At 31.7% G+C, this 72,089-nt stretch overlaps 2 protein-coding genes and 1 pseudogene across 4 annotated transcripts; 2 read left to right on the forward strand and 1 right to left on the reverse strand.

Annotated features, from left to right (window-relative positions):
• Window positions 1-375: 375 nt before the first annotated feature.
• Window positions 376-20,172, forward strand: LOC143078757 (tRNA-dihydrouridine(20) synthase [NAD(P)+]-like). The gene is made up of 14 exons (XM_076253708.1): window positions 376-513; window positions 878-923; window positions 1,567-1,658; window positions 4,694-4,737; window positions 5,077-5,137; window positions 10,064-10,111; window positions 12,618-12,683; window positions 12,953-13,110; window positions 14,893-15,058; window positions 15,946-16,067; window positions 16,787-16,936; window positions 17,430-17,517; window positions 17,781-17,854; window positions 19,243-20,172. The coding sequence occupies exons 1-14, from the start codon at window positions 397-399 to the stop codon at window positions 19,541-19,543; spliced, it is 1,533 nt and encodes a 510-aa protein (XP_076109823.1). The 5' UTR covers window positions 376-396; the 3' UTR covers window positions 19,544-20,172.
• Window positions 20,173-23,445: 3,273 nt separating this feature from the next.
• LOC143078758 (casein kinase I pseudogene) lies at window positions 23,446-27,250 on the reverse strand (annotated as a pseudogene).
• Window positions 27,251-30,812: 3,562 nt separating this feature from the next.
• LOC143078759 (lysophosphatidylcholine acyltransferase 2-like) lies at window positions 30,813-58,609 on the forward strand. Of its 3 annotated transcripts, none has more exons than XM_076253711.1 (13): window positions 30,813-31,010; window positions 32,983-33,125; window positions 35,366-35,580; window positions 40,054-40,227; window positions 43,300-43,358; window positions 44,811-44,845; window positions 46,133-46,187; window positions 46,583-46,665; window positions 49,039-49,164; window positions 49,690-49,840; window positions 50,150-50,248; window positions 51,168-51,309; window positions 52,311-58,609. In XM_076253711.1, exons 1-13 carry the CDS (start codon window positions 30,906-30,908, stop codon window positions 52,424-52,426), a joined length of 1,503 nt encoding a protein of 500 aa, XP_076109826.1. In that variant the 5' UTR covers window positions 30,813-30,905; the 3' UTR covers window positions 52,427-58,609. The 3 variants fall into 3 exon arrangements, with proteins under 3 accessions (XP_076109826.1, XP_076109825.1, XP_076109827.1); XM_076253710.1 differs by lacking the exon at window positions 35,366-35,580 and adding an exon at window positions 36,352-36,575; XM_076253712.1 differs by lacking the exons at window positions 30,813-31,010; window positions 32,983-33,125 and adding an exon at window positions 36,352-36,575 and having other exon boundaries at window positions 35,448-35,580.
• The last annotated feature ends 13,480 nt before the right edge of the window (window positions 58,610-72,089 follow it).

The raw sequence follows: 72,089 nt of genomic DNA on the forward strand, positions 1-72,089 counted from the left end.
TGCAAGTTTTTGATTTGAAATTACAGACACCATTGTTTTCAAAGTGATGAATGAAACCAGTTACATTGCTCTAAAAAAAATTGGGGCATCTTATTAAAACCATTGAATCAAGAAATAAATGTTTAAATGCCAAATAGACTTTTTTCCCCATGATACCAAATATTTATTTAATATTTCTTCACCTAAGTTAGTGTGATGGATTCATTGTTATACACAATTGTATTTGTTTAGACTTTATTTTGCTTAATATAATTTGTCAGAGGGCCTCACTAAAAAAATCTAATTATGATGCTTAGTTACAATTTGATAAAAGAGGTTTTTTTTCCATTCCATTCCATTAAATTATCTTTGTTAATATAAAAATGACTGTAAATTATTTTTCAGTATTGATAGAAAATGACGGAAAAAATAGATTTCCACCACAAAGTGATTTTGGCTCCTATGGTTAGAGTATCTACATTACCATTTAGACTTTTGTCACTTAGATATGGAGCACATTTAGTTTACTGTGAGGTAAAAAAATTGTTTTATAATTATATATCTTGTTCAGTTTTGCCTGGTTACTTCTGTATCACAGTCCCATTCCCAAGTGGAGAGCCTGTAACACAGTGGTTGTCCTTGGTTGCCATCTCCTTATTTTTTTTATCTGATTTCTAATTGAGTTAGTTTTTACATTTTTATACAATATAAGACAACATTAAAATATATTGATGTTGACTTTCTGAAAAACTCATGTCTTATAAACATTTGTATGATGTTATTTTATGGATAGATATATATATATTAATATGCAATGATGTCAAAACTACAAGATATTGTATTGAGATCACTGCAACTGTATTTATCATGAAATGAAATATACACTTTATATTTTTAGGAAATAATTGATTTCAAAATACTCAGCTCAACTAGAGTAGAAAATGGTAAGTTACTGATTAAGAATTGTTAGTTAGAAATAAGAAGATGTGGTATGAGTGCCACGTGAGACAACTCTCCATCCAAGCCACAATTTGTAAAAGTAAACCATTATAGGTCAAAGTAAGGTTTTAAACATGGAGCCTTGACCCACACCGAACAGTGAGCTCTAAAGGAACACAAAAAGACTAGTATTAAACCATTCAAACGGGAAAACCAACAGTCTAATCTATAAGAAAAATGAGAAACAGGTACTTACTTCTTTCCTACTGTAGATACTGCTTGTTAGTCAACATGTTCAACAACCGTTTTGAATGCATTTTGCAGCTAAATCATCCTATTGTAACAGAATATTATGTTTTTCAGAAATCATATACTATTTGATTTGTTGGAAAATAGTTGAAAAATCTGTAATAACATTTTATAATTTGGCTGTAAGTTTTAAAAAAATTGCTGAGAAAGGTAAGGATTGCTGTGCAAACAAATTTGATGTATAGCTTTTGAAATATCTAAGGGGTTTCCTCAATAAGAAAGAACAGCTGAAATTGGAATATTATTAAATAGCCCTTACTACAATTAATATAGATCTGGTTAGAGAAAAGAAACATATACTAGTCTAACGATGTTTTTTTTTATTGATGACTGTTACAGATATACTTGGGACTGTGGACTATGTTATGTCTGATGGTTTCGTGGTATTTAGAACCTGTCCACAGGAAAAAGAAAAAGTCTTCTTTCAATTGGTATGTATTTTTTATTCGATGTTGTAGAAACAAATCAGTTGTAATTTGTTAGTATGATGTGAAACTCTTGCTGTACTGGCCAGACCAGTGAGTGTAACCACGATGACTGGGTTCAAGTAAAGATAAAACAATCAGGAGCTGACTTTTATTTCACTACCAATCCAAATGGTGAAAAACTGAAAATACAAATATAAATACAGTTTTACAATGTGTTCAATGATAATTAAAGTCCATTAAAAATATGGATAAACAGTTTGTAGATATATAAAGCTGTTAATGTTCTTTTTAATAATAGATGGATGAATATTCTAGCACACTTTGGGTTCTGTCTGAATTAAATTCAATTGTGTGATCGCAGATACGAACAGTTTGAACGGTTAAATGTTCATACATTTTTAGTTTCTTTATAACATAGGAAAATATATTAAAACAGTTCATCGCTGATGTAAAGATATAATTTGTAATGGTTCAAAGGTAACTTACGCTATGGTTAGCCACAAACTGTTCCATTTGGACAACGTGTCTGCTGAATGTTCCTTGCAGTTGTGCACATGGCCTGCTGAGTAGTTTCGTCACTCAGAACAGGGCCGTAACTACCTATGAGGCAGGGGAGGCAACTGCCTTGCCTGAATTTTCTACACCAAATTTTTTTTTGAAGTAAAAAAATGAAATATTGACAATATATACACGAAGAACTTGAATTTATATTATAAACAACACTAGTTCACAGGTTTAACATTGTTATCATAATAAGTGATATGTCTGTCATTTTCCGGATTTTTGATCGAAAGTGAACCGTTTCAGTATTCATTTTATCTATTTTTTTCGTGTGGCCATCCGTCTGTTATTCAGTATTCGTACGAGAACACATATGAAACTTTGCTTTCGACAATTTTGAATAAAAAATAACTATTAACATTTATTTAGGGGCTCAATTAAGCAGAGGAAGTTACCTTTGTATTTTGAATCTTTTAAGATATCGGAAATTCATTGCCGGCTGAATCAGCTGTTGGATCGTTTTTTAACGTCTCCTGATCGTACGAGAACATTATGGTCAATGCCTCCCATTTGTTGTAGCAGCCAGGGACTTTCTATACTAAGTATATACTAGCATAGAAAGTACCTGGTTGTAGTTATTAACATGTCTGTTCAGATTTCAACAATATTGAAATTCAAGGTCCTCTATAAAAAAAATCTTGCGTTCTTTAATCTTGCTTTATATGTTTTTTTAACTTACCAGTTTAATTTCTAACAAAAATATCTTTAAATACAGATAATAATTGTTTGCATCAAAATTGCTCCCAGGATCCATCAATACTGATGTTTCTTACAGTCACGGTCAGGAAATCGAAGGAAAACGGGTTACTTTTAGCCATTTTACTAAGAGAGAAAAATCGGCGGCCACGATGAATTTTAATGTTAATAATTATAGGTCAAAGTACGGCCTTCAAGACGGAGCCTTGGGTCACCCCGAACAGCAATCTCAGCTTGTTTTTGCATAAAAATTGCTTCCAGGTTCAAGCAAAACTGACGTTTCTTAAAGTAAGGAAATCGAAGGGAAACGGGTCATTTTTAGCCATTGACTGAGAGAAAAAAAATCGGCGGGGGGCGCACCCCTCCCCTATCTGGGGCCTCAATCGGCGGCCCACAAACCCCTGCCTCCCCTGAATTCGAACCCCAGTTACGGCCCTGCAGAAGAGAGGGGAAAGTAACCAAGTTCCTAGACTGTCCTGTATAAAACTCCTAAAACTGGAGCACATAAAGTGATGTACGCAATGAAACATAAACAATGTAAAATGATGATCACATATAGAAAAAATGATGAATGAGTTCCAGAATACTTGCAGATTTATTGAAAATTGCTATAATAACAAAGATTTCGTTATTTTTATGAATATTTATTGATGAAATTAAGGTAGCACAATACAAAGATTTTTCATCTGCAACCAGACATCTTTAAACTGATGTTATTCCACTCATCTTTCTTTAAATTTTATAAATGAGGTACCAAAAGAAAGAATAAGGATTAATCTTCCAAATTGTGATAATTTCATTATGACATTATTATTGCATAATTAATTGTTATGTAATTAGTTGCCATATTGTGATGTCCGTACTTGAATGAATTTATCTTCTTTGTTATTCATAGCATCCCAAAATATTTTATAGATTCTTGCACAACATCATTTATTAGTTTCTCTGATAGTGAAAAAAATTATACATTTTAATTTTTTTAATTAAATGAAAAATAAATTGGAATAGATTTATTTTGGTTGGTCTGTTGTACTGTCCAGTATTTTCCTGGAAGTCTGTTATCCTTTTGTGGAACCTGTGACATTAATGATTTTTGCCATATGCTTGGACAGGGGCATTTATCTAGTGGTTGCCTTTAACCTTGTGTGATATCAAGGATTTAATTTGTTTTAATCAAACATTTGAATTTTGAGTTTCTCAAGTTGTTGGATTTTTAAGCCTCCACATTAGGCAATGAGGACAATAAGTGTTTCCTTTGTTTTTCTTTTCTTCTGTTTTTCTGTCCTTGAATATTTCTGTCAGACTTATTTTAGTTGCCACACTCTAAATAAAATTTTCCTCATTTAAATTTGATAAAAACTGATTTTTAAGCCTCTGTCATAGGCAATGAGGACATGTTTCTCTTGTCTATCCGTTTGTATTTTCTTCTGTCTGTCTGTCTGTATTTGAAAATTTCTGTCAGTCTAATTTTAGTTGCCGCACTCTAACTGAACTTTATCTCATTTAGATTTAATAAAAAATCATACACAATGGTAATAGAACGGCAACATGTACATTGTAGATAGAGTTCAAATTTGGGTTGTTAGTCCACTCTGGAGCTATGCTCCTTTTTAACTTGGAAATATGCCAAGCTTGAGCAGGGGCATAAGTATTCCGAGACACATTCTAATTTTATTACTTGACATGTGATGTAAACATAAACCATAATTTGTTCAAGTAAAGTAACTATCTGAACATGATATGTTAAATCAATTAGTTATCTTGATATCTGTTTCTAACAGGGAACCAGTGATCCTGAAAGAGCTGTAGCGGCTGCATTGAAAGTGTAAGATTTTTTTATAACAGTCTATATTAAGTTTTGTTTCACAATTTATAACTACTTTTATTAACTTGATTAACCCTGCTATGATCATGTCATGAACAAGTTCTGTGTTTTATTCCTAAAAACATAGTGTATTTTAAATGTAATGAATAACGACGTAATTGATCGTATTATGGAACTACCATTTGATTTTTAGGGGGGACTAGGATGAGAATACTTCTGAAACCAGTCTGGTTTATTTTTGATTGTATTCTGTAAGTTAAATTACTACATGAAAGAGAATTTGTATTTGAAAATATGTGGCTGCCAAAAAAATTAAAACATACTTGTTTAAATTGACAGACAAGATGATGTTGCTGGCATTGATGTTAATATGGGATGTCCTAAAGAATTCTCTATTAAGGTAATTATATAATCAGTGTGCAATAAGGCCACATTGGAAATAAGCTTGTTGTCTTTCATGGTCAACCTTGTATGAAGTCATTAATTGTACATTAAGTCACTACTGAAAGGAATCTGATGTACAGTAGTTGTCATTTGTTTATGTAATTTATATGTGTTTCTCGTTTCTCGTTAACTTTTTACATCTTGAACTTCTTCTAGAGAACCGCTTAATGGAATGAAACCAAACATGGCATGAATGTTCCTTATGAGGTGCTGACCAAGTGTTGTTACTTTGTAGCCGATCCATCATCCAAGATGGCCGCCAGCGGGGACTTAGTTTAACAAAGGACCCTATGGGAAAAGCATACAAATGACTTCTTCTAGAGAACCACTGAATGGAATGAAACCAAACATGGCATGAATGTTCCTTATGAAGTGCTGACCAAGTGTTGTTACTTTGTAGCTGATTCATCATCCAAGATGGCCGCCAGCAGGGGACTTAGTTTAACATAGGACCCTATAGGAAATGCATACAAATGACTTCTTCTAGAGAACCACTGAATGGAATGAAACCAAACATGGCATGAATGTTCCTTATGAGGTGCTGACCAAGTGTTGTTACTTTGTAGCCGATCCATCGTCCAAGACGGCCGCCAGCGGGGGACTTAGTTTAACATAGGACCCTATGGGAAATGCATATAAATGACTTTTTCTAGAGAACCACTGAATGGAATGAAACCAAACATTGTATGAATGTTCCTTATGAGGTGCTGACCAAGTATTGTTACTTTGTAGCCAATCCATCATCCAAGATGGCTGCCAGCGGGGACTTAGTTTAACATAGGACCCTATGGGAAATGCATACAAATGACTTCTTCTCGAGAACCACTGAATGGAATGAAACCAAACATGGCATGAATGTTCCTTATGAGGTGCTGACCAAGTGTTGTTACTTTGTAAAAAATCGGGAAATCGGGAAATATCCGATTATGAAAATTGCATTATTCTGAAGTAGAGTGTTTGCAGAAAATAATGTGATGCGCTTGTAGTGTGCCAGATGGTGCCAGATAACTCAAATTTTAAGTTAAAGATTGTAAACTTTTATCGAGTGTTACACAAATATTTATGGTTTTCTCTATCGTAAAATGTTATTAACTTATTTATCAAATATGTTTTAAAGACTAAAAGGGGTTAATAATTACACGCATGTGATAACCTCTACATAGCAATATCAGGTTACGAGACATGCAGATGAATTTTTACACCGTTTATGATAATTCCAAAGTTGTAAACAACCTTAAACATTCAACCTAGTCCAAGATTACTCGATCTGAAGTCTGACAGATTTATTTTTACAGATGGCTTTTAATATTTCTGGATGCATTTAAAGAACGATCACTATGATGGGCCCTAAGCAGTTTATTATTTTTTTTTATCATGGAAACCAATTTAGAATTTATTTATGTGTTTAAAAGCTTAATAGTTCTGAAACATCTTACAATGGATGCTAAGCAATTTATGTTTCTGTTTCTTGTTAAATTGCATGAAATATTTGCCATTGGACTTTCAGTAAACAAGAAATCAAAATATTTGAAAAAAATTTTCGGATCAAAGCTCTTTAACCCCGTCCCCCCTGGCCAACTTTTGGATTAAATTTTTGTTGGAAATTCTTTTATTAAACATTTCATTATAATATTTGTCAAAGTTAGCAGTAAAACCTGATAATAATTACTGATAAAAAAAAATCTGTTTACTTTACATGAGTATTTTATGATTTTCAAGCCTAACATGTATATAATAACAGATACACGTGTCTAGCCAACGGCTCTCTCATGAATAAAAATCTTACTATTTTAAAAATGATTGCAACTTTAACTGAAACGTTTATGGCTTGTGAGTATTTTTACTTTTGACTTTTTTGTTTTTGTTTTTTTATTTGGTGAAAACAGATTTCGTTTCTTTTATTTTTATTTGATTTTAAGCAGCAAAACCCGTAAAAACTGACATATTTGTCATTCACATGATCGGTAAATTCATTTCCTTGACAATTATGTACACATCGGGTTATTTCGGTATGTTCCGTAATTACGATCATTCACGATTTGGCGGCATGGCACTATAAACGTTTGAAGTCCGCTTGTTGGAGTTCCTGTCAATATATTACTTCCATGGTTTAACATAGGACCCTATGGGAAGTGCATACAAATGACTTCTACTAGAGAACCACTGAATGGAATGAAACCAAACATGGCATGAATGTTCCTTATGAGGTGCTGACCAAGTGTTGTTACTTTGTAGCTGATCCATCATCCAAGATGGCCACCAGCGGGAGACTTAGTTTAACATAGGACCCTATGGGAAATGCATACAAATTACTTCTTCTAGAGAACCACTGAATGGGATGAAACCAAACATGGCATGAATGTTCCTTATGAGGTGCTGACCAAGTATTGTTACTTTGTAGCTGATCCATCATCCAATATGGCCGCCAGGGGGACTTAGTTTAACATAGGACCCTATGGGAAATGCATACAAAAGTCTTCTTCTAGAGAACCAAGGAATTGATAGCATGAATAGTCCTTTCCTTATGAGGTGCTGGCCAAGTGTTGTTACTTTGTAGTCAAATTTTATCTGTTTTTATACGATTTCAAAAACCCAAGTAGAGTCAGGTGAGCCATACAGGCTCTTGAGAGCCTCTAGTTATTTTATATATATTAGACCGTTGGTTTTCCCGTTTGAATGGTTTTACACTAGTAATTTTGGGGCCCTTTATAGCTTGTTGTTTAGTGTGAGCCAAGGCTCCGTATTGAAGGCCGTACATTGACCTATAATGGTTTATTTTTTTAAATTGTTATTTGGATGTAGAGTTGTCTCATTGGCACTCACACCACATCTTCCTATATCTAACTACCATTTCTATATTTCAAGGTTGTATTTAGCTGACATATTTTCAAGCTTAAATTGTCACCTATTCCAGCAGCATGTCCTGTCACCTTGTATGTTTAATATTTTGATCCAAACCATGAAATCAATTATCCACCAACAATGAAACTCTGTTCATTTATTTATTCATTGATTTGGGTTTTTCTGAAGAAGAAAAAATCGTATGAAGAATTGGAAGATTCTTGATTTGTGGGACATTTCCAAATAAGGTGTTAATTTTCACTGACTAATTGTTCGTATGTCATTTCTGACAACATTCAGCCATAACTTTAAATAAAATGATTGTTTTCTGAAACAAGCTGATGTTTCTGTATCTCAATTGTAGGAAATTTCAAATAAACGTTTAAGTTGTTGCACATGTGTAATCAGACAGGATCACACTAATATGAGGCAGACATTACCTGTGAATGGGGACGAAGTCTGTATGATTTTTTTTTAAATCAAACATGTTAAAAAGGGAAACAGAAATAGTGTAACGTTTCCGATTTTGATTCTGTTGTTAGGGATTTTAGTTGTGATGTTATTTAAGTTATGATGCCATATTCAATGTAAACAAAGAAACGCTGTCATTGGGTAACGTTTTTTTTTATAACAAACAATTTTTCCTTTCTTAGACTGATAAATATACATTTTATTAAAAGTCTCATGCAAACAAGACTGGAAACCGAAGTAGATTTCTGCGCAGATCCGGAAATTCAAAAACGCAACAAAAAAAATTGAACAATTTTTAGTTCATTAGTACAATGAAAAATTCTGGAAATTTTCCCGATTTTTAATTTTTTTATTTTTTTTTATTGAATTTTCTATTGTAATAGGGGACTTCGTCCCCATAATAAACCTGAGATTGAAATATCAACATATAAACAACCATCAAATGTGTTAATTGGGTGATAACATGTCACTTAAAGAATACAGTTACAGTAAATTTTTATCAATTTTTATACGACCACAAAAAAATTTTGCGTTCGTATAATGGTATGATGTCGTCATCGTCTGTGTCGTCCGAAGACACATTTGGTGTCCGGACAATAACTTTAGTGTAAGTGCATGAATCTCTATGCAATTTTATAACAGGGTTCAACCCCTTAAATGGAAGGTTGGGATTGATTTTAGGAATGATGGTTCCAACTGTTTTTGAATTAGGGGCCCAAAAGAAGCATTTTTCTACTTTCAGGATATCAACTTGTGTACAAGTATTTCAATTGCTCTGAATTGTACCACAATGTTTGTTACCACAGGTAGAAGGTTTGGAATGATTTAGTGGGATTATGGTTCCTAAGGTTTAGGAATTTGGGGCCAAAAAAGGGGCCCAAATAAGCATTTTTGTAGTTTCCAATGCATAACTTGTGTTTAAGTGAATAAATCTCTCTGAAATTATACTTCAAGATTCCATACCATAAAGGGATGGTTAGTATTGACTGGGGGGGGTTATGGCTTAAGATGTTTTGGAATTAGGGGCAAAAATGGACAATTAAGACAATTTAAAAGCAGTGTAAGGGAGGTAAACATAGATATACATATATAAACATTCAACATGCAATGTTGGGTATGTTCAGATTTACCTCCTTTACACTACTTGTAAATTATGTATAAAGAAAAGTCAGGTTTTGGACAAATTGCCAAAAAAAGGGGTGTGGTAGTAGTTTTCAATTATTTTTTTTCCCAAATTTCTCAAATTCCAAATTATTAAAAAGTTTGAAGAAGAAATGTTTGACTGCACAATATTGTGCAATAGATTTGTAAGATCTTGACATTTGTTTTGTGTCAGAAACTCATATTATGTCAAAAATTTGATCACAATCCAAATTCAAAGCTGTCCATACTTGCCCCAACTGTCCAGGGTTCAGTTGGACATCTGCAGTCATATAAAGCTGCACCCTGTGGAGCACCTTGTTAATAGGCTAGTATGCAGACTGACAAATTCATAAAAAAAACAAATATCCATGAATACAATTTTCCTCAATCCAAGACATCCACAGTATTTATTATTTATTAATTTCAGGGTGGAATGGGTGCAGCGTTACTGAAGAAGCCAGAGAAAGTTAAGCAGGTACTTGTTTATTTAATCATTTAAAGTAAAAGTAAGATGAATTGTTTCAATTGTGATTTGTTATTTGTCTGATCAGTAATTGAAAATCTAAACAAACAAAAATGACGTCAAGGCTACAAATTTTCACCTTGAGATTAGCTCAAGGTTTTTACCTTGAGATTCCCTCCTGGAAAGAGAGATGTTGTTTTGAATAATCATATTAAACAGAAACAAATAAAGACACAGTCAATTGCCGAAAGTGTGAGGGCTGAAAAGCCAGTCAAGGTCGTTTAATACTTTCATCATCAGTGTCGTCAAGACAAATTGTAAATACATGTTGACAATAGAAGAATATAAAAATTTGGCAGTTGTCTAGACTATTAATTACTCAATATGCAGTACACCAGTTGATAGAGTTAGAAAGACATTAGAAATTAATCATATAAAAAAATTAATTCAAGGGATGTTCTCAAATTTTATCGTTAGGGGTTGTGCTGACAGGGGAATTGTAGGCACTTATTTATTAGATGTGGATTTTGGCAGTTGTATGTACTTTTTCATTTTTATTTCAATTTCATAAGAATTATAAACTTTTTGTGACGGTCAAGGTTTTACAGAAGTTGCCACTCATGCTCCCATATGCATTTTTATTCTGGAACAGACCTTTTGTTATTTGTATGGGAGACAACTTCAACACCGCTACATGAAAATAAATAGATTGAAGTAGATACCTTTTCAAAAAAATGTTAAGAGAGTCTTCAGTTAAAAGTATTGTTGAAATATCATGTCATTTAGAACACTCTTGACTTGTATCAGTTAATGATAAAATCTAGTTCAATGCCCATAATGAATATGTTTACAAAATCTCTACAAGAAAAACCTGATGCTCCGCAGGGCACCTGAACAGTTGGGGCAAGTATGGACACAATTAAACTTTGTTTGATTTCAACAAAAATTGAATCCTTGGGGTTCTTTGATATGCTGAATCTAAACATGTATTTAGATTTTTGATTATAGGCCCAGTTTTTAAGTTGGTCCAAATTACGGTCCAAAATTAAACTTTGTTTGATTTCAACAAAAATTGTATATATGGGGTTCTTTGATATATGCTTAATCTAACCATGTATTTAGATTTTTGATGATTGGGCCCGGTCATCAGATTGGTCCACATTGAAGTCTTAAGGGTCCAAAATTGAACTTTATTTGATTTCATCAAAAATTGAATTCTTGGGGTTCTTTGATATGCTGAATCTAACCATGTATTTAGATTTTGGATATTGGACCATAATAGGTAATGTCCAATTTAAAATTTAAAGTTTTTAAGTTTAAGTTCTTAGACCACATTCATTATGTGTCAGAAATCTGTAATGTGTCAACTATTTAATCACAATTCAAATTCAGAGCTGTATCAAGCTTGAATGTTGTGTCCATACTTGCCCCAATGTTCAGGGTTCAAACTCTGCGATCATATAAAGCTTCGCCCTGCGGGCATATATATATTTATATAAAAGAATTTCAGAGCATTTTATGGGTGCTAAGTCAACAATTATGTTTTAGATCACAAGTCAAAATTAAGTCGCACTTCATGTCAGTACTATGAACATGCTTTGAATAAGATTGATTAAAATGCTAGTCTGAAAGAGATTGTTTTTAGTTCAAATTTAAGACAAAACTTTTTCATTTACTTTTGCAGGATTCCATCATTGCCAAAAAAATATTATTATACTGTATAACAAAACAATGAATGAGTTTTGTGTCTGTCATCTTGAGCAGTTGTGCAAAGACAGTTTAAGATTTCCTTACCTTGTTTATAGTTAAGTCAAACATTTCACTGACTTAAAGAGAATTATTAATCCAGTCAAATATTCACAGCTGAACTCGCCATTGCCTTTTCAAACAAACACACTTACCGTAATGTTTGTACCATGTGTACATCCATGTGTAAGACCAGAAAACTACAATGTAAAAAAATGTCTTTTGTTTGGATTTTAGTTTGAACGGGATTTCCTAGGGGTTGATAGAATGTTTGACATTGAGATACATATTATTGATGTGTTATTTAGTAAATACAATCTTTGTTTTGTGGAAAATGAAGAAAAAATAACAGACAATTTCGCATAATTTATAAACGATGACCAACGGTGTTACTTTATTGTTAAAAGACGGCCAATTTAACTTGTTTATTGTGCTATTTTCTTTAATAATAAGAACCATGCTTAAAGAATGGAACAAAATATATTTCTGACCTAAATGGCAAGTAAGAAACAGCAAAAAGAAAAAAATCCAAATTGACACCAAATTATTTTTTCCACAAAATTAACTCAATTTCAGAATGGCGGGTTTTTATATCAGTCCCATTGTTGTCTTAAGAAAGTAGCAACAACAGTTGTTTCTAAGGGCTTGCTTTCCGACTGGAACTGTATAACCTCAAGATGAAGATGAACAGTATCTCTCTATGTAATTTAAAAAAAAAAAAACTTATATTTTTCAAAAAGCTAAATCTTACAATATTTTTTTTAATTTTCAGATATTATCAAGTCTTGTGAAAGCAGTTTCCATTCCAGTAACATGTAAAATAAGATGTCTTCCTACTGTAAGTGTTATATGATTTAAATAATTTATTCAAGAATAAAGAAATAAATGTATTTTATGCCTTAAGAATATATATATATAATAAAAAAATCACAAATTTCTTTTTCGGTCTGACAAACCCTAAAACAGTTTGGCACAGACTGAATTATGATAAGGTCAACTTTGTTGACACTCAGTTTTACAATCAGTGGTTTATATAATCAGTGTAGGTGGAATGTCAATTAAAATAATATATAAAAAGTCAATGTCATATTACATTATAATTAACAGTTAGACGAGACAATTGAGTTAGCCAAGATAATAGAGAAGACGGGTGTATCAGCCTTGACAGTTCATGGACGAACTAAGGAAGAACGACCCAGACATACTAATAGGAATGAATTTATTAGAAAGATAGCAGAAAGTTTGTCTATCCCTGTTATTGCAAAGTAAGGTTCAGTAGTAGACAAAACAAAAATCAAATACCTTTGTACAGATGGTTACAGAGAATTTTATTTACCGATCAAGGTGACCATTGAAGGACAGATTAATTATAATGCAATAATTCATAACATAATAAACAAACTTAACAATAAACAGATTTAAATAGAAGTCTCATTGGTAATGACAATGACAATGGAAGTTTTTAACAACCTTGACTGGCTACACAGCCTTTGCATGGTCTGGAATCACATTTACTTATTTTTATGCCCCACCTACGATAGTAGAGGGGCATTATGTTTTCTGGTCTGTGCGTCCGTTCGTCCGTCCGTCTGTTCGTTCGTTCGTTCGTTCGTCTGTTCGTTCGTCCGTCTGTCCCGCTTCAGGTTAAAGTTTTTGGTCAAGGTAGTTTTTGATGAAGTTGAAGTCCAATCAACTTGAAACTTAGTACACATGTTCCTTATGATATTATCTTTCTAATTTTAAAGCCAAGTTAAACTTTTGACCCCAATTTCACGGTCCACTGAACATAGAAAATGAAAGTGCATGTTTCAGGTTAAAGTTTTTGGTCAAGGTAGTTTTTGATGAAGTTGAAGTCCAATCAACTTGAAACTTAGTACACATGTTCCTTATGATATTATCTTTCTAATTTTAAAGCCAAATTAAACTTTTGACCCCAATTTCACGGTCCACTGAACATAGAAAATGAAAGTGCATGTTTCAGGTTCAAGTTTTTGGTCAAGGTAGTTTTTGATGAAGTTGAAGTCCAATCAACTTGAAACTTAGTACAAATGTTCCCTATGATATTATCTTTCTAATTTTAATGCCTAATTATATTTTTTATCCAATTTCACGGTCCATTGAACATGGAAAATGATAGTGGGAGTGGGGCATCCGTGTACTTTGGACACATTCTTGTTATATTGATAAGACAATAATGGTTCAATAGAATAATATAGGGTTATATGCATACATGCATGCATACCATAAAACTCAAACATTACCAGCCCTTTTTTGTCAAAAGTTTATACTAATGCACATTTCTCCAGTACCTATTTTATGAGAGTTTGAAATTGTTTGTGAAAATAATGTTGAAATTATTGTAATACCCCATGCCACAGATAAAATTGAGAATGGAAATGGGGAATATGTCAAATAGACAACAACCTGACCGAAGAGAAGACAACAGCCAAAGGCCACCAATGGGTCTTCAACGCAGCAAGAAAATCCCACACCCAGAGGTGATCTTCAGCTGAACAAAGGTTCTGACTTGGGACTGGAGCAAAAATGTCCATCAGTCATTTAAGCTTTTTTGTTGATCAATCAAATATTTTATGTTGGATTGCAACTTGGATATGTGGTCATATATAATAGAAGAAAGTGCCCTTTTTATTTTGAAAACACTTTCCAAGATCATGTCCAAAGTAAATAAAATTGACAGAAATAATTCCAGAACCTTACATGGTTTTGAAATCAGATTTGCATATATAGTCACAAATAATGATAGGCAGATCCATAATGGTTCTAAGGTCAATATGTCAAGGTCATTAACCTTAAATGAATGCAACACATTAGTTCCCTAATGAATTTGATACAAAAGTCGGATTATAATAACATATGATGGGAGCGAAATCCCTATTGATATTTAACTCAATATTTCCAAGTTCAAAGTAACTGGAAATGGAGTGAAATTAAGTAAAACATTGGGAAATGTCCATACAGTAGATTCTTCATCACTCTTCATAGAAATATACAATTATGTACATGTTTTTCCATTCATATTCTTATAGTGGTGGTTCAAAAGAGATGAAAGATAATCCTGACATACAGAAGTTTGCAAAGAATACTGGATGTACCTCAGTGATGGTTGCTCAGGCAGCAGAAAGGAACCCATCTATTTTTAGCAAGGAGGGAATGATACCATTGTTAGATATTGTTAGAGAATACATTAAAATGGTAAGTTCTTGTGACAAATTTTATACCTAAATGGGCAAAACACAATACAGGGAACAATATGGTTGCACTGATGTCCAAAAATAAAGATTAACACAATAGAAAAAAAAATGTGATCTTGAATAAGTAATGCTTGAAATTTTTAAAACTCATTTGGTGAATGGTAAAAATAGTGAGAAATGTTTTAATTTCTACTTTGTAAGGATAAGGTAAGTGCTGGTTACGGACACTACTTATAAAATTAGCCACTGGAAATTTATGTCTTAAATGAATTATCCCAAGATTTTTGCACAATTGCAATGCAATTTATTAACAAAATACAAATGAAAAAAAATCACAGTTTAACTGTAGCATTCTGCAAAAATATACCCCTTTCTGACTTATTAAAGTCATTAGAAACCTCAAATTAAAAAAATAATGCATATGTTTTTTTATAACTCAATGGATAAAAAATCAAAAATTGACGATTATACGAAATTTATCCGAAAAAAAATGATAAAATCGTGCACAGAAGACTAGGTTTATGATGTTTGTATGCATTGGTTAAAGAATTGAAATAACATTATTTTTTACCGGTCACTCGTTTCATTTGACTTTAAGAAAAGAATTATTGTAAGAACAGCACCTCTCTTGAAATGAAAGACTATACACATATAACTCATCAAAATTATTAAGAGTTGACTTTCTCTTATTTCTTGTGAAAACCTTTCTGTATCCCTCTATTACCCAACCGCACGATAACCACTTCAGGTGTTGGTTCATCTTGTTCAAATTACATATATATATGTAAAGATAATTTTTTTTTATGGAAAATGAATAAAATGCCACATCTGAATTTTGAAAATGAAGAGGCGAATGATTTTGTTTATGAAATATTGTTTGTGTTGAAGGCAATAGATTGGGACAACAATGCCATAAACAGTAAATATTGTATATTGGCAATGATGTATAAAGACATGGACTTAAAAGAAGGGGATCAAAGTCTGACTGCTGTTACTATGGAGGAGTTCAGGTAGGGGGCAAATATAAAAATAAGAAGATGTGGTATGATTGCTACTGAGACATCTTTCCACAAGAGACAAAATTACACAGAAATTAACAACTACAGGCCACCATACAGCTTTAATTGGTGAGCTAAGCCCATACTGCATAGTCAGCTATAATACAAGTAGGCCCAAAAATGACAAATGTAAAACGATTCAAATGGGGAAAATAACAGCCTCATTTATGTACAAAATAATGGAGAAAAAAAGTATGTAACACAACAACAAACAACAACCACTGAATAACAGGAGCCTGACTTGGAACAGGCACATACGGAATGAAGCATGGTTAAACTGGTTTGAAGGCATCAACCCTCCTCTAACTTGGGACAATGGTGTAACAGTACAGCATAGGAAACAAACTATTAAAAATCAGATAAAAAAGGCGGAACACAACTGATGGAGACAAGAAGCAATACATCTAACAAAAGCACAAAGTGGACGTCTAAAGTAATTGAGGTTGATACATTCCGTCTAAATTACTCGATAAATCAAGTAACTAAATTATCATATCACACCACGAGGGTCGTAATGGGGATACCTTCATGACAAATAATGGTTACGGTTCTTGCCAAATGAAGTTAATGATCATTTTTTGTGCATGACAACAAAATGTACACTTTCTTTCAGATGATAAAAAAATCAAATGATTTTTCCACCATAAACATTGTTTAAATCTTTTCTTTAGTGAGATATGGGGCCTTCAGGAATATTATAACCAACACAGACAATCAATGAACAAGTTATTAGCCATGAAATATGATAAAGAAACAGAGATTCATGTTGTAACGACAGATGATGGACACACAACTATAGAAATGCCTTTTAAATTTAACAAGTAAGTTATTTAGAATATCATACACTAAATTCATTTATGCTCTTGTCCTGGAATGCAAGATGTAGGGATTACTTTCTGGTGGCGGTGTACATGTCTGTCTGACAAGGTATATCTGACCTTAAACTCATTTTGATTGATCTTTAAAAATATTAAGTTTATGTGATACTTGTAGTGAAACCTTTATCTATATATGACTTTCAACATAAAATAAATTGTCAGTAATGCTGTTGAGACATTTCAGCATGTGTACTGTTATGTTTCTTGTTTTGTAAAGATTGTTTGAAATAAAATTTGTTTTTTTGGTGATCCTTTACCTAACCTAAATATATAGGCATTGCTTACAGATGATAGATGTCTAATTACACAAAAAACTTAAATGTGATTGACACAAAATTAATTTAACCTTACATTCTGCCCTAAATTCTTTTATCTACTACACACAATCAAACATTTATTATTTTAACATATAGAGATTGATTATATTTAATTACAGAAAAGAATTTCCTCCAAAGATTTCTCCAAAACAAAGGTTATATGAAGCAACAAAGAGAGCAGGGATTAATAGACTAGAATATGATGTGGTATGTTAAAAACTTCTGTTGAACAGTGCAAAAAGTTTAGCCCCACCTCATTTTTTATGTTACTGTATATCTGAAGAGGTTGTCAGGACTCCATTAAGAAAGCTTGCGATGTAGAAGTTTAAAGTCAGTTTTCATTTATTCGAGATGTATATCAGATCCTTATTGGCACCCATCCTCCTTATCTTTAAATATCTAGGATACACATTTAAGGCATCATTTTACTTATTCTACCATTGTAATTCTGACTTTATTATATTCCACAGACGGAGAGGACAGAAGACAGATGTTATAACTGTATTCTGAATGTTGGTGGAAATCTTTATACAACTCCATATTGGTAAGACACAAAGTAATAGATAATGGACAAAAGATTTCAATATTCAAAATAATGTTAACTTAAGAAGTGGATGTCAGGGTTAAACTTAATGAGACTACCAACACTATTACAGAAGAAAAAGGCAGTTTCCACCCTATAATTTACTAATTATACCCCCGCTTTAAAAAAGGGGGGGGGGGTATACTGTTTTACCTCTGTCTGTCAGTCCGTCTGTTCATCAGTCCGTCCGTCAGTCAGTCAGTCAGTCCGTTCCATGAAACTTTCGTCACATTTTTCTCAGGAACTACACATCCACCCTTTCTGTAATTTGGTATCAACATTTATATATGTCAGCCATACCGTGTGATGCGTTTTCAGATTCATCACTTGACAACTTCCTGTTTACCAAACACTTGTCTGATTTTACACATGATAGCCAAGTTGAAAATTTTCGTCACATTTTTCTCAGGAACTACAATACAAGGATTTCTGAAATTTGGTTTCAGGATTTATATAAGTCAGCTATACCGTGTGATGCGTTTTCAGATTCATCACTCGACAACTTCCTGTTTACCGAACACTTGTATGATTTTACACATGATAGCCAAGTTGAAAATTTTCGTCACATTTTTCTCAGGAACTACAATACAAGGATTTCTGAAATTTGGTTTCAGGATTTATATAAGTCAGCTATACCGTGTGATGCGTTTTCAGATTCATCACTCGACTACTTCCTGTTTACCGAACACTTGTATGATTTTACACATGATAACCAAGTTAAAAATTTTCGTCACATTTTTCTCAGGAACTACAATACAAGGATTTCTGAAATTTGGTTTCAGGATTTTTATAAGTCAGCTATACCGTGTGATGCGTTTTCAGATTCATCACTCGACAACTTCCTGTTTACCGAACACTTGCATATTTTTACACTATTAATATTATCCACTTGCGGCGGGGGTATCATCAGTGAGCAGTAGTTCGCAGTTTCACTTGTTGAATTTATTCTTGGGACAACATTTTTTTATCTGCTCACCTTGTCCAATGGGCCAATAGAGCTATTGCCCGTATTTGGTGCTTTCACCCCTTTCTTGTTGTTGTCATCTTTTTACAAATGTTCAAAATCTTCTTCTCTAAAACCAATGGACTAATTTCAAATAAATTTTGCATGAATGGTCCTTAGGGTATCTGGTATAAGGTTGTTGTTTTTTTATGTCTGCCAATTTACCGCCACTATGGCTAATAATAGAACATAATGCATAAGTGGCAATATTTCTTGAAAACCATAATTGAAAAATCTACATATTTTGCATTTCCGCACAAGTAATCAGATTACTCATTATGCTTTAGATTATGCTTTATATCTATTAAATAATGTTTTATTATCATTTAAAGTGTATCCATTTCAGGGAAAAGTCAAAGCAGTTAGCAGAACAAGGGACAGCCATGGTTGCTACTACAGTGTTAGATATTGAAGATGAACGACAGTTTGTTAAAGGTGGTCAGAATGAAGCTTTAGTAGAAAAATGGAAGAAACGGAAAAATGACAGTGATGTGAAAGATATATATCTTAGTTTTAAACATTTACTTGACAAGGCAAATGAAGAAAAAGAAAAACTTGCAAAGAAAAGACTTAATGATGAAACAAATGACAGTTGTATAGAAGTTAAACATTTTGTATCCGATAATCATGATGATGTGGTTACTTAAAATAATTTATTGTTAGGCCTTATTTTTTAATGTAGAAAGGGGGCATTAGGCAAGAATATGTCATTATTTTCAGGGACTTATGAATACAAGACATTTCTGTGTGTCCACACTTTTTTAAGTACTGCTACTTTTATTTCATTTTAAAGAGTGACAAATTGTTTTAAAATTTTGTTTGAAATCATAAATATAACGTAATTTATTTTATCAGAAAACCATGAGCATTGTGCATAAACTACTATTTTACAAGATTGGAAGTCAAATCTCTAGTTTATATTTGTGTGAACCAATTATTAATGCAATTTTACCAGTAAGATCTGTGATATGTATTTTGTGAGAAATAAAGATATTTTCAAAGTTGAATAATTAATATTTTCAAAGTTGAATAATTAATATTTTCAAACCTATTTTAAATCATTGGTTGTCTGGTTGAAAGTAAGGGCTCCAATGATATTTGCCTTAACATAATACAGAGCATGATAATTAATTTATATTAGAACCATTTAAATACAAAATCAGAGAACTGTTGGGGATTGTTTAACATCTTTAGTTTGAATCATCAAATTGTATTACTGATATTCTCACTGCTGTTCTTTGGTAGTTGAAAATTAAATTGTAAGTTCCAGTATTAATTCAGTGAATGTCAATATGATTTATAAATAGTCCATGTTTTACATCAATTTATAAATAGTAAAATTGAGAATGGAAATGGGGAATGTGTCAATTTCAAAGAGACAACAACACAACCAATGGCCAAAAAATATTCAAAGTCCACCAATGGGTCTTCAACACAGAGAGGACTTTTATATGGTATCTGTGAAACATGACAAAATCACAAAATTGTGGCCTGTCAACCATAAGGTAAAGGTTAAAGTTAAAACCCTTTATTTAGACATTAACAATTTTTGTCTCCCTTGACAGAGTCAAAAAGCAACGTCAACAATGTATTAGTTTGTAATAAGGTCTAGTTTATGGGAAACCGCTAGTGGTATGTCAAAGTTATTTGGTATGCAGTTGTATTAGCATTGGAACATCTCATTACTATGGAGATTATATGGCCCCGCCCCTTCAGTTATGGTCTATTGACTTTGAAACTTTTGTGGAGTTATCATGTATTAGTTTGTAATTAGGTCAGTTTATGGGGAACCACTAATGGTAGGTTAATGATAATTGGTATGCAGTTGAATAAGCATTGGCATATCTCATTTCCATGGAGATTTGTTGCCCCCTCAGTCAAGGTCTATTGACTTAGAAACTAATGCTTAGTTTGTGATTAGGTTGGTTTATGGATAACTACTAGGGGTAGTTCAATGATATTTTGGAATGCAGTTGAATAAGCATTGGTATATCTCATAACCATGGAGATTATTTGACCATGCCCCCTAAGTTATGGTTTATTGACTTTGAAATTTTGCTTAGTTTACATAAAATTGAGAACGGGAATGGGGGATGTGTCAAAGAGACATCAACCCAACCATAGAGCAGACAACATGTATCAGTTTGTGTTTAGGTCTGTTTAAAGGGAACTACTGATGATAAGTCAATGGTATTTGGTATACAGTTGTATTAGCATTGGCACATCTCATTTCCATGGAGTTTGTTTAGCCATATACTTTCAGTCATCGTTCATTGACTTTGAATATTTGCAAAACTTACATGCTAAAGTGTTGCTTTTTGAATTTCAACATTTGCATTATCAAAATAACAAAAAGGCGAGACATATATCAGTTTATATTCTTTACCAAAAGGTATGTGGCCTACTTTTAGTATCCGAGAAATTAATCTAACCACAAAAATATAACACGTACAACTCCATCAATGAATGAGATGAAGGTCAAATTGAACCTGTTTGACTGACATTCAAGTTTACAAAGATAGATCAAAACCATGTACAAATAACAATCATTCTATACACCAAAAAAGTGGACCTATTACTTTAATATAGTATCCCCAAAAATAAGCTCACATGTGACACAAATGAAGTCTGCATTTAAGGACCTGTATTGCTCATATAAGTAATGTTTGTCTCGCCTTTAATGAATTAACTGACTATGAAAATTATGTCTTATTTGTAGATGTTCCCCTGCTGATAGCTATTGTCAGCTACAGTTATTCTTTATCTATTATACTGTTGAAGATTATAGTCCAAAGCATGATTATGATTTAATGTCCCGCCTGCTTTTTGATGATGATGATTGATTGGTGTTGAACACCACGGCATGCATTATTGTGTTATTTTTGGTGGTCAATTTTTATAAGTGGAGGAAGCAAAAGTGATTGAGATAAAAACTGACCTTCAGTAGATAAATTACAATCCTAGATTGGATTGGAGCTCACCTGCCACATGCTAGATTTACTCACCTTTGGGCCAGGTGAGCTAAAAATAAGATGTGGTATGATTGCTAATGAGACAACTCTCCACAAGAGACCAAATGGGAGACTGCTTGAAGTTATTGCCAATAAGACAACTCTCCACAAGAGACCATATGAGAAACTGCTTGGAGTTATTGCCAATAAGACAACTCTCCACAAGAGACCATATGAGAGACTGCTTGGAGTTTAAGTGCCTTTATATAATTTTTATTCAAAACAAACAGTAATGAGTCAAAACTGTGAGAGTGTGACCACCCTTATTCAAACTTGATCGGTGTTTGGCGGTAATAAGCATTGTGTACAAGTTTCATAACATATTGGTAGAGGCAAAAGCTAGCATTCAGTTCTACAATTTGTCAATACCTGGATCTTGAAATTGCACAAGGTCACATTTTTCTGACTGTTGACTTCACACTAATTCCATTTGATGTTACATGTGTACTTACTGATATTTTAGTCTTAGATGCAGCATGATATTAGTTTTTACTGACTTTAAACTAGTTGTCAGTAACTGCTGGTATTCTGAGATATGTACTTGGCTTCTTTTTGTCATTGGGATGTATAAATACCCTGCAATGATCAGTTGGTTGTTTTTCTGCTTGAATCAATCAGCTGAATTAAGACCTTTTTTAACTGATTTTAATACATGTAGTTTGTTATCATTTTGCACTGTTCCAGGTAAACTAAAGGGGAGGATTTAATGTTAACAATCTATGTAAATCCCACCACATTCTGTATGTGCCTGTCCAAAATCAGGATTATATTTAAGATCAGCTTATAAGTTTTCTTGTTCAATTTAAAATAAAAAAAAATCTGTCATTTCAGGGTCTTTAATAAAAGCTGAATTTGTGAGTTTTTCTGATTGGTGAAGGCTGAATAGTCTCTTATAGAACTTAGTTGTCTTCTATATTATTAGTCTCTTGTGGAGCGGTGTCTCATTGGTCTCTTGTGGAGCGGTGTCTCATTGGCAATCTCATCTAAATCTTATCTTCTATATTATTGGTCTCTTGTGGAGCGGTGTCTCATTGGCAATCTCATCTAAATCTTATCTTCTATATTATTGGTCTCTTGTGGAGCGGTGTCTCATTGGCAATCTCATCTAAATCTTATCTTCTATATTATTGGTCTCTTGTGGAGCGGTGTCTCATTGGCAATCTCATCTAAATCTTATCTTGAAATAAGTGTGAGAAGTCAACACATTCACCAATTTTCCATTTGAAAAGGGACATATCTCAAAACATCAGTTTGAGAACGGAAATGAACAAATACACATCTTTTTCATTTGCAAAGGGCATACATGAAGATTCTATCGGAATGCAATCATACCAAATACATTTTGAAAATGTATCATTTATCTCTGATTATTTGTTTTTACAATCTCCATGCTCATATATGTTTACAATTTCATTCGAACATGTAATTATCTACTAGTACATGTATTAACAATTTGTGTATATGAAGCCCTCAGTTTTCAGTCTTTTTCTAATTTGTATGTATCATCATATTCATAATGCTAATAATGTTAATAAAGCTTTACCAGTTTTCCAACATTTATTAAAACTTCAGATTCATACATTTAATAATTTACATTACAAAATAACAACTATATGGAAATGAGGTACATAGAGACCTAATTTTTCTGTTCAATACCATTCATTAATACCCTCATTCATACCACTATCACATTTTCACATTTCTTCAAGCTTTAGAAAAATGTTCTAGATTATCAGTAGATTCAGTAATCCATTATGTTAATTGAGCCCCATTAATAGAAACCACACAAAATAATATTCTCTTCATGTATGTTAACTTCAAAGTGTGATATGCCTTGTTAACATTTTTAACTGCACTATAATATGAACAATATCAACTCATTCTTGTATGAAAATGTAATTAATCGTGTTATACTTGTACATGTACAGAAAAAAATGTTCTTTCAAATGATTTATTTCATTTTTTTTGTAATTTCCAGCACAACTTATTTCTTTCCCTTAAGGTCAAATAAAAAATGTAGTACGCATTTAAATGTTTTACATTTCTTTAAATTTATCCTTCTGGGACTTCCACACGACTGACAGTCAGATCTAAAGAAAAACTATTACTAAATTAATGATCTGAAACATTACTTTTCCTTAGTGATAAGAAAATCTTTTGACTTCCTAGTGTAAATTTGGAAAATAAAAATTTTCTTTTAAATAATCAGATACCCTCCCAAATAAATAACTTGACCTACATGTAGATACATTTAAATAAATGGGAGACCACTGTTGGAATAACAAAATAAGGAATATAACAGATCATACATATATGTATTATAACATGAACATGTACAGTACAATTGTGTAAGCAAATGTACAAGCATTTTTGTCAAAGTGAATTCATTGTAGATGCATTAAAATTAAAATATATACCAAAATTTTTACAAAAAAAAAAAAATACACTACAAAGAAAAAATAACAAATGTCTCCCAAGATGTTTTCTGAAACCAGTTTGCAAAAAATGCCTAATGCTGATGGTGTACAATGCAACTGTACAAAAAAAACATGATGCAGATGTACATTATATTTATATACATACATGTAGATCATTGTTTAAATGTACAAAAAATGATGGTGCTGTTAAATAGCATTTTCTGTACAAGTACATTTGTACTTACACGTGAAGTTACTACATACAAAAACAATTGTTAAAAAGATGCATTATTTAGGTTAATTAAAAGAAAAGTGGTAAGTGTAAAAAAAAAAAAGAAAGAATTTTGGTATGTTTATATAATAACTGCGAAGAATTTCACTTTTCACACACATTCATCTGAGCCAAAATAATATACATGAAGATGTACACTAAATGTTTTTAAATGTATTTAGGATACTACAAAAAAATATATAATCAGATATGAAGTACAATATACACTTGTTATTATATTTATATTGTAAAATTTTATAACTATGATTTCTGGTTTAAAAGAGTACATGTATTAAACTGAGACATAAAAAAATTGCATGTACATTGATTATTGTACTTCCTTATTTCAAAATAATTTTAACAGAAAATGTCAACAATGTTACACATACATGTGAGGTGAACACGTAATAGATATAATTAAGAACCTCTTATTAAACAATAAATGTGCATGTACATGTTCATAGTACATTTTGTATGTATCAGATGTATCAATCGTAAGACTTTTTTAAATATTGAACAGCAGTGAATACACATGTTGAGTTCGACATAAATTTGTAAAAAATTTAGCACTACAGTATTTTAAAATCCTTAATATTTAGACTCATTATTAAAAACACATTTTGTTTTTTACACTATTTAGAACTGTTATTTGACCTACATGCACATGTACTTCAACAAATATATGTTTAAATATCACACATATTTATAAGTTTTGTTGTAACATTTTGTAACTTTTCAACATACATACATGTATCTGGCATTCAATTAATGTTGAAAAAAATCCCACATGTACGTAGCTTTCAGAGGAAAATATGGAACTAAAACTGTATGCTACAATAATGTATACCATAAAGTAACATTGTAGAAAATGGGTATTGCAGTATGATGTAAATTAAATAAACAACACTTTTAAAATGAAAACATTATTACATGTAATCTCAAATTTTGAACATCCACCCTCAAAAATTGAAAGAATTAAAAAAAAGGGTATTTCATAAATAAAAACACAAGTAAAATTGTTTTGAGAGATTTTCTAATTAACCACCAAAAATATTTCAACAAAATAAATTCATTACATCATAAAATTATTTCCTCCATGCTCTCATAACAAAAATGTATACATTATTAGATAAGATAATATTAACACTACACATACATTTGTTGTAAATAAATCTTTCATCAAAATATTAAAATTAATTGGGATACACACATGTAATGAAAAGATTTTATTCATCCCTACACTGATAAATTTCACAGTGTAATAAAGGAAATTTTTACTGCTTATCAGCACTAACTGCTGAAATGCACCATTCCATAAAACCTTCATCTTTCCTTCAAAATTTTATCACAGTAAAATTGACAGTTTGACTCAAGATGGAACAGAAATTTCCAGTATTTTAGATGTAATAACAATACATATAATTCTCAAATTCCTACACAAGTCAAATGAACCGATCTAACACTTTCAAACACTTTCTTCAAATTTAAATTCATATACATTTTTATTTTCTGACAATAATGCAACATCAGACTTTGGCAAATTTAGCGACCAGCGGTAGCAGCAGCTGTAGCTGTGGACTGAGCTACTTGTGCTGCTTTTTGTTTCAACATTGTCCAGTCAAAAGTGTAATCGTACTGATAGTTCAGGGTACGGAATAGAATGCGGAAAAGTTGTCGTAAGTACATATAATCTGGAGCCTCTTCAAATCTTAATCCTCTACAGTAGTTCAGGTACATAGCAAATTCTGCTGGGAAACCTTTGCAAAGAACTTCTACTGGCGTTGACATCTTTTTCTCGCTAATTTTCTCATATTTCTGCTTTTTGGTATTCGCTTTCAAACCTTGCCAAGGTAGACTGCCTCTGTTGAAATACATCAAGACATAGCCAAGTGACTCCATGTCATCACGACGGCTCTGCTCTATGCCAAGATGTGCATTGATGCTGGCGTATCTGGCGGTTCCAGTAAGATTCTTATCTTCCCTATATGCAATGTGGGTTCTTGTACGACTATCTCTGTACTTTTTGGCTAGCCCAAAGTCGATCAAGAAAACTTTGTTGCAGTGACGACCTATTCCCATCAAGAAGTTATCAGGTTTAATGTCTCTGTGAATGAAATTTTTATTGTGGACATACTCGATACGTCCTATCATTTGATCTGCAAGCATTAAAACGGTTTTCATAGTGAATCTGCGTGAACAGAAGTTGAACAGATCTTCTAAACTTGGCCCTAACAAGTCCATAACAAGAATATTGTATTCCTTTTCTTGACCATACCAGCGTATATGAGGAATACCCACTCCACCTTGAAGAATTTTATAAAGTTTACTTTCATAAAGCAGTTGTGGGTGTCTAGCTTTAACAGATTCCAATTTAACTGCAACTTCTTCTCCATTTGTTATGTTGATTCCGAGATAAATATCACCAAACGACCCACTGCCTATTTTTCTCACAAGACGGTATTTAGACCCCACAAGGAACTCACTTTTTTGGGTTGAGCGATCACCGGCACTCTCCATTGTCAATATATCTTAGTGAGAGCGACTTATATAGGTGAAAATGTTTATATTTTTTTGTTTCTTTGTCAGGTTTACTTTTAGATTTTGGTTGCCATCTTGGGTGGTTGCATCGCAATGAGGATTACCCAGGGATCCATTTAATTGAAACTGCGCATGTTTAACAGGAAACAGTTGTAAATTTAGGAGTAAAGTTACTATTCTTGACGTTTTAAGATAACCTCTCACTTTATAAATACTTTATTTCTTCCTTTTTGTATAAGCTTCCTTTGGTCAGGAACACCTCTGTTGATGAAAAAATTTTTGAAGGAAAACCAAATATTTGATTTATTTTTTTGGTTGTCTTGAATAGTTTTTTTTTTGGGGGAAAAAAGTTGGTTGCTTATATAGGGAATCACTGAAGCGTGACTGGAGCGGGCCCCCTCTTAGGTCAGTCAGTGGGCCCCAACTTATGAAAATTTCTGGATCCGCCACTGCCATGTCAAAGCTATCAATCATTTTGGAAACATATCTAGAGCGAAATGTGATTCAATTGATTCAATTGAATGGCGGCTAGCCGAAACTTAAAGGCAGCAACAGATAAAACCCCATAATAGTCGCAGCTGGTTTATTGAAGTCAAGGAATTATGTTTGAAATATGAAATTAATGACTTGTATGCTTATTTTAACAACCCGTTATCAAAATTTCAATGGAAAAAGCTAGTTAAATCCAAAATTCATGACTATTGGACATCTAAAATTATTGATGAATCAAAAGGTTATTCACCCCAAGGATCAGTATTAGGACCACTACTATTTGTTTTATATATAAATGATCTCCCAGACCAAGTGGATTCTGATGCATACCTATTTGCAGATGACACTAAGATCTTCAGAATAATTAAAACACAAAATGACAGACAAATTTTACAAGAAGATCTTAATAAGATGGAATCCTGGAGTGACAAATGGCTACTAAAATTTCACCCAGAAAAATGTAAATATATGAAAATAAGTAAGAAATCTAATAGCACTGACCATCCACCAATCTATAACCTACTAAATCATCCTATAGCACAAGTTAAAGAGGAAAAAGATATTGGAGTCCTCATTGATGCAGAACTCACTTTCGAAAACCACATTAGTGAAAAAGTGAACAAAGCAAACTTCGCAGTTCTTAGAAGAACATTTAAATACCTGGGAATAGAGACATTCATGCCACTATACAAAACCATGGTTAGAACACACCTAGACTATGCCAGCTCAGTCTGGTCCCCATACAAAAAGAAAGATATAGACAAAATAGAATGTGTTCAAAGAAGGGTAACAAAACAACTACCAGGGCTAAAAGACATGAGCTACCCAGAGAGACTAAAAAAACTAGGCTTACCTACATTATCCTATAGGAGAATAAGAGGAGACATGATCGAAACCTTCAAAACAATGAACGGACACTACGACAAAGAAGTTAGCTCATTTTTAAGAAAGGCAGAAGATTCTCAACAAAGATGTAGTAGTAGGACCAACAGTAATAAAGTAGTTCATCAAAGATTCCAATCTAATATCCGTAAACACTCTTTCTCTGTTAGAATTGCTAAAACCTGGAACAAACTACCAGATAAAATAACAAAGTCACCATCGATAAATTCATTCAAAAATCGACTAGACAAATATTGGTCAGACGAAGAATTATACTATAATGACTATAGAGCAGAAATATCCGGAAGTCACGGTCAAAATAGTATAAGAAACATATTAAATTACGAGTCTGGTAAAGAGGAACCTTGAGGGATCCTGTACTGGAAATCAACTATAAGTAACTATAAGTAATTCAACTCTTAAATTCATGGACCATAAATATAATATTGGATCCGTACATCCTTTAGCAATTTCGGTTACTGCAAATCTAAAGGACATCAGAAAAATTCCTGTACGACTTAAAATTTTAACTGGGAACCATATCCTACAAACCCACAAGGCATCATTTTCACAGAATCATATAAGCCCAACTTTTAAACTCTGTGCAATAGTAAAGCGGATGAAACGATGGAACACTTTATTCTATTGTGTGAAAAGTTAGAAGAGGCAAGAATACCACTTTTGTCAAAAATCCTAGATAATGGAAGCCTGATCCTAGTTAAATTTACAACTTCGTTTCCCATTGATCTTATCCAACTAATTATCAATCCGTTCTGTTATGTAGACATTAATGCAAATAGAACTGTTTTTGAGGAAAATTTTGGAACCCCTGTGTAGACAGTTGCTTTATAATTTGCATAACAAGCGCTATGCTTTATTAGCTAATATAGATAAGGCAAGGCAGTAGAAAATCCAACTTCTGAATTTTTGTTGAAAGGTTTTGGACCCATTGAAGGCCCAAGAAGCTATAGAAATCATGCTTTCTGTGTGTTTCCCAGACCCTTTCTTAATCTGAAAATGCAAACTCTGTTTTAACATTTTTTGACTATATTTTGGTCTTAAAGCATAATGTATAGATTCAGCGTAAGACTTAATTTTTGAGGGACAACATCAAAAGACCAATATGCATGATAAAGCAAAAATTTAATTCACATAGTTAAGTCTGTGGTTTCTGTTTTTTTTTTTTTTTTTAAACTCATGATCAAGTTAATAACAAAATTACTAAATTAAAAAAGGAATGCAACACTTACAGAATACAGAAGGGCAATCAATAAACCAATTTTCAGACATTTCAAGTATATTTGAATAATATTTATACTTTTATATATAAAAGATTTGGGAATTTGGGAATTTATTCCCGATTTTTTTTGGAAAAAAAAATGAATTTATGAATTATCTAGTGTCATCTCATACCGTTTCAATTAGACCTGCTGAGTTATTTATTTTTAATACATTGCAAGTCAGGTAATTTATTTTCGAACTACCTCAGAACAAACCATTTATTTTTTGAGATTATCAAGGCTGAGTTATTTATTATCAAAATCCTCCTCCCCCAGAATATCAAATGGTCATCCCCTAAGGAACGTTTGTTATGATATCTTATCTTATATTTAAGATATCACATGAATGTATATTAGGGAGCAACCATTTAACTTCAAAAGGGGGGACACAGTATACTATTGGTGTTTTTTTCTGAGTCGTAAATTTTGTTTCCCAGCAATGCACGAACAAATGTATTAATTAGTTTTTCAACATTTTCAATCAAATTGTTGTTTTCTCACAAAATATAACACAAGGCCCGGTAAAGGGGAAATCAGCATTCAGAATAAAACAAAAATAGGAAAAAAATATACCCCGCTCCTATTGAAGTTAACTTGATGGTCGTTTCATTAGTTTAGGAGTTATCCTTAATAGTTAGATTATAGTATAGACTATGCCTGGTTTTTAACTTAAAGCTCAGACTACTTTATAATAGTATCAGCTTAAAGATATATGATAAAAAATTGCTTTATGAGATAACACATCTTTAATTTTGAACTGGAATAGGCATCTTATTAATTTGAAGACATCTCATTAATTGACAAGACATCTTATTAATAAATTGATAAGACATCTTATTAATTTGATAAGACATCTTATTAATTTGATAAGACTTTTATTAATTTGATAAGACATATATTTACTTTCTTAAAAAAGAAAGAACATATCTTAAAACGACTTGCCATATGTTCAACTTCTTTTAAAATACGTGTGCTACTGAAACCGGTTTGATGTTGTCGCGGAAATATTAAAGTCACACTATACTGTACAGAATCCAAACAATGGCCACAAGCTGAACATTTTCAAATAAAAAATCCCGATTAAGTGGTTAGAATAGACATTCGGAAAAGACAACAAAATGAAACGACAGATAGCCATTCCGCGTCAAATGTCCCTTATAACACCAGAGATTGTAAACCCGTTTGTGCATAAAATTCATCTTAGTTTTATGCAAAAAATACAGGTAGGTAGACATGAAAACTTGTATAACATCATATACACTTTTTGTAACCGTTGATTATCTGGCTTAATACATATAGATGTACTCACCACCAGTAAACAACATAAAGCAGTACATTATTAGATAATATGGGATGACACGCATTCTTGTGGACTGATACCTTTTAAATAGTGCTTTAAAAAGACTGCTCAGTCTTTTAGTGGCTATACAAAGCACACATGTTCTCCATATTCTTTTTTTTTTTTTTATTAAGGAATAAGAATGATTATCAATCCAGAAAGTTTTCATTTTACCTGTACCCCATTTCATGGATTTCTAAACAAGGTTAAGTTTTGGTGGTCAACTCCTTAGCAGTCATCAGAGCTCAGACTGAATCTGCTTTTGACTCATAGAGGTCTAAATTTGTAAGTTTTAGGATCAGTCTCCCTTTAATGCAAGACAAAATATGACTAATAAGTCAAATATTGTTAAGCAAGAAATAATTGACCAGAATCAAAAAGTTGCAAATATCGACTCCTACAAGTCGATAAGTGATAAAAATTGGTTAACTTCAAGACCCACGCATATTTATAAGGAGGTCATGCATCTAAATCAAATAATGACAACATTGAAAGACAATGCTTTGTCTTCTAAAGAAAAATATGAATGAGAGTCTAAAAAATCGGAGATAATGTTAATTAACCTTACAATGCAACCACCTGGAACTACACTTGAGGAAAAACATCTGTGTTTAGTAAGAATTTATAATTAGACAATTACTTATAGATAGCTCAAGTCCTTGTGAACTCTCAGACAGGTTTTTGCTGGCATAGGTTGTGTAGTTTGGCCACCAAGTGAAATTAAGTTTTTTAATCAACATAAATAGACCTAAACAAGTCTGTCATTTTATGACTTAGATAAGTCTAAAATTGAAAACACATTTTTAGGATAAATACATTTTTTGACTTCTTTAAGTCAAAAACAAAAATCGACTTGTTTATGTCTGAGCTCTGACTGCTTAGCTACCAACTCCTTATTTCAGATATATATCTATAAACAATATGTCTTCTATATTTGGTTTATAGAAATTAAAGATTGTAAGATGTACATATTCAACTGGCAGGTGTCATCTGACCTTGACCTCATTTTCATGGTTCAGCAGTCAAATTTTTTTATTTTTGTCTTTTTTCTATTACTACATGTACATGATACATTTTTATACTACATGCATGAGCATTAAATGTAGTTCAACTGTATTTGGTGTATGGAAATATTGTATGATGTACATGTAAGTCTTACTGGAACCTCATTTTCACGATTCATTGCTCAGTGTTAAGTTTTGTGATTGGTCTGTTTTTCTTTAACCATAAGCAATAGGTCAACTATCTTTGTTGTATGGAATGATAATAAGGTGTACTTATATATGTCTGTCTGAAAGGTATCATCTGGCCTTGACCTCATTTTAATGGTTCATTGGTCAATGTTTAGTTTTCTTGGTCTATTTCTTAGACACTATATGATTAATGACTGATTTGATATCTAAATCTTCCAAGGCTTATCACTACCTTTTTGATACACAAAATATTGTGCATTGATTATAACATTCTATACATCTTATTTATGAACATTTTCAGAAATTTATGGATGTAATATATGCTCAGATATTCAAGGCATAAACTGATGTTACACTTAAGCTTGTAAAGAAAATTACAATACTTTTGCAAGATGCAGGAATCTTATATCTGTTCCAAAAATATAAATGATGTCATTGTTAAAGTCATTTTTACTTTTACTTTTTTAAACCAGAGTTATCTTTCTTTGTCTAGAATTGATGTTAAATCAACTTCACCCAAAGCAATATTTAATTTTACTTCCTACTGATAAATTGAAGCAATCTTTACCCTTCAGTTCTTTCAAGCACTTGACTTTGATTTACATTCACTTTTGACAGGAATGAGTTTAAGCAGTTTATAAGACTGAAATATTTATTTTGCAGGTTGTCTTCATGTCTGTGTTTGTTGTACCAATAAGACTTTTAATGATCTTCACTTGTCTCATACTTGCTTGGATGTTAGCCAAAGCATCATTGGCATTCCGATCTAAGGAGGAGCAGGATAAACCAATCAAAGGATGGCGAAAGTATGTAAAAATAGAACAAGTTCTTAGAAATCCTTGGAAGTAAAATTGTTGAACTGATTAATAGGCATAAAGTCAAGCAAAGTTGATAATACCTATATACATTTCTATGTAATAAAAATAAGTCTTGTTAAAGTAATGCTTTGAATGGTTGAAATTTCATAGAAATAAGGAAACATAACTATTTGAAGAGATGAGTAATTACCAGTAGTGACGGTGAGAATTAGAAAATAGAGTAAATTCACAAAGGGTATATTTTACACATGGTTTGTAACAAATGTAAATCTAATCAGTATTTGATTAATGAATACATGATTTTATTTGTCATTGGGTTTTTATGATTAAATGCCTTTCTTTTTTGAAATTCAGTGTTTTGCTAAACAGGATATATTATGAAGTTCAATGAAGTATGGGAAAAACTTTAGAAATGTTCATAAGTGGGGGCCCACTGGCTGCCTAGTAAGGGGCCCACTTCCGTCATGCTTCAGTGATTCCCTGTATAATCAACCAAACTTTTTTCTCAAAAGGGGGGCCTGGCCCGCCTAAATCCGCCTCTGATAATAAGTACTGGCAGTATCATTAATGCTTAAAGCATCAATAACATTAACTTTGAAATTTATGTTGTGTAAAAGGTTGAGTTTATTAGTTTTACCAAACTGGAACGACGTTCAAAAAGGTAATTGATTTTAGTACCAGCATGTACACGAATGAGTACAATTCAAACATTTGTGACATCAAGTATTTGTATAGTAAGTCTTACTATACAAATCCTTGGTGACAATAAGTCAGTTTGTTCTGCACACACTTTTTACAACAATGGTGGAAAAATGAGTTTGTAATAAACTTTTTTTCCTGTAATAACCAGTACAGCTTGTTATATCACAGTATATTGGAAAAATTTTGCATGTGTCTTATTTTCAAGGATTACATTTTTTCAGCAAATTTTCGCAACAAAAATATTTCACTGTTTATTTAAATGCATTGTACAACACCATGAAGCCCGAAATGAACACAAGATTGAAATGTCCATTATTAGGCCCAAACTGCAAAAAAAAAATCCAAACTGCAAAAAAAATCTGATATACAGTAGTTTGTAAATAGAAAAAACGAACAAACTGATAAACTGACAACTTCATAAGTTGTGTGTTTGGATGCTTTATGAGTAATCAATTTGGATTTTTTTGCACATGTATAATTTGATGGAATGTTAATTTTAAGTTGTGTTTTTCAATTGTATTTGAGCATGATGTTCTGAACTTGTTTGCAGTACTGTTTCTGATTTGCTGTAATTTACTTTATAAGAAAGAAAACAAGCACTCTTGCAAATGTTCATGATTCTTTTCCTGGATAATTTTCTTTAGATATGTATAAAGGAAAGCGTAGGGATTTAAACAACCTGCATGTGGAAATAAATCAAAGAAATAAAACTTATTTGCCAAATGACAAGGGGGCTAGATTTATTGATTTGAGTTAGAATAAGTTAGTTAAAAATGTACTTGTGGAAAGTAGATGTTCTACAATGGGGAAATAATAAGAAATAACTAGGAGAAGAAAAAGAATTGATATTTCTAGTAAAATATACACTCTAAGGCTTTTCATAAATAAGAGAGAAAAAATAACACCAAAAAAGTCATTGCTGCTTCTCAACTGAGCAATGGTATTAAGATTTAAGTACAAAATGTAGTAATAGCAAAGGATGGTTGTCCCGAGTCAGAACAAAGTGTCTGGGTAGGGTGACATGTCTTCCAACATATTGATACTTTGTGGACTAGTACAACAAGTCTATCTTGTACAGAGCAGGTTTCATGTTCATATTGCATTAATATGCTCGCGGCCTGAATATGCATTTAATTTTCCGTTGGACTTAATCAGTAGTTCAACAATCAGCAGGAATAATAATATAAAATGATTTATAAAATACCAGGTGAACAGTTAATTTACATTATTCAATACTGTAAATTCAGAAATTATTATGATGATTTGAGTAATGTGAAAAATGCGACTGGGTTATCCGAACTTATAATTGCAATAATTTAAACTAGCATTTTGAAATTTTTTATATGAATTAGAGAGGATTTTTCTCAATATCGCAAAAATTAAAATTGCTTTTAGTCTAAAATAACAAAATCGCAATAATAAATCCACCCAATAATTTCTGAATTTACAGCATTTAACATCATAACATATTTTATCATTATCATTGTCATTATGTATATAACCTATTTAATATCATCTAATTCTAGCATGCTACGACCAGTAATTGTCTTGTTTTGCCAAGGCGTGTTTTTGATGGGAGGATTTTGGATGACAGTGAAAGGAAAACTAGCCAGCTGCAAGGAGGGACCAATAATTGCTTTAGCACCTCATTCATCGTATTTTGATAGTCTTGTCATCGTATATCTTAACCTGTCTACCATTGTTGTTAAATCATCCACTGAAATCATTCCTTTATTCGGAAGTAAGATAATCGTTTACAAACCTTTTTCGTATGGAGATTAAAAGACTATGTCTCAGTCTGTTGAACTTGAAGTTGACCTGGCATGTTTCGTGCTCTTATTGTAGTAAAATTTTCAAGATTATTCGAAAATCAAAAATAAATACCCTATTATCAATGATTATATTTAATATTGTGTAAAAAAAGTATATTTATTAGCAAGATCTTTAATCAGCAATTTTTTTTTCTGGTTTGCTTTATTACATGGCTTTTTTTCATTTAAGCCTTGTTGCTTTTATTCTAGAAATAGGACGTGCTGCTGTTCAGCTTTGCCTCAGTCTGTTGCTTTTACTAAATATGACCAATATTTGGAATTAAATAATCAGTATTCATATGCTATTAACAATCAAAATTTATTCAATGCCATGGTTTACTAATGTTATATTTTCAATATAAACTAGAATTGATATAGGTGTGATACTTTGTAGTTAACAATCCTTTATAGATACCTGCATGTAATCTTATATAGCTTTTTGTATGTCTCTCCTTGCAGAATGCTGATTGGATAACTTTAAATGTTGTCATAGTAACAGGGTATGGTCGTTCATGCTTTCATCATTTATCATTTATCACGCATGTTTCATTTTCAATATGCTTGCAAAACAGCAGTTTTCTTCACAAATGACTAGAATTAGATTGAGTGATATCACCATTTAACATATTTATCACGTGATTTACAATTACAGCTGTGATTTGAATCATACTTTTTATAATGCATGTTTATTGTTATTTAAGGACGTTATTCCACAAAACTATCATGAACCTAGGAAGGGCCATATGCTTTTTCTATGGATTCCAAAATGTAAAAGTTAAAGGGGAACCAGTAGGATCTGACGTAGCACCGCTGTTGGTCTGTGCGCCACATTCCACGTTTATGGATGCTTTTGTTATATTTTACTGCTCCACACTTCCTAGCAGTCTCTCTAGGAAAGAAAATTCAGCTTTACCAATTTTGGGATGTAGGTATATCGTGCATCACATCATATATGTTGGAATTTCCTTTTGTTAAAAATATTAACAGTCTTATGTCTGATTTTAACATATTCAGATAGTTCATACCAATTGTCATATCTAATCTCTAAAATGTTTGTAATAATGAACATGTTTGTTGGTACCAGTTTTAAAAGACAATATCAGTCATATGCCATCTAAAAACTGATTTTGTTTTATGTTTTGTCTTGTTTATTTTGAAATTGGTTTCTTCAGTGATTTGCTCCTTGTATCGGTTGTTGTCTTTTTGACATATTTCCCATTCCATTCTCTATTTTAATTACCATTATTCACCTTTTGTGCTATTCTTATCAGAGGATGCATATAAAACCAGGACTGCAGCACAGTTGACTGATTTCAGTTCACATGACCTATGTTTTGTATGCATGACTGATTATTGAACGGATAAGTTTGTATTCAGTTGCAAATCTGTCAACACACATGATTCTCTCTGCAAACAGAAGACCACCAGAAGCAATATTCGGATATTGGTTATGTTCTTTTTTTTATCAAAACCCTATTCTATATCCGATTTTTGTCGAGCCTGCAACTTTTGTTGCAGAAAGCTCGACATAGGGATAGTGATCCGGCGGTGGCTACGGCGGCGGCGGCTACGGCGGCGGTGTTAGCTAACTTCTTAAAAGCTTTATATTTTAGAAGGTGGAAGGCCTGGATGCTTCATACTTTGTATATAGATGCCTCATGTTACGAAGTTTCCGTCAGTCACATGTCCAATGTCCTTGACCTCATTTTCATGGTTCAGTGACCACTTGAAAAAAAAGTTCAGATTTTTTGTAATGTTGAATTCTCTCTTATTATAAGTAATAGGATAACTATATTTGATATGTGCGTACCTTGAAAGGTCCTCATGTCTGTCAGACAGTTTTCACTTGACCTCGACCTCATTTCATGGATCAGTGAACAAGGTTAAGTTTTGGTGGTCAAGTCCATATCTCAGATACTACAAGCAATAGGGCTAGTATATTCGGTGTATGGAAGGACTGTAAGGTGTACATGTCCAACTGGCAGGTGTCATCTGACCTTGACCTCATTTTCATGGTTCAGTGGTTATAGTTAAGATTTTGTGTTTTGGTCTGTTTTTCTCATACTATATGCAATAGGTCTACTATATTTGTTGTATGGAATGATTGTAAGGTGTACCTATCTAGTGGGCAGATGTCATGTGACCTTGACCTCATTTTCATGGTTCAGTGGTCAAAGTTAAGTTTTTGAGTTTTGGTCTTTTTATCTAATACTATATGCCATAGGTCATCTATATTTGGTGTATGGAAATATTTTATGATCTTTATGTCGGTCGTGCAGGTTTTATTTGACCGTGACCTCATTTTCACGGTTCATTGCACAGTGTTAAGTTTTTGTGTTTTGGTCTATTTTTCTTAAACTATCAGTAATAGGTCATTTATATATGTTGTATAGAAGCATTGTTAGCTGTACATGTCTGCCTGGCATGGTTCATCTGACCTTGACCTCATTTTCAAGGTTCATTGGTCTTTGTTTAGTTATCTTGGTTAATGTTAAGTTTATGTGAAAGTTATATTAAAGCTTAGCTTTATACTTAGGACTATCAACATAATATCAATGATTAGTATAGAAGGCGAGACATTTCAGCGTGTGCACTCTTGTTTATTGGAAATAATGAGTTGAACTTTTTAAATAGTGTATTAAGACATCTCAGAGAATCATTCCAATTTAGGACTTGTATCATAAAGGAAGAGTAAAAATATTTGAATAAGCTCTGGCCGCGATACAGCCTGTTTGTGCTAATGTGGTGTAAAGAAAACAATTATCAATCAATCATAAAGGAAGTTCTGTTCAGTCATAGTTCAAATGATAGTAAGTTCATCATAATACATGTATACCTTTATACAAATAAATGGTCATTGTTGATCAAAAGTTCATATTTCAACATCTATGTCAATGGCTATGAGTCTGTCTCAAATTCACTCATATTTTCATATTCACTAAAGAAGCCATGTGTCAGTGACTAATTCAGATTTCAACTTCCACTTGAATTATCAAGTGTCAGTCACACATTCATATTTCCACATCCACAAAAATTTCCATCTGTCAGTCAAATTCATAATTCTATGTCCATATAACTATCCGTCTGTCTGACAAAAAAATCACATTTTCACATCAACATGAATAGTCATGTGTCAGTCACTAATTCATGTTTTGATTTCCACTTGAATTATCAAATGTCAGTCACAAATTTAGATTTCCAAGTGGACATAAATAGCTATGTGTCGGTCACAAATTCAGATTTCCAAGTCGACATAAATAGCCATGTGTCAGTCAAATTTATAATTCCATACCTGTCAGTCAAAAATTCATTATTCCACATCCACGAGAAAGTTATGTGTCAGTCACAAATTCATTTTTCCTCATCCATTTTAATGGTCGTGTGTTTTGAACTAATTCATGTCATTATGCAGTTGTTGTCCTGTATCCATTTTTACATTTCTACATTGTGTACATGTAATAGCTATTAGTGAAAGTCTTTGGAAAACTTCAGAATTATCATATAAAACAGAGCTTTAATTAAGTGCTAGTTTTATTTTGAGTTTGAGCTTCTATGTGCTGTGGGTATTTTGTTGGTTTTAACAATGCATGTTTATGTTTAGTTTGATTTACCTGTGTAGTAACCCATTAAGTTTGATAATATTTGGATGAATTGATGCCTGTTTCATATTTCAGCATTTCTGACATAACTGCATTGATTTACTTGATATTAATCATGATCACGATTAAACAACTATATCATTTGTTAATGTAAACAACTATCTGTATCAATCATTAATCAAATCTCAATATTTGCTGTTTTTAAAAATTTCACAACACTACAGCTAATTTCCTAATGCATGTAGAACAAAACTTTGGTTAGCTTGCTTGCTTTGTTTGTTTATTGTAAAATCATTAGAATAACACCCAATTAAATTCAAATATGATTTATACAGGTAAAACCATGCCTATATAAATTGTTTAAAGATGTCAATCTTATTTACAAAACTTGAATAAACAGTTATACAAACAAAGCAAGCAAGCCAACCAAAGTTTTGTTCTACATGCATTAGGAAATTAGCTGTAAATAATGTGATTATGTTTAAATAAATGTTGAATGAAAATAAAGGAAATTGAAATTGAATTATTGAATTATTTAATCAGATCAATTTAAATAACAAGTGTATTGTGGATTCATTTATTTTTGTTGGTACAAATGTACCAATTTTTGTGGAGTAAAGTCAAGAAAAATCCTATTATCGTAGACTCTTGATTTCATGGAATTGCCCAAGTTTAATTCATACTGTGTTTGCATCTACCTATGGATTTTATGAAAAGTTATATCTAACTTAAGGAATAATAATGACTCCACAGTAACTTGAGTTAGTCTCAGGATTCTATATTCAGAATGTTGTACTTTTTCAGCTCTTATAGAATATACCCAGCCATTATATGTGCAACGAGAAGATCCAAATTCTAGAAAAAACATCATGAAAGAAATGACTAGAAGAGCCAAAACTATGGGAGAATGGCCTCAAATCATTATTTTTCCTGAAGGAACATGTACTAATAGGTCATGTTTAATAGGCTTCAAACAAGGTAATATATCCCTGAAGGAACATGAACCAATAGGTCATGTTTAATAGGCTTCAAACAAGGTAATATATCCCTGAAGGAACATGAACCAATAGGTCATGTTTAATAGGCTTCAAACATGTAATATATCCCTGAAGGAACATGAACCAATAGGTCATGTTTAATAGGCTTCAAACAAGGTAATATATCCCTGAAGGAACATGAACCAATAGGTCATGTTTAATAGGCTTCAAACAAGGTAATATATCCCTGAAGGAACATGTACTAATAGGTCATGTTTAATAGGCTTCAAACAAGGTAATATATCCCTGAAGGAACATGAACCAATAGGTCATCTTTAAAAGGTTATTAAACTTGTGCAAAAAGAGCATGAATTAATAGGTAGTTTTTGTCGAGTCTGGGACTTTTGTTGCTACAGCGAGACAAAGGGATCCTACATTCTGGCGACGGCCACTATTTTTCACTCTGTGAAAGTTTTTGAAATTTTTATTAATTTCTTTAACTATCCTTGATTTGTACCAAACTTGGACAGAAGCTTGTTTATGATAATAAGATAATTATAATATCCAGAGGTAAATCCTGTTTGTCCGTATTTTACTTATATATGGACTTCCAGTTATTCCTGTTAACATTGCATTCACTCTGTGGTTTTTTATACGACCGCCAAAAATTGTTGTGGTTGTATATTGGTATGACGTTGGTGTTGTCAGCGTCGTTGTCGTGGTGGCCCGAAGACACATTTGTTTTCGCACTATAACTTTAGTTTAAGTGAATAGAAATCTATGAAATTTAAACACAAGGTTTATGAACACAAAAAGAAGGTTGGGATTGGGAGTTATGGCACCAACAGTTTAGGAATAGGGGCCAAAAAAGGGCCCAAATAAGCATTTTTCTTGGTTTTCGCACAATAACTTTAGTATAAGTAAATAGAAATCTATGAAATTTTAACACAAGCTTTATGACCATAAAAAGTCGGTTGGGATTGATTTTGGGAGTTTAGGTCCCATCAGTTTAGGAATTAGGGGCCAAAAAAGGGCCTAATTAAGCATTTTTCTTGGTTTTCGCACAATAACTTTAGTATAAGTGAATAGAAATCTATGAAATTTTAACACAAGCTTTATGACCACAAAAGGAAGGTTGGGATTGATTTTGGGAGTTTAGGTCTCAACAGTTCAGGAATTAGGGGCCCAAAGGGTCCAAAATTAAACTTTGTTTGATTTCATCAAAAATTGAATAATTGGGGTTCTTTGATATGCCGAATCTAACTGTGTATGTAGATTCTTAATTTTTGGTCCTGTTTTCAAATTGGTTTACATTAAGGTCCAAAGGGTCCAAAATAAAACTAAGTTTGATATTAACAAAAATTGAATTCTTGGGGTTCTTTGATATGCTGAATCTAAACATGTGCTAAGATTTTAGATTATGGGCCCAGTTTTCAAGTTGGTCTGTTTGATTTCAACAAAAATTGAACCCTTGGGGTTCTTTGTTATGCTGAATCTAAACATGTATTTAAATTTTTGATTTTAGGCCAGTTTTCAAGTTGGTCCAAATCGGGGTCCAAAATTAAACTTTGTTTGATTTCAACAAAAATTGAATATATGCTGAATCTAACAATGTATTTAGATTTTTGATATTTGGGCCCGGTTTTAAAATCGGTCCACATTGAGGTCTAAAGGGTCCAAAATCGAACTTTATTTGATTTAATCAAAAATTGAATTCTTGGGGTTCTTTGACTAACCATGTATTTACATTTTGGATATTGGACCATAATAGGTAATGTCCAATTTAAAATTTAAAGTTTTTAAGTATAAGTTCTTAGACCACATTCATTATGTGTCAGAAACCTATGATGTGTCAACTACTTAATCACAATCCAAATTCAGTGCTGTATCAAGCTTTAATGTTGTGTCCATACTTGTCACAACTGTTCAGGGTTCGAACTCTGCGGTTTTACAAAGCTTCGCCTGTGGTGCATCTGGTTACAACTTTCTTAAAATATCATAGATTTCTACCAAACTTGGACAAATGCTTGTTTATGATCATAAGATAATATTCAGAAGTAAATTTTGTAAAAATAAAATCCTGTTTATCAGTATTTTACTTATAAATAGACTTAGATTTTCTGCCAGTTAATATAACATTCACTCTGTGGTTAAAGTGTTAAACATTTTAATAACTTATCTTGGATTTGTAGCAAACAGAAGCTTGGTTATGTTCAAAAGCTAGTATCTAGAAGGAAATTTTGTAAAAAAAAATAACTTCCTGTTCTTCCGTATATTATTATAAATTGACTATTTTTCTTCTTTTTAACATTCTGAAGATAACAGTCACAATAATATTCTTTATTCAGAAAATAATGCAGTTTCTAGGTAATTGTACAATAAATTGTACTAAAAACATCTCATAGTACGATTTACTAATAAATTTATAAAATTTCAGAGCTTTATAAGTTTTTGAATATTTTAATAGCATAAATACTATATCCAATATTATTTCTAAAAGTTCTATTATACTTTGAACATGTATCAATTGTATTTATTTTAAATGCTAATGAATTCCTCAAGTGAGGTTTATACACAACATACAAACATCTTTATATTTCTTCATTCCAAAATAAAAATGATGTTCATTCTCTAAAATTACATTCCCTCATATATTACATAATCTACACATGTCTGTTTATATTAAAATGTCTCATAATGTTCAAATTGTGTGCATTTAAACAATATTTAAAATTTATTTTTAACCACAGATTATATAATTCCATCAATTTTGTCTTTTTTAAAGTGGATGAAAATCAGAGTTAATTTAGGTATATTTAGAAATTAAGACTGGAACATTTCAGGATGGCTTAAAATACAAATATAGATACTTTAAAAAAAAAAGGGATTATTTTATTATTTATGATAAAATTAAATAGTGCTTTTTCAAATTTCATATAAAATGAAAGCAAGTGATCATGATATTTTTTTTTGAAAATCCTTTCCTATGCTGTCCTTATTTCAAAATAATAGAATCATCACAAAATGTTTTGAATTATGAGTAATTATTGACCACTGTCATGCTTGTTTGCAGGTGCTTTTTATCCTGGAGTGCCTGTTCAACCAGTTTGTATAAGATACCAAAATAGTTTGGTAAGTAGTTAATCAAGAACTATCCTTCCTAAAACGATATTTATAGGATATTATACCACTGCTTTTAAAGTGTCAATATATAGTGATGGAGAAGGCTGTCTATTCATTTTTTGGTCAGTCTGTCAGTTTGTCCTTGTATCCACAGTAGCTCCCAACTGACTTGATAGAATGTATCCTTTCTTTATCTGAATTATAATTATGCTCCCACTGTTTGGAGGGGGCATTAAGTTTTACCCTTGTCCATCTGTACATCAGTCTGTACATTAGTTCGTCCGTACGTCCCAAAGTTGGTTTCCGTTCTTTAACTTTAGTTTGCCTCAACCAAATGGTATGAAACTTATACAACACAATGCTTATTACCACAAAATACAGATCAAGGCTGAATTTTGGTGTCTTCACTTTAACCGTTTGAGAGTAATGCCCCTTTATAATTGGAATATTTTCAAAATCTTTTGTTTCCATTCTCAAACATTAGTTTGCCTCAATTAAATGCTATGAAACTTATACACAATGTTTATTACAGATAAATTATGAATTTTGGTGGGGTTGCTTTAACTGTTATAGAGTTAAGCCCCTGTACAAATGGAAAAAATTGCTGAATTATTTGTTTCTGTTCTCTTTCTTAAGTTGCCTCAACCAAATGTTATGAGCCTTTAGACAATTGTTATTACCTCAAAACTGAGATATAGGGAAAAAAATTGGATATCTTCATTTTTACCAGTCTTCAGTTATGTCTCTTTATAACTTTAGATGTTGTGCAAGCAGAGGCATCATCTTTGTCTTATGAACACATTTCCCATTTATTTATATTCGCTTTGGGATAAAATGGACGTAGTGATATCTGCACCCTATTAAAATAAGGAGGTGTGTTATGATTGCCAATGAGATAACTATCCACCAGAGCTCAAAGGAAGTGGATGTACCCAATTATAGGTAACAATAAAGCCTTTAACAATGAGAAACCCATACCTTATAGTCCACTATTATAAGCCCTAACATGAAGCATGTGAAAAATTTCTATTGAGAAAACAAATTGTCTAATTTATAACAAAAGAATTTAGAAAAAACAAATATGACCGACATGAATCAACAACAACCACTGAACTACAGGCTCCTGACTTGGAGTAGCCACATAAAGAAAGTGGTGGGGTTCAACATGTTTTTGTGAGCCCTCCTCAAACCTGGACAGTGGTTTTACAGTACAAAACAAGAACCAAGCTAAAAATAAGTTGAAAAGTGCTCCTCTCATTAGATGGATGCAAAGCTGAAGAACTTTTTTCACATTTAGGAACCACAACTTTCCTTAAATTCTTATTAAAGTTTATTAAAGCTTGAGACATCTACTGATGAGCTTTGTTTTACCTTGAACTAGCTTAAAACTTGTGGCCGGGTTAAATAAGTATTTTATTCACTCAACTCTTTCCATTTTAATATGTTCTTATTTTATAATAGGATACATATACATGGACCTGGGAAGGACCAGGAGCGTAAGTATTAAGATTTTTCAACTTTTTTATAATGCTTTTTATTGTCTTTTTGATTTGAATATAGCATACAGTAGTTCATATTTTAGGGCCACAGTTTTACCTTTCTGCTAATGTATTATCTCATTGCTTCCAACATTCTTGTAATAACTTGATTATAAAGTAAAATAGAGCTGTGTTTTAAAGCAATAAGACATTTTAGTTGTTGTTTTAATGGTGCTTATATAAAAAAAGAAGATGTGGTATGATAGCCAATGAGACAACTCTCCAAAAGAGACCAAATGACACAGAAAATAACAACTATAGGTCACTGTTTAGCCTTTATCAATGAGCATAGTCAGCTATAAAAGGCCCTGAAATGACAAATGTAAAACAATTCAAACAACAAAACTAACAACCCAATTTATGTTAAGAAATGAACAAAAATAAATATGTAACACATCAACAAACAGCAATTGCTGAATTACAGGCTCCTGACTTGGGACAGGCACATACATACAGAATGTGGCGGGGTTAAACATGTTAGCAGGATCTTAACCCTTCCCCTAACCTGGGACAGTGGTTAACAGTAAAACATAAGAACCAACTATAAAAATCGGTTGAAAAAGGCTTTCATCAGAAGGATACAAATAGAAATACATATATAACAAAAACAAAGAATGGGTGTGGCCGGGCACTGGTATATCCTAACAACAAAAAGACACAAAGTACTGATCTGAGAGCACTCGCAGTTACTAATAGCTAGTTCAAAGCCACTAACAACTAATAAAATAAATCCAGACTTCGCAAAAAGTGGCGGTCCTCAGGATTTTACCACCAAAATTTTGCATAGGACTGACACAATTTTAGTATTTTTCAATAGAATTAATAGTGAGGACCCGCAGATTTTTTTCAAGGACCACCAAGGAAAAAAAGATTTCGCAAACTCTGTAAATCATGCATTTAAGACTAAATTATCCATAGTACACATCCAACATCCAATGGATTTAGTGTAAAAACGTCAGAGAAAAACATGATCTTGTACAATGCCCATATACAGGTATCAACATATATGTAGATGTATATAACATTAACATTTAGTTTGCTTAATTTACTGATAACAAAATCAACATTAACACCAATAAAAACAATATTCAATGATCTTATTACAGTGTTGAATTGATAATCTCTTAGAATAAGTTTATACTAAGGATAGATAAGTGTAGTTTATGTTTGTGGTAGTTTTACAATAAAAGAATAATGGAGTTAACATATTTTCATGTTCTATATTACATTTGTTTTATCTTTCAGATTTACATGTTTATGGCTGTCTCTATGTCAGTTTCATAATAAATTGGAATTGGAGGTATGTTAATATACATAGTCTGTCTGAAAAGAAATCATATAACAATATTATTTTTAATCACCTTGTATTTTCCATCTTGTTTTACTACACTGTAATTTAGTTTGTCTAGGTATATTTGGCACAATAGTACATCCCCTTTAGACTCTCTGAAAAGTAACTCACTGACCTATGTCCTTAAACAAACAAAATTGATTCGTTGAAAGTAGTCGCATCTATATTTTAATCATCTTTTCAAAAAAAAGTCATGACTTTTGGAATGAAATTATTTCCTTGTGTTGATTTGAACAAGTTAGTATTTAAGATTTTTTTGTTCCTATGTCTACATTGAAAGTTATAAATATGAAATAATATGGTAAGGAATAGCTATTACACGTTTTTCTTTTTCTAATTTGTAGTTTTTACCTGTATATAATCCAAATGAAGAAGAAAAACAAGATCCCACATTGTATGCATCTAATGTAAGAAAGAAAATGGCAGAGTAAGTTATTTACAGGCTAATATATGGAGAAAAATGTAATTTTGGATAAAAGCTTATGAGTTGGTTACCTAGCAGCACACATCAATCAAATAAAGATGTTCTTTATAGAACATTCTCCATCATTTAAGAGGGATTCTATGGAATCCAGCCACTCGAGTCTTGGGACCATTTTTGTAATTTTATTGGGGTGTATCAGTATTGAGCAAAAACCATTTTATATGAGCCAATAATACTTAGTATGTGCACAATGAACGCTTTTACACCCATAAAAAAATATAAAAATAAGCATTTAGTTCTTTTAAATACATTCATACATTATTATCATGAAGTTATGAGTGAAATAATGGTTTTGGTAATTTCCTGTACATTTATTAAATGTCATAGAGAGCATGTGTAGTGATTGGACATCAAATATAATCAAATCTATGAGATTATTGTCTGCTAATCAAAATAACCAAATCTTATGAAACATAAATATAATGTTGTCATTTAATTAGGGACTTTCTGTTTTGAATTTTCCTTTTTATACGCCCGTCAATATTATGGTATACAAATGTCCGGTGTCCGTCTGTCTGTCTGTCTGTCTGTCCGTCTGTCTGCCTGGCGTAAACATGTCGCACTGTAACTTGAGACTGACTTATCCAAATTTCATGAAACTTAATATAGTTGTTTCTTATGATGGTCAAATTATCTGTATACTTTTGGTGAAAATAAGATTAATACTTTTTGAGTTACGGCACTTTGTAACTAAAACAGGGGGGTGTATTTCACATGTCGCACCGTATCTCAAAAATGGTTCTTGGTTATGACTTAAAACTTTAAACTCTTCTTAGTTATATTAATCTTAATATCTGTATACTTTTTGGTGATGATTCAAAGTTTCATTTTTGAGTTATTGAGTATTTTGTAAAAAAGGGGGAGGGTTTTTTTTACATGTCGTGCCGTATCTCAAAAATGATTTATGATTATTGCTTAAAACTTTACACATGTCTTTGTTATATTAATCTGAAGATCTGTATACTTTTTGGTGATGATTCAAAATTTCATTTTGAGTTTTTGAGTATTTTGTAAAAAAGGGGAGGTTTTTTTTTATATGTCGTGCCTTATCTCAAAAACGATTTATGATTATTGCTTAAAACTTTACACATGTCTTTGTTATATTAATCTAAAGATCTGTATATTTTTGGTGATGATTCAAAATTTCATTTTTGAGTTATTGAGTATTTTGTAAAAAAGAGGGAGGGTTTTTTTACGTGTTGTGCCGTATCTCAAAAACAATTTATTATTATTCTTTAAAACTTTACCCACTTCTTTGTTATATTAATCTTAAGATCTGTATATTTTTTGGTGATGATTCAAAATTTCATTTTTGAGTTATTGAGTATTTTGTAAAAAAGAGGGAGGGTTTTTTTACGTGTTGTGCCGTATCTCAAAAACAATTTATGATTATTGCTTAAAACTTTACCCACTTCTTTGTTATATTAATCTTAAGATCTGTATATTTTTTGGTGATGATTCAAAATTTCATTTTTGAGTTATTGAGTATTTTGTAAAAAAGAGGGAGGGTTTTTTTACGTGTTGTGCCGTATCTCAAAAACAATTTATGATTATTGCTTAAAACTTTACCCACTTCTTTGTTATATTAATCTTAAGATCTGTATATTTTTTGGTGATGATTCAAAATTTCATTTTTGAGTTATTGAGTATTTTGTAAAAAAGAGGGAGGGTTTTTTTTACGTCTTGTGCCGTATCTCAAAAACAATTTATGATTATTGCTTAAAACTTTACCCACTTCTTTGTTATATTAATCTTAAGATCCGTATACTTTTTGGTTTTGATTCAAAATTTTATTTTAGTGATATTTAGGTTTTTGTCTCACATGTCTCAAAAACAATATATGGTTATTGCTTAAAATTTTCTCAGAAACTATTTATGATTATTGCATAAAACTTCCACACAAGACGTCGGGCGTATCATGCCCTCATGGCGCAGCTGTTTATTATACGGTAGGAAGGCAAACATTTTGATTTGATGAAGCTAAAATGATACAAAAAGTTCAACTGTTTCAGAATAGAAAATGAACAGATACATGAAAACTTACAATCAGAGTGCTTTATTTAACTTCCTAGCGAGAATTAATCACCCATGTTCATTTTGATCTCAGTTATTGTTTAAAATACATCTGACGTTACAATTTCAATTGTGCCGCCAATCAAATGCATATTAGAATATAAATTAAATTTTTGAAACATATTTTCATTATTACTAAATTTATGTGGAAAAAAAGTTATGCATTTATCATGTTTATGTCCAAGTGGTTACCATTATAACCATATCTTAATAATGTTTACAAATGTTTTCTTTTATTTTTAGAAATTTGGGAATACCTTTTACTGATCATACCTATGATGATGTTAGACTTATGCAGAAAGCAGCCATGCTCAATTTACCACATACAGCAGGGCTTATAGAATTCCAAAAACTTCATTCCAAACTTGGGTAAGTTTAAATAACCCCCATCCTAAGCCTGTGGAAAGTGACTAGGTGCTAGGGGCCATCTTAAATTTGCAGAGTTTTTTTTTTTGCTCCTTGTTGATGGCTTCACTGTGACTTTGAGATGAAGAAAAGCAAGTTTAGGACCATGAGATACAAATAAATATAAAAAGGATTTGTTATGATTTCCAATGAGACAACTCTTCACAAGAGACCAAAGTTTGTTATGATTTCCAATGAGACAACTCTTCACAAGAGTCCAAAGTTTGTTATGATTTCCAATGAGACAACTCTTCTTAAGAGACCAAAGCTTTTACTGTCAGAGTAATTCATAATGCAGTATTATGACTTTTAATCTGACAATAATTTTTAAGACTGGAAAAAAAAATAGAAATTGAACATGTGACTTATGAAGGTTAAGTTCAACAAACACTTAAATATCAAACTTAGTTTAATCTATTGATTTTAAAACACTGCAGTTATGTCCAGAGAAAAGAATTCAGTTTTCAATTTCATTCTTGATTATTTCAGAATTAGTTTTGACCAAATGAATGAACTCCTAGACCAGTTTGGTGCTATTTCACAAAAAGATAAAGGCAGTATTACTTTGGGAGAATTTGCTGCATATCTAGGTGTACCTGTGTCTCCAGCTTTAGAGGAGATGTTTTCTTTATATGATAGGGTAAGATGAGCAGAATATATTTCTCTCATTTGTTAATGTAACTTTGGAAAGAATTTACCACATATCTACATGTAACCGTGTCTCTTACTTTAGAGGAGATCTTATATGTTAGGAAAAAATAAACTGTTATGTCTTAAAATGTTTGTTCTCACATATTTTTTTTTACAAAACTGCTAACCAGGTTAACAAATTGCAAAAGAAGATCTTAATGGAAAATAATTGCACACTATCAATTTTCTTTTTATTTATAATATCCTGAAAATAAACATTTCTAGAAGTATATTAATCCTTTTTTCAATTGTATTTCAGAATGGTTCTGAAACTATTGATTTCCGGGAGTATATTATTGGTCTTTCATTGATATCACAACCAGTCAACAATGATGACACTTTAAAGTTAGCTTTTCAGGTAACTTTAATCTGTACCTTTAAGAATATAATATGATTATGTTAAAATGAGAATATCAATTGACTTGTAAATGAAATGTTATGATTTTGATTGAAATTATCTCCGTTTCTCTTCAGATTTCTAAATTTCATTTGGAAAATTCATATTTTTTTCATTATAAATGTACCTTCTTTTATTTCCCCCACATTTTGGCCCTAATGTTTATTTACTTGTTTGTCAGGCTCCTTTGCATATTGTTTTGGATTTAGCATTTCCTTGAAGAAGTAACAAACTAAATATGTCCAAATAACACAATTGGGCGCACTTGCTAAATAAAAAAATAAACCCATTTTTAGGGAGTGGAAATTCCAAAGCCCATTATTTCAGAAAAAATTAACGGAGCAGAACCAAGCGCAAACTATTTGTAAATCATCATAGCAGACTCTCATTCTTAAAATTAACACAATATGTGAAGGCATTTACCAAAAAAGTCGTATAAACTTTTATTTTCTTAAAAGTCAAAAGCCCATAATTTCAACAAAAGTCAGCAAAGTTGAACCAAACATTATTGAAACTTTTTAATATGAAGAGATTTGTCAGTGTTTGGTTCTGATGGTTTAAGTTATAATTATCCAATCGATCAATTAAGCTGTTTTGTTTTTAATGTATATACTGTTTCTAAACAGTTAGATAGGGCCAAAATCCCCAAAATGTTACAGTGTAACCTGGCTTATATGACACCTGAGTATTCCAACATCCTGCTTTAACTAACACATTTCATTGTCCTAAAATATGCCTATCCTTGCAGAAAAAACCAAGCTAAATCCAACATTTTTTTCTTGTCCCCCAGTGTGTGGGATAACACAGGTTACACTGTACTTGCTCCTGATCTTGTTAGTGATGATGTGTTCTATTCTCTGAATATGTATTTCTGTTACAGTTATTTGACAACGGGGATAAAGGTTACATTACACAGGCAGAGCTGACAGAAATATTGTCAAATGCATTTGGGATGGATGATTTGGATGTTGAAAAATTGTTTCAAGAAGTTAATATTAACAAAGATGATAAAATAACCTTTGGTAAGATTTTTGAATATTTAAAAATCCAGTCTCATTGATTAGATGAGTGATAGAGAGAAAACATACATAATGAGGTTTCTATAATCAGAATATCTCCAATTGAACTTTAGTTACTGTGGAATTATTTATTTTTGTGGGTACCAATTTTCAGGGATTGCGGATAACTTGCCTTTTCATGGATGTGTGATTTCGCCAAAGTCTGCATATGATCTGATAGAACATTAGTAATTTGTTGAACATTTAAATTTGTGGTTCCCTGTACCCACGAAAACTACAAGAATTGGTATCCAGCGAATAATAATGATTCCACAGTAGTTGTAAAAATATAACAAATATAAAGTACGTAATGTCAAAACAATTAAAATTAACAGCCTGACTGTTTTCAGATCTTCATAGACCTTCTGCAGAGGCAGACTGATCGTTTAATATTGGTTCACTTTGTGTCTGAAATTTATCCATTCCAGGATAATTATTTGTACAGTTAAAATCTTGTTAAACTTTCTTCAGATTCCGTTAACGTCATTCTGGTAACCATTTAACATGATTATATAGGTTAAACATCTAACCAACATTCAGGCTTCTAGTTACTTCATTTAAATCATTGTACATGGTAGTCTTGCAGTCTTTTTACATAAATAAGGCCGTTAGTTTTCTCATTTGAATTGTATTACATTGTCATTTCTGGGCCTTTGATAGCTGACTATGTGGTGTTGGCTTTGCTCATTGTTGAAGGCCATATTGTGACCTATAGTTGTTAACTTCTGTGTCATTTTGGTCTCTTGTGGAGAGTTGTCTCATTGGCAATCATACCACATCTTCTTTTTTGATTTTTCCTTAAAGCTCTAAATTAAAACTTAGAATAACTTGAACGTAATGACTAATACCTGGAAAATACCCTTCTGGAGTTTGACTAAAGTTTGATTCTAAAAATCTGTTTTCCACTTTAAAGTGTGGAAATAATATTAACCAGGAAATTCAATAACGTTGATTTATTTTTTCAGATGAATTCAAAAAGTATGCTGTAACCAAACCAGAATATGCTAAATTATTTATGACTTATCAAGAACTAAAGAAGGTGTTAAGTACAAATGGTAATGGAATTAGTAAACTTGAGTGATCTCCCTTTGAGTAGAAAGAAAACTAGAGTGACTTCCCTTTATCAAGGTTGGAGTGACTGGCTCAGTGACTTATATGAGGTCTACAAAACTACAATACAACTTTGCTATATGTTGGATGATATTTACACACATGTGTACAAAAACATTTCAGCTTGATATTGATATTTGTCCATTCCAGAATTTAGATATGCTATTAATATTTATATTCATGATATTAGGAAATATATAATGCTTTATGGTCATTATTTTTCTGCATTTAATGAACTTGTCTTTATAAATTACAAAATTTAACAGATTTATAAGTTGTTCAATTGTGTATTTATGGCACATTCTAAGACACTTTAATAACAAGATTTTTATATGAACAAAGAACTTTTAAACAGATTAAAAGTAACTCTCTATGAAAATACTCTCATAATTGAAACATAAACTAAATACTAGATGTTGTTAAGTAAGTACCTGCTTTCTGTATCCAAAAATAAAAGCTGGACTATTTTAATACAAACTTTGTTTAATTATTAATTTATTTTTAAAGTTTCAAACATTAACACCACATAATGTAAATATATTGATTGTGTTTTTGATTGCAGTGTACTTATATTTTTTATAAGGCTACCAACATCAACATTGTGTTATTTTTCATTACAGAAAGCTCAGATAGTCATTTGAGCTAGTTGAACACAGATATGGTAATAATTGCACTGCTTTTTGTCTTTCAGTTAATACTTTACACATGTTTTTATGTTTATATTTTAAATGTTTTTGATATTGTTCTGTTTCAGTTTTTTTTTATCACACCAAAACATGCTGACTTTCCTAATTAACATAAAATTTGAAGATTTTATCAGAAAATCTAGTATCAAAGTGAAATACATATTCGAACATGTAGATATTTTGGCAGGTTGTTATTTTTGAGATTTCAAAACCTAAACTTATTGGGCTTTAATTAATTTTGAATCAATAATAAGTCTGGACTTCCTATCAATATTACTGCTTTTGAGGGCATTTTATGTGATCTCGAAATAAGGAAAAATACCAAGCAAGAAAGATTATATGTCTACAGAACTTTGTTAATAATGTGGAAAAGCTTACTTGAATATGCTAGTGTAGGGAAAAATTTTAAAATATGTACTTCCTACCTAAATGGTGCTGAGCATAAACTATACTGGGCTAATTTCTGTAAGGAATTATTAAATTCAATATATCATCCTGAATAGTTCATTGTACTAGGTTATCTAGAAAAACTTACCAAAATACAAACCATAACTTTTATTATCCTGCAACGGGAACCATACGGTATTTTTTACCCAATGAAAAATACATTAATTATATTTTGCATTGGTATATAATGTTTTAAATTTAATATATTTGTGCCTGAATTCTAAAATTTAGGAGATAACTGTATTGTATTTTAAGCTCCGACGGCATCAATTGGGGATTTGATGGTCGCAAATTAAGTTTACTGGCGACGCGTTAGCGGAGACAGTAAACGGCTATTTGCGACCATCAAATCCCAAATTGATGCTGTCGGAGCTTAAAATACAATATTGTTATCTCCATTCTAATGAAACTGACAGAAAACAACGTTAAAACATCTATTTAAAATCTGTCATATGCCGTCTGCGCTTGCGCGTACGTCCGATAGCATCAATTGTCAATTGATGCCATGTAAGAAAGTGACGTTATCCAATCAAAATGAACGTTACAAACGTTGTTGCATTAGAATTATTTTTTTAAGATTGTTTTCACCTTTCAGTGTTACATCCTAGCCTTGTTAGACATTTGTATATAGTTTCTTTTGGAATTGTACTGTGGATTGACTTTTATTGGTGGATTTAAATTTTCATTTTTGGTTTAACAAATATTAATTTATAAGATTCAGAATTTGTATATAGTTTTAATTTTATAATAAATTATAATTGAATAGTTTCAGACTGCACATATAAACATATCAATGGATTTTATACTGTAAAACCTCAATGTTTTTTGTAACACAAATAAAAGAATATTCACAGTATAATGTTTCATTGATATGAATTGCATTTTTTTTAGTTGTACAAATATTAGTTTAAAGTTTTACTGATTTTTCTCCAAAGCAGGACTACAATAACTTGTTATCTGTTTAACCCACACCCTTATAATCCATACATTTCCTATACATGTGTAATAACAAGCATGCAAAGGATACATACAGTGGAAAAAAAAAGATTTTTTTTTGTATGACCTTGACTTTTGACTTTGTTCAAAACACAAAGTTTAATCTGAGCAATACCAGTATTAACCATGTGCCTATTAATATATGATCTCATTCACTATTCCTAAACACTATGATCTATTTATATATGATCTCATTCACTATTCCTAAACATCCTGATCCATTTGTTTCATATTCTTTTGAAAGAAAAGAAGAAGAGTGAAGAGAAAAATCCATCTTTCATTTACAAAAAAAATGTTCTGGACATACAAAAAATAGTATCTGTTAACAGTTTTATTATACCACCACAATGCATCTTATAATGCTATGATGTCATCGTATCAAGCTTGAATTTTGTGTCCAATTTTGCACCAACTGTTCAGGGTTCAGGCTGTGCTCAGCAAAGCATTGTATTTGCCCAATGCTTCCAGTGAAGTAGTTGTTTAAAATCCTTTATTTATATTATGAATTATATTTTTTAATGTATTTCATAGCTCCCTATATTTTCCATTGCATTTTTTCAAATAAAAAAACAAAATGATAAATGATTTTAAATTGATCAATAATTACAATTAGAATGAATATTTATTTTAAGTGTATTTCACAAAATATGTTATGTTATAATTCTAGCATGTTTAGACAGTATTCACTTTAATATTATGATAATTGTTACACATATAATTAATTATTCTTATTATTATGTTCAGTTCTAATAATAGGGTCATTCAAGACAAAATATATTTTAGGATAGAATTGTTACAAAATTTATGATATTTTTGGTAAATTAGAAGATCGCTATCTTGTTATCTTTGCATCAATTCATTGTGGATTTTATGTTTGCAAATGAAGTCAGATTGTCAGTCATACTTTTGATGAATGTGTGTAGATAACTATTTCTTTACCTATTGTTGCCATAAATTAATCTATAGACAACAGTAAATGCATATGGTATAGTACAGTGTAGCTTATTGCTTGTCTAGTGTAGCCTGTAGGAAACAGATTGCCATCGGAGTTGTTGTTTATCCTTTGTTTTCTTGTATGAAAATCAAATTGTCATTATTTATGATACCAATGCTAACCCAATATCATCACTCTTTCTTATACTGTGGTTTCATTATTATTCGTTGAATACTAAATTTTGTGGTTTTTGATTGGTACAAGTGAACCATAAATTCAAAAATTTAATGATTAGCACATTTTCTATAGGATTTGTATGCAAGGATTTGTAAAACCACAAAATCAAATACCCTCGAAAATGCAAGTTTTCTTTAATCCACAAAAATTGATACCCACGAAAGTAAAAGAATCTACAGTAGTTGAAAAAGAGTTTTCAAATTGTGATAACCATATAAGTTATATAATCTCTTTTGAATCTCAGCTATCATCAATTTTTATTTATAGCTCATAGCATGATTTATGTACCAGGATGTAAATTAAGCTTCTTTTATATAACTGTTTTAATTAAAAACTAATATTGATTTTATTCATCACTAACATTATACCTATTGGCACAAAGGAAACAAATGATGGAAAGGGAATAATTTCAATTTTAAATTGCCAGAAAAGATATGTCAAAATATGCATTAAAACAAAATGATTAAAAAAAATTAATATTTTGAAAGGAAGGAATAAAATAAACTCTTTGAAGTTGATTTTTTAATTCAATTGATTTAGTAGTTTATGTTTAAAGGTCAGGTTAATTAAGCTTAAAGAATTAGCTGATTGAGAAAGGTATTAATAAAGAAAGGGAAACAAATTCGCTTGAAAAAAAACCCATACAAAATGATAGAAGCCAAAAATACATATCTGCATAAATTTGCCAGTGAAGGCAAAAAAAAGTTGCTTAATCCTTACAAGAAAAGTAGGCTTTTTAATAAAATAAATACCAAATTACCCTTTTACATTAAAGGCAGCAAATCAGTTATTCATTCATTTAAAGTCAATAAAGATCTTCACAACAAATCACATCAAATATAAGTTTTCAGATCTTTACAAAAAATCACATCGTATATAAGTTTACATAATAATATGATCTGAAATTATCTTTTTTATTATGACAGGGTATGACTTCAGGCATATAACAAATAAATGACACACTTGTGAATTTGATTAAAAAGTAATGATTTTACAGTTACAATAGAGAGAGCTTTCTACATTTACCGTACTATATTTAAAATCTAATTGGAAAAATGATGCATGGATAATTTTTTTTTATTGTCTACGTTATGTCCATTAATGTCTAAATCTGCATCTGGAAGTCTACCAATGGTTTTGACATCCTCTAGAACTTTAATATTTGAAGTTATATTTATTAACTTTGATTCCCTCTTTAACCTTTACAAATGATAAATATTGTTATTCTTTCTCTTCATGTTGTGCAATCAAAGGTCAGGGGTAGTATTTTAGAGTAGGGTCAAGACATTTACAAAAGGCTAATCCATGTACAGAAATGAAATAAAATTCACATCAAAGGTTTTTGTGAATTATAGGTTTTAGTGGTGTAACTTCAATAGAGGTAGTTATTTGTCAGTGCAATACAATTGTTATACAGGTAATGGGTTAATGTATGTTTCACATTATTTTACAATACCAAATAATATTTCAATGTGTGCTCAAACTGCTGGCAGGGTTTTTAAAGGATAATGTTAGTCTGGGTTTTAATGGATAATGTTGGTCAACTTTATTTTTGTATGAAGTGTGAGATTATAATGTATATGTTATTAATTTATTGCTGTTTTACTAATGTTGTTAATAAGAATTTTGGCATTTTTTTCACATAGTTTTCTCAGATTTTGATATTTCAATAGTATTTAAATGATCTGTGATAAATTTTTGAGTAAAATTGTTGGAGCATACAGTTTGTTTCACTATATTCCTGGCATTAAGATTAAAGTCATACAAAGTGGTTAACTGTTTAGTAAAACTGGTGTCACAATTTTTTTTACATGAATATAAATTTAGATAATTATTTTCCTAAACACTTATTAAGTCACAAATTGTTTTTAACAATATATAACTTTTTATAAAGTAATATTTTGAATATTTGCAACATCCATATTGAAATTATGTCACTACACATAACTGTCAAGAACTGATTGAAACTGCACAAAAAAGATTCTGAACTGATCAGTATTATAGAGAGGAATTTATGTTAGAAATGCTTACACTGTGAAATGTATTATATCATAAGCTCTTCATGTTAAATCAGCATTATCATAAAGTAAACTTATGAGCTAATTATTGTTAATATGATAATATCTGATGGACCTATGCCCTATGAACATTTACATGATGCTATATGATAGATAAATGCTTGACTGGACAACAATAAATTAGGAGAGGAGAGGTAATCATTGTCTAGCACATGTTTATATTAGAGTGATGATGCCCTTTATTGCAAGGCAACAAATGACCTCTTTTTTGTTGCTAGCATGAAATTATTTTTCTTACAATTAATTCATAATTCAAAAACTAAGATTAGTGTTCTACATATTTTGCTATTTGAATTTTTTTAATTTCTATAGCTGAGTGAGATCACATAAATAACTTGAATCAACAAAAATATATCAATGACTAGGAAATGTTTTTGCTTAGATGTCAACAATGGAATGTGGTAGTTGTTATTTTGTTATAGATAGGGACAGCTTGCAATATTTATTTATCTTGTTGTTGTACTTAATTCTTTGAACTGAAAGAGAAGATTTCAGTTTTTTTTAAATATTCCTCTTTGTTGAAAATGATAAATCTGTTCTGTATTATAAATTTTTTTATAATAGATTTCTTTTTGTATATTACACAGCTGGAATTTTGTTAATGAAAAAAAGGAAACCAGTTTTCTGACTATTGTAATTTCTAAAAGAATTTCACAGAATAAAGACTTTATTTTTTGTCTTCAGATGATGTCATTAAACAGTAGTTGCCATTTTACATTACATTTATTTTTCAAGTTATCATTATTTGAGCATTAAAATAAAATATTTCCTCTTAATTATTCTTATTCTTGTCTTTCCAGATTAAGTTCATGATATTGATGATGACTTCTTTGAAGCACTTGTTTGGTTTAGTTGTTGCTTTCTCAAACTCTCAAACTAGTTAATTTTGGGGGTTATAGTTTTATAGTTTTTAGTGGGGTTCGTGTTGTTTATTCTTTAGTTTTCTATGTTGTGTCGTGTGTGCTGTTGTTTGTTTGTTCTTTTCATTTTTAGCCATGGCGTTGTCAGTTTGTTTTAGATTTATGAGTTTGACTGTCCCTTTGGTATCTTTCGTCCCTCTTTTATACCCAGTCCAATGAATTTAAACCAAGATCTTAGCAAGGTTTTAGTCTCTCTAAAAGCCAATCTTATTAAATAAAGGCAACAGTAGTATACCGCTGTTCAAAACTTGTAAATCTATGGACAAAAAAACAAAATTGGGGTAACAAACTAAAACTGAGGGAAACGCATTAAATATAAGAGGAGAACAACGACACGACATTAAAATGTAACACACACAGCATTGAACTAAGCATTACACAAAATACGATGAGAATAACAAATATAACATCAAAACCAAATACATGAATTTGGGATAGAAAAGTACCGTGACACGTCTTATAGTAATGTGAATTCACACTCAAATATAGGGGAAAACAAATAACACAATGGAAACACAATGTAAAAATGTTACACACACAGAAACGAACTATGATATAACAATGGCCATTTTCCTGACTTGGTACAGGACATTTTTAAAGAAAAAAAAAATGGTGGGTTGAACCTGGTTTGTGGCATGCCAAACCTCTCACTTTAATGGCATTGTTAAATATAACATTAAAATGACAACATAATAATAAAGGACTACAATACAAATAAATAGGAGAACGTATTAGGCAAAGAAACACATGAATAAACAATAACAAAAGGCATAAGGTTTAAAATTCAATACGTCAAAAACACGCCTCGTCCACACAAGACTTACCAGTGACGCCCAGATATAAAAGTTCGAAAGTCAAAAAAGGTACAACGTTGTACAGCTCTGAGGATCAAAAGTTGAAAAAGGTTGTGCCAAAAACGGCTAGGGTTTTCTGCTTGTGATAAGAACATCCTTATTATTTAGAACAATTTATGCTATTGCAAACAGTAAATTTTATCAAATGAATATAAAAGATATACATGATAAAACTGACGTCTTAACTAATTACATAAAATTACCAGGCTTCTCACAAAAGAAATCTAAGTTACTCAATTTTATTACGGCACAATATATACACAAGACAAACAGATATATTTCACAGCACAGGACAAACACTCGACTGTACCACTGACAGTCACATATAACATGTTAAGGTTAATGTTCAAGAGCAAATATAGCGTCTAGCCATTAGAAATGATAAATAAATTCATCCAAACAGCTCGAATAAACACATGAGCTAGCCACAGTATACACAAGCACATCTTATAAATAAGTACACAAAATACATTAAAATTTATAACTAACACAGTTGTATGCGGCGGGTGGGAGGGTAAATAATTTCAATGAAAAATTTCAAATGTACCGCGAATCCCGAAACAAAGAAATATATAAGAGCGTCCTGTATCCAGGTAACAAATTGACCAATCAAAATAAGGAATACTCGGAACAATTTCTTCCGAGTAAATGTAAACAGTGATTCACGTGGTAATTATCCATTTTTATAAAATCAAAAATTACACAATTACCAGGCTTCTCACAAAAGAAATCTAAGTTACTCAATTTTATTACGGCACAATATATACACAAGACAAACAGATATATTTCACAGCACAGGACAAACACTCGACTGTACCACTGACAGTCACATATAACATGTTAAGGTTAATGTTCAAGAGCAAATATAGCGTCTAGCCATTAGAAATGATAAATAAATTCATCCAAACAGCTCGAATAAACACATGAGCTAGCCGCCAAGCCAACGGCCGCCAAAAAAATAAACAAACAACTGTGCTGAACAAAGAATTAAGCAGATTAATTTTAACTATCATATAAACAATACACAATTTAAGCTTGTTAATCTAGCATGCAAGAAATAATATCAAGCAAAAACTAAATAATAAAAGCAAGCAAGGAAGAAACAATATCAACCCTGAACATAAACTTTTCTCCATACAAGAAACAATATCTCATATGAAAAGAAACCGCACCCAACAGTGTGAACAATACTCACTGAAAAGAGTCCCTTACCTGCAATATAAAATAAAAATATTAGTACATATTAATATAAATAAACCTAACTACATCTTAACCAAACAATCTTAAATAATACCAATACATATTAAGGAAAATAAAATAAAAAATAATCCAAATTTTAGTATGGAAGAAATAATATCAACCATAAACTAAAAAAAACCCAAAGGAAGTATGGTAGAAACATGAAATTCAACCATATCTAATCCTTTAACTCCACTTAAGAAATTCATCTCAAATGACAAGTTAACCTATCTAAATTAAATGAGCAACCCTTCTTTTAAAATATAAACCTAACTGCCTTGTACCTTCACAATTGAGATGTAACCCACCATCTTTATAGGCAAATAGCTCCACCTTTGGCTTTCCACATTTCAAAAAACATCTATACGAATGAATGAATTCGACTTCATAACTCAAACATAAATTTAACAAAGCCATATTTACATCCTTTATCTTCTTACCCGTTTCCTCAAAATCAACAGGACGAGGAAGAATACCAGACAAAGCAATAACCATAGAAGGAAACAATAACTTGGCGGTAGAAATTAAATTACAATAGGCAGACTTAAACTGATCAATAGATAAAATATGAATATCATTGGTACCACAATGAATAACTAAACATTTATAACCTCCATAAATACTCCCCTTGTTCTTGTTAAGCTGATAGGTTATTTCTCCAATGGAAGCCCCCCGAAACGCATAAACATCCGCATTCTCAAGCTTCACATATTTTGCAATTGAGTCTGACACTATCAGAAAAGTTCCTGGTTCTACAAAGAAACGATATAAATTAGTAACCTAACAAGGAAACACTCTTCGACATCATTTGCGAAACTTGAAGTTTCTGTTCCAAAGTAAATTCTAAATACTTTTTATAAGCATCACTATGCCAATCTCCATGAAGTTGAATTAATTCCGTAGAAACCTCAGCATCAAAAGCTAAAGTTGCCCCCCCTCTTCTAAAACTATGAGTAGAGTAAAATAAAGAGTTACGACCTGTTTTTTGTATTAAATATCGAAGCTTATTCTGATACTCTTTATAAGTAATGGGTAGAATGCGCCCCTTTTTAACTTTACAAAATGCAGGATCCTTTTTAACCGCAGGAATAGCTTTGATCATATTCTTGTATGCATTAACCGGACATAAAATACTCCCCTGAATACTAGAAATGGGAATTCTCAACTTTCTTTGTACAAACTGAATTGTTTTAGACCATTTCAAAATAATTATTAAAACATCATTCTCAATAATAATATCCCCTCTACATAATTGCTTATTTTCATCAAAATCTTTTTCTGAATTTGGAACAAGATTAGATTTTCTACTCATCATAAAAAAGGCTAACAAAAACAAACTCCAGAAAGTCTTATCCTGGGTGTCATCTAAATCCATAAACTCATAAATTTGTTTTAAAATCAAAGGAGTTATAGGAAGCGCTTTCCTTGGTAAATAAGGATTTAATCTCTGTAAACCTTTCAATGTAAGTTTTAACGAAAAACTTTGTAAATAAGGAAACTCCAAATCATTGTATAAATGCAATAATCTTACTCCATTTAAATAATTTTTAATAGAATTCACCGATTTAAAAGACCTGCTCAAAAATTGAGCATACAAACACACAGTATTCAAAGATGCTGGTAAAAATTTAAAACCAAAATAAATACAAAATGTTAAAAAAGTCCTCCACTGAACTTTAATGTTTTCAAAAGTGCCATGAGCAAAGGCTGACTTGCACGATGTCTGTTGATCCACTTTCAACAAATTCAGCTGTAAATCTACAATAAATTACCAATCATGAGTAAACTGAAAAAGACCTGAATAGACAAATTTCTCAAAACATTTACCTAATCTCACAACAGGCAATTCATAAAATAAGTCTTCAAATCTTGAATCAGAATGCCATCTTGACAAAATATCTGCTGTTCTATTTTCAACTCCAGGAAAATGAACAGCCTTAATTTCAAAATTATACTTTGCAGCATAAAACAAAATTTCTCTTAAACAACATTGCATATATGCATCTCTAGTACAACCAGAATTCAAAACCAACACAGTAGATTGATTATCACATCTCACTAAAATCTTTCTATTTACAAAATGTACACTCCATACTTTAACACAAATCATCAAAGCAATCAATTCAAATTGATTGATATGTAAATTCAAATCCATCAAAAAGGAAGGAAATTGAACATGAAAAAACTCTCTTTTTTCAAGAAACCAACCTCCACAACCACTCAAAGTAGCATCCGTCTCCAATATTTCATCTGGCTGAGACCAATCCTCTAAAGCCATCATAGAAACACCATTGTAAGACTTTAAAAAATGATACCACCAAAATAAATCTTTCCTTATATACAAAGGAATAATATGGTCACATTTGTCATCTGGTAAACTACGAAGCCAAGTAAGCAACCTAGAAACAAAAAGCCTTCCTGGTCTTACACAGTTAGATACAAAATGTAATTTACCTAACAATGACTGTAACTGTTTAACTGTAGCAACCAGTAAATTTAACCAAGTCTTTACCAACAATAAAATCTCTTCCACTCTCTCAGTTGTTACTGAAATTGTAAGTTCCGAAGTGTCAAATTTCACTCCTAAAAATGTCATAACCGTACTTGGAGAGCTCGCCTTCTCCACTGATTCTTCAAGACCACAACTGTCTAAAAGTCTACCTAATAAATCAAATACAACATTTGCATCTTCTGATTTTTCTGCTCCAGCAAAATCATCTAAATAATTTAATAATGAATAACCAGACTGCTTCATCATGTAAACTACAGATGAAGTCACTCTCTGGCAAATATGAGCTGATGACCTAAGTCCCATACTTAAAACTCTATCTACAAAAATGTGATTTTTCCAATGAAATCCAACAAAATTAATATCTCCAGGATCAATTGGAATTTGGCGGTAAGCCCGCTTCAAGTCCCTCTTAAAAATACCACAATTTCTACCTTTTAACTTAATAAGATTAACAAAATCATCTACAGATGGATAAGTCAAATTAACTGACTCACCCAAATAAATATCTTTATCAATACCTGCATTAATACAATTTTCAGAAGGAAAACTTAAATCTAGTATTACCCTTCTTTCACCTGGTGTACTCTTTGGAACTGAATTTAAAGGAGGTAATACTAATGAAGAATATATAAAAGGGTTCACTTTTAAAGGCCCAATAACAGCTTTATATTCTAACTCCTTTTTCAAATACTTCAAAATGAAATCTGGAAAATCTCTGGCCCCGCTATGATTACGCGGCTTTTTGATATCTACTATATCACCTGCTGTATAACCAATAGGAAAACCAAATTCTAATAAGTCACACAAAATGTGATCATTATAATCAACTAACATAGATCTAAAAAATTCTATTTTTAACTTTGAAAAAACTGGTATTCTACAACCTTGATAATTCGGTAAACCTGACAATTTAATTTCTCTCTGAATATCCACAAAATACTGCAAATCTAAAGAATTAACATTCAAATCACAAATTAAACACTTTTTGTGTTTATGACAAAATTCATCAATTTTTAAATTTAAAACTGATTGAACTGGTAAAGATTTATTTACCACCCTTTTACTAGAAATTCTATAATTATCATTATTAACTGTACAAGTATCAGTTTTAGAAACCTCCATTGACTTAGAGAATTCACCTTTCTCAATCAATATTTTGTCCTTATTTGAATCTAACAGTAACCATTCAGGATAAAAAGTATCTATCACTTTTGAATTTAAATTCCCAATGCTATTAACAGCTTTTTCTAATTCTAGTCATGGCATATGAGGACAAGCCGATGAACTCTCTGGATGTTTCATTTTAGCCTTATCCTCCCTTAAACATGTGGCACAAATGTGCTGGACAAATCTACTTTTGCCTGCAATATCCAAATTATGTCCATCCTTCGAAATATTACATTTATTTCTCTGATACAAAGGACAATACCAAACTTTTCTATCAAAATTCTTTTCAGACGATTTCTCTGAATATTTACTTGCTGTTTTATTCAACACTTTCTTTCCTATTAACATTCTAACCTCTAACAGAGAAGTATCATCAGACCATACATTCTCACCCTTTTCAATCAGCTTTACCCATGCTGCATAAAAATTTAACAGTACAGACCATTCAAATTCACTAGCATAATAACAAATTTTGTTCAATAATGATAATCTACCTTCTCTTTCTTTTTTACTAATTTTACAATGCCTTATAATTTCTAGTTCTCCAGCACAAAACTGGCTCATAGTTAGCTGTCTAAACTCCACAGCCTTTCTATTTGTAAACTCATATTTAAGCTCAGATTGAGGCCAGTTCATCTTAATTTTAACTTTATCATGGGGTCTATCTTTGATACCCGATCTGACCTTCTTTTTCTTATGCTTATTTTTCTTTTTATGTGTAGTTTCACTATCAGAATCAGAACTAGACAAAAAATTTGGCTCTGACCCACTACCCGTACTACTATCAGAACTTGAACTACTACTTATAGAAGAATCAGACTCTGAGTTAGACTCTGTGGCTAGCATTTGTTTCATATGTTTATCTACAATTTTCTTAGTCTTTGTATCTTTTCTCAAATGTTTAATATTTAAATTAGAAAGTTCATCACCTTTGCTATCTTTAACTGAGTCTTTGTCTTTATCTTTATCTTTATCTTTACCTTTATCTGTATCTTTGTTTTTTCCTTTATCTTTTCCCTTCTTGGACTGTTCCACCTTCTTGACGGATTTCTCCTTCTTCGGCTTAGAAGCCCCTTTTAACTCGAGCTCCTCCAACTCCTCCAATTCCTTCATTCTCTTCTCTATTTCCTGTCGTAATTCCACCTTTCTCTTCTTGTTCTTCATTACTTTTTCCTTCTTCTTAACTTCCTTGAGTTTCCTCACCAATTCTTTTGTTTCTTCATCGGTGTCCGACTCCTCGGAATCCATATAAATCGAAAGACGATCTTTCAGATCTTCAAAATCCGCCTTTGACATACTGTCATTTCCACCAGTCGCACCGTGCACAAGCTCGTCACCAACCTCCGATTCTCCTATAAGTGCATCGGACTGCATCCCCAGTTGATCGAAAACTCTGTAATTAAAACTCTTCTTGACACGCCTGGGTAAAACTGCCCGGAATTCCTGGTTAGCGCTACTCATGTAAATAATTTCAATGAAAAATTTCAAATGAAAAATTTCAAATGTACCGCGAATCCCGAAACAAAGAAATATATAAGAGCGTCCTGTATCCAGGTAACAAATTGACCAATCAAAATAAGGAATACTCGGAACAATTTCTTCCGAGTAAATGTAAACAGTGATTCACGTGGTAATTATCCATTTTTATAAAATCAAAAATTACACAACAAATTAAAATTCGTTACCTGTGTTCATGTTTTGCTTACAAGGACGTGAAGACTTATGTGTTGGTAACAATTGTATAGCCAATTAAATTTCTGCCTTCCAAATTGTTTAAAGTGTGTATCATTATAAAAATACTAGAAGATCCCAAACTGTATTTAAAACAGTAAATAGAGCATGACCACATGATCTTAATTTCAATTTCGGATTGTGACAAAGCAGGTTCCATAATTTTATTTCTTCACCATTCCAATTTGATTGGATACTAAAACTATGACGAAAACAGGTTTCATAGTTTTATGTCTTCACCATTCCAATTTGATTGGATATTGAAATTATTACGAATTCTAAATGAAGGCAACAGTTGTATACCGTTGTTCAAAACTCGTAAATCTATGGACAAAAAACAAAATCGGGGTAACAAACCAAAACTAACCCTGAATTAAATCCAGAGTATATCGTGCACTAGTATTTTAGTTTAAAATCAAATGGCAAATTCAATAGCTCAAACACATCGAAAGAATGGAAAACTACTGTCACTATCCTGACTTGGTACAGGCATATGACAATGCAGAAAATGGTGGAATAAACCGGGTTTTAAAGCGAGGTAGCTAAACCTCCCACTTGTATGACAGTCGCATTAAATTCCATCATATTGACAACGATGTGTGAACAAAACAGACATAATAGGTAAAAATGTCAAAAATATGGGCACAGCAGTCAGCATTGTGTTATATTCTTAATCACTATAAAAACAAATATGTAACAAAAATGTATACTTCATTTTCACATTTTGGTCAATCCATTTGGCACAATAAATATATACCCGTATTTAATCTCTTAGAAATATATATATATATATATATACCTTATTTGCCGACTTGTTCATTTATTATTATGTGGCTGACTTCATTTAGGAGCTTCTTAGGAAGAAAGATAAGAAGTTAGCAATATCCTTTAACTTTACTTTCCGCTATATAGATGATGTTCTCTCAATAAATAATTAAAAAATATGCTGACTATGTTGAACGCATCTATCCCATCGAACTAGTGATAAAGGATACAACAGATACCGTTAATAGTTATCAAAGGTACCAGGATTATAATTTAGTACGTCAGACGCGCGTTTCGTCTACATAAGACTCATCAGTGACGCTCATATCAAAATATTTATAAAGCCAAACAAGTACAAAGTTGAAGAGCATTGAGGATCCAAATTTCCAAAAAGTATGTTAAGTGTGTCTCATATCGTTACTTACATCTAGAAATTGACAATGAAGGTCGCTTGGAAACAAAACTTTACGAAAAAAGAGATGATTTCAGCTTTCCAATTGTGAACTTTCCCTTTCTAAGTAGCAACATTCCAGCAGCACCTGCATACGGGGTATATATCTCCCAATTGATACGATATTCCCGTGCTTGCATTTCCTATCATGATTTTCTTGATAGAGGGTTGCCGCTCACAAGGAAGCTATTAAACCAAGAGTTCAAATGGTGAAGTTGAAATCATCCCTTCGTAAATGTTACGGACGCCATCACGAGTTGGTTGACCGTTATGGAATAACCGTTTCACAAATGATATCTGATATGTTCTTTACGTCGTAACTACAATCCCCTTCCCTTTCATGAATGTGACCTACCGAATTAGACTATGTACCGGATTTGTTATCGTATAAGCAACACGACGGGTGCCACATGTGGAGCAGGATCTGCTTACCCTTCCGGAGCACCTTAGATAACCCCTAGTTTTTTGGTGGGGTTCGTGTTGTTTATTCTTTAGTTTTCTATGTTGTGTCATGTGTGCTGTTGTTTGTTTGTCTTTTTCATTTTTAGCCATGGCGTTGTCAGTTTGTTTTAGATTTATGAGTTTGACTGTCCCTTTGGTATCTTTCGTCCCTCTTTTGATATTGCATCCATATAGAATGGTTGTTCCCAACTCTTTAATCCAAAACTCCTTAATGTGTAAAATTTCCATAAGAATGCAATAATCTAATACATGATCAGTTAGGTGTTTAAATTGATAGATGTATTTCTTCGTATGGAGTGTTATAAAGATGAAAATTTCTTTTGCTTTAAAAGCACGATATCTAAATATTTCAGATTTGTATAACAATCTTATTTAGTGACTTAAAGATCAACTATTTGTTCAAGTGTTTTTAAATAAATAAGCACATTGAATAAAAAAAAAGTATCTACTTGTCTGGAGAAAGAGCACTATAATACAAAAGATGTTCTTTTAAAAATCATTTCTTGTAATTGAACTAGAGATCTTGATATACTGTGGATTTTCATTACCTTTGCAGTATCACCAATTCACCAACGCTTTTATGCTGAGTTTTACTCAGAAGTCGATTTGAAATGATGCAAAAAAAAAAGAAAAAAAAAAAAGAAAAGTATAGCAACACTTAGATAATGTTGATAAAAAGTAAAAATCATAAAAATACTGAACTCCCAGGAAAATTCAATACGGAAAGTTCCTTATCAAATGGCAGAATCAATTAAAAACTCAAACACATCAAATGAATGGTTAACAACCACAGGTGCAGTTGTCTGAGAGTAAACATGTATATATACCTTAATATAATGTTATATAAGGTATATAGGGGGAAACAATTCTGAGACAAGTGCATGTGATAACAACTGTCATATTCCTGTCATTGTACAAGCATTTTCTTGAGAAGAAAAAGGTGGATTAAACCTGGTTTTTAGCTAGCTAAACGCTCGCTTGTTAACTGACGTTTAAAATAATAACAATAATATCTTTTTGTTTAAAGTGGAAATTCAAACACTCTGAAAATATTTTTCCGTGAACATCTACCACCAGGCTTCGATCTAGGAAGAAAATCACGTTTTAAACCTACCATGCTAACATAGAATATGTCTTCTTTGGGTTTCTATGATAAATGCCTTATATGTTTTCTATTTTTGGTATTCTGTATTGGGGAAATGGGGTGGTGTTCTAATATTAATCACAAAAGGAATGAATACCTTTTACCAATTGATGTACTTTAAAAGGAGATGGTTGTGTGTTCTCTTAATTAGAATTTTAATTATTTTGTGTAATTTACCAACATCTTGTTTAAACAAACTTTTAAAGATCTCAATTAGAGAATAATATGGAATGACAGAAAGTTATTGTTATATTGAAGCACAGACTAGTTGATGTTGTCTTATTATAATTAACAAGTAAGTTAACAAATAAACCGAAGTCCAAGGAAAAATCAAAGGGTAAAATCAAAAGCCTAAACACATCAATGGAATGGAAAACAACTGTGATATTCCTGATTTTGTACAGGTATTTCCTGATATAGAAAATGGTGGATTAAACCTCTATCAAAACAACAGATCAAATGACCATTTTTTTACAATTGTTTCCTCAACAGAACCGCAGAAGTCCAGTCTTTAGCTGAACCGATTACAATGAAATATTTCCATATAGTGATATAATGACAGAATGCTTATTTTTGCAATTAAAGATGTGACTTTCTAATTGATACAAGTAAGTCCTTACCACTGATAACTCTACGACAGATTTATATATCAGTGTATTCATAATAATGTGCGACATGTGATTTGCCCAACAAGGCATAAGGAAAATATCACTGACAATGTATATTGAAATGACATATCATGTTGTGGATACTCTCATCACTCGTTCCCATTGTAATATATCAAGAGATTTTTTGCACTTTTCGTATCGATTGTTCCATTGATCCAGATTCCATCCAGAACATCAGACATACCAATTAATGTGGATCCTTACAATACGGTGCCTACAGATACACACCGAGTAGAATAAGTAATGTGGATCCCTACAATACGGTGCCTACAGATATAGACCGAGTAGAATAAGTAATGTGGATCCTTACAATACGGTGCCTACAGATATAGACCGAGTAGAATAAGTAATGTGGATCCCTAAAATACGGTGCCTACAGATATAGACCGAGTAGAATAAGTAATGTGGATCCCTACAATACGGTGCCTACAGATATAGACCGAGTAGAATAAGTAGTTCAGATCCTGTATAGCCTGCCAACAATGAGGTCGAGAGTACTTCCCCGCACGTGACAGACTAGTTTTACTCTAATCTTAATTGACCAGGATTAATAGTTATTCCTATGTGTACTTGTGCATGCATTAATTTTAAGGTTTGAGGTTTGGGATGAGATGTATGTATGTATTCTCATATGGTTTTATTGTGTTTTACTCAGATGGTCATTTTTATTTAAAAAATGATGCATTCAAATTAGTAGAGGTATGTCGTTAAAATATGATATGCACGATTTATCCACGTCCACTTGTATTTTTGTCCATCTGATGAGTTAAGCCTTTTTCAACTGATTTTTATAGTTCGTTCTTATGTTGTACTGTTATACCACTGTCACAGGTTAGGGGGAGGGTTGGGATCCCGCTAACATGTTTAACCCCGCCACATTATTTATGTATGTGCCTGTCCCAAGTCAGGAGCCTGTAATTCAGTGCTTGTCGTCTGTTTATGTGTTACATATTTGTTTTTCGTTCATTTTTTTTTTTTACATAAATAAGGCCGTTAGTTTTCTCGTTTGAATTGTTTAACATTGTCTTATCGAGTCCTTTTATAGCAGACTATGCGGTATGGGCTTTGCTCATTGTTGAAGGCCGTACGGTGACCTATAGTTGTTAATGTCTGTGTCATTTTGATCTTTTGTGGATAGTTGTCTCATTGGCAATCATACCACATCTTCTTTTTTATATTATTAAAATAAATGAAAAAAAGAAAGTTATACATTTCATGTGTCCGAATGGTATTTTAAAATTGGACACATAGACTGGTCAATTCAAGCATTCATCTTAGACAAACAAGATTCTAAACAACATCAGATTTTACTAGACATAATATCAAATCACAACTTGCATCAAGCCACAGACAAGCCAATACGTAAAGATAGAATATTAGATCTCATGCTAGTAAACAATCCAACTAGCATCAATGAATTTAACACACTACCACCTATTGGCTCATCAGATCATGGTATAGTTTATTTAGAAATGGACAGACACCTGACTTAAAATAGTAAGTGAAACACCAAGAAAAATACTTCCAATACAAAGAGGCAAACTAGAACTTCATTAAAAATGACCTTACTACAACACTTAACACCATCAATAACTTGTATGACTCGATTGATGCAGATACATTATAGAACACCTTTAATAACGATCTTCTCAAATCAATAGAGTCAAATGTATCTAAAAAAGTGCTCACATACAAGAATAGACCAACTTGGATAAACAACAACCTAAGGAAAATCATTAACAAGAAAACTAAATGTTTTCATAATTATTTATGGAAACCCTTCGAAATACAAAAAACTAAAACAAACAGTCTAAAAAGAGCAAAGGAAGACATACTGGAACTGATGAATAAAACAATAACAGCAATATATTTTTTTTTTTAAAGTGGAAATTCAACACTATGAAAAGATCTTTCCCTTGACTTCTACCACCAGGCTTCAATAAGGAAGCAAATCACGTTTTAAATCTACCATGCTAACATATCATATATCAATTTTGGTTTCTATGACAAATGCCTTATATTGTTTCTAATCATTCATATATTGATATTTTGAAAACTCGACCTTCAGACCTGTAATTGAATTGGAAGTAGCAGTTGCAACCAATGCTAAACAACAACAAAAACCCAAAAAAGACTGAGGGAATTGCATGAACTCAAAAGTTTTCGCGTGAACTCCAACCTATGTATGTAAACCGCATGCCAATCCACATTTAGTCAATATACAGACGATTGGCATTCATTAGTGGGGTATGGGGGATATATTAATCACAAAAGAAATGAATTCTTTTAACAATGTACTTCAGTTTAAAAGGAGTATGTTGTGTGTTCTCTTAATTAGAACAT

Source organism: Mytilus galloprovincialis, chromosome 6 (assembly GCF_965363235.1).
Source record: "Mytilus galloprovincialis chromosome 6, xbMytGall1.hap1.1, whole genome shotgun sequence".
Classification (NCBI taxonomy): domain Eukaryota; kingdom Metazoa; phylum Mollusca; class Bivalvia; order Mytilida; family Mytilidae; genus Mytilus; species Mytilus galloprovincialis.

Excerpts from the sequence above, each read along its gene's own strand:
- LOC143078757 (XM_076253708.1), top strand. The coding sequence starts at position 397 with ATGACGGAAAAAATAGATTTCCACCACAAAGTGATTTTGGCTCCTATG. Across the intron at positions 924-1,566 it reads CTCAACTAGAGTAGAAAATG|ATATACTTGGGACTGTGGAC; the intron begins GTAAGTTACTGA and ends TGACTGTTACAG. Across the intron at positions 16,068-16,786 it reads GTTACTATGGAGGAGTTCAG|TGAGATATGGGGCCTTCAGG; the intron begins GTAGGGGGCAAA and ends TCTTTTCTTTAG.
- LOC143078759 (XM_076253710.1), top strand. The coding sequence starts at position 30,906 with ATGAAACGACAGATAGCCATTCCGCGTCAAATGTCCCTTATAACACCA. Across the intron at positions 36,576-40,053 it reads AGCTTTACCAATTTTGGGAT|CTCTTATAGAATATACCCAG; the intron begins GTAGGTATATCG and ends GTACTTTTTCAG. Across the intron at positions 49,165-49,689 it reads AAACTTCATTCCAAACTTGG|AATTAGTTTTGACCAAATGA; the intron begins GTAAGTTTAAAT and ends TGATTATTTCAG.